The sequence below is a fragment of the Ictidomys tridecemlineatus genome, chromosome 5 (assembly GCF_052094955.1).
Source record: "Ictidomys tridecemlineatus isolate mIctTri1 chromosome 5, mIctTri1.hap1, whole genome shotgun sequence".
NCBI classification, from domain to species: Eukaryota; Metazoa; Chordata; class Mammalia; order Rodentia; family Sciuridae; genus Ictidomys; species Ictidomys tridecemlineatus.
Window position 1 is genome coordinate 189528485 of NC_135481.1, and position 72089 is coordinate 189600573.

The window sequence follows — 72089 nt, forward strand, 5'->3', positions numbered from 1 at the left end:
ATATGTGGGATTGATTAATTGTGCATAACTAAACATATCCCATGTCAGTGGAGCCCCAAACGTGAGAATTCATTATTTAGGGAACATTTGTTCTCAAATAGGAAGAGAAGAAATGATTCACCACTATGATCCTTTAAGTGAGGAATCCTTCATTACACAGCATTTTAAACTTAAATATGATATATGAACAAATTATTTTCACGCATACTTTCTGGAATCTGACCATGGGCTGACATGAGATCTATTTTTTTTTCCTTCTCTTTTTAGTGTTTATTTTATGGAAGTACTGGGGTTGATTCCAGGTTTTTGCACATGGTAGACCAGCACCCTACCACAGAGCTACCTCCTCAGTCCTTTTCTTTCTTTTTAAATAAATGTCCCACTTATAAACTGCTGAGGGCCATTACCAAGTAGGAATGACGCATCGAAATTTCCTTGCCAAGCGTACACCATGCTGCTTAGAGGACATTCGATGGGACATTGCATGCATGCTTTAATAAGGTGACCTTGCTCAAGGACCAAGGCGGATCCGGGTTTAGAGCTGATCAGGTTTGAGGAAGTAACCGGCTCCTTGAGTTTAAGGCGTTGCCAGTTTAAGATAATGGGTTTTAGGGAAGTTGGAAGTTGAAGATTATTGCTGGGATTAGGGTGTTCCTGCTGCTTGTTCCCGTTGAGTTCTCGTGAGATTAAAATGGGATTTGGAGATAGCCTCGTGGAGTAGGTGATTTGTGCGGGAGACGGTAGAACGGGATTGCCCCTGGACCTGTGTGGAGGCGGTGTGAGAGCAGGAATAAAGAATTGCTGTTTGAACCTACAAAGCTGTGGTGCCTCCTGATTCTGTGCCAAGCCGAGACATTGGCTTTGGCAGTAAACACCCACAGTTCTAGCAATGTCAGGTGCTATGGAAACTGTCACGGTTGTCACAGTCATTAGATCCATTTGTCCTATATACCCCTTGCTCCATCTTGGGGCATGTGACAGGACTCTGTCTGCCTCCCTTGGAGTTTGTGGGGCTATTGACTGGTTCTTGCCTATGCATTGCCAGCAGAAGTGACAACTGTCACTTCTGGGGTAAATATTTAATGACTAGGAGAAACCCCGGGGAGCTCTTTTCCCTGGAGGTGTGGCGGTTGCCAGTATTAGCCACGGGTGACTGCGGATGAGCAGAGCTCCCTTCCGACCCACGCCGTCCATGTAGCTGTTACAACCTCTCGGTGATTTGGGGATTATTTTTTACTACAGCAAAATCTAGTGCATCTGTGCTGATCCAATACCATGAGTCAGTTACACACAGAGACTAAAGCCAAATTCTCCATAATCTGACAGAGAAACGGACTTGGAAAAATTTCAGAGACATTTCAGTGGAATGACAGACTGGAAGATTATTTTCTGGAACCCGTGTTTGATGCCCACAGATTGGGGCTCATCCCTGGCTTCCTCCACCGTGTGCAGCTCAGGGGGTGTTGTAAAGGCTCTCTAGTAAGCCTTTCCACAGTAAGGCCTGGGGGAGAAGAAAGAAGAGGGACCCACAGAAGTTCCATGAGGGTTGGGCAAAGGCACACATGATTTTTTTTGGAAGGAATAGCCAAATTAAGAAGAAAAGAAAGGGAAATGTCGAGAATGTAGGGGGGTGAAAATCAGTTTAACACAAAATCAGTTTAAGTGTTCCTTAAGTGATACAGGAAAGATCAAGCTGCATGTGCAAGAGCATTGGTTTCCACAAGGTGCCTTGCTACTTGTACGTAACTTGTTTGAAATCCTGCTCTGTCCAAACTTTCTTCATATTATCAGTGTAATACCCAGAATATGATTGACTTGGGATGAAGGTTTGATTTAAATCTTCAGCAGTACTGATTTATTTGGGGACATTTCTAATTGTGGGGAAAATTGGGAAGGAAATAATTGCTTTCATTTTAATTTAGTCGAATTCAGGGATGTTTATCATATGACGCAGGATTTCTCCTCCAGGTGTTTACTCAAGAGAAGAGAAAACATATGTTTACACAAAGACTTGTCCATAAATGTTCATGGCCACGTTAGTCCTAGTGCCCCCAAAGTGCAAACAATATGGGCATCCATCAGTGGATGAAGAGATAAATAAAACGTGGTACAGCCGTGCAACAGAACACTATTCAGCAGTAAAACAAACAAAAAAAATTACTGATATCTACTACAAATATTTTTTTGAGAATAAACCTGAAAAACATGCCAAGTTAAAGAAATCAGCCACAAAAGACCGTATATTATAACACTCCTGCATGTGAAATGCCCAGAAAAGCAAATCTACAAAGACAGAATTTAGATTAGAGGCTGCTTAGGGCTAACAGAGCAAATGCAGATTTATTTAAATGGGCATAAGGGATCTTTTTGGGTGATGGGAATGTTGTAAAATGAATTCTGCTGGTGGTTGCCATGATTCTATAAATCTAGTAAAATTATATTAAATCATAACTTAAAACAGGCGATTTTTGGAGTGTGAAAGTGACACCTCAGTGCAGCGACGTAAAAATCACCAGAGACCACCGTGGACTCGTTGTTTCTTTCAGCAAAGTGCAGAGTTGATAATTCGGGACTTTGCACAGTGCCTGGCAAGTAACAAGTGCTTGAATAAGATATGCTGGGTGGCATCGGAGCTGCGTGCCCCTGAGGGTAAGGAGCTCTGTGTGTGTGCACGGACCACTCCTGGGGCAGCTGGACTCGGCGGTCTAGCTGAAGACAACCGAGAGCAGGGTGTCTGACTCTTCTCTTCCTGAAGTTTCTGCATCTGCTCAGCCAACTGTGATCATCAATTAAAAAATCCACATGATTAGAATGAACATATGCTGGTCTAGAGCCACACAGCGTCCATTACCTCTTTGTTTGGCAGCAAAATCTGAAATTAGTTTTTTTGGGAGGAGGAACCCCTTCCTATTCTTAGTGCATTTGGTTGAGTGGGGTCAACCCCACACCTCTGGTACCTGGGATGGGCAGGTGAGCCACACCAAGCCAGTCAGTAAATCCCACCCCGGAGTCACTGTGGTTGGTCTGGGATGAACGTGCCCTTTGCTGGGGCCTTGAGACTGGGCTCTGGAATTTTGTTCAAATTTTAGTGAGAAGAGGTGTGCTTTCCTTCTGGATTTGAACCATTGAGGATCTACCTCTTGGGCTTTTGACAACTATTTCTCTATCGTGTAAAGTCAGAGATTGCATCACGTCCACTTAGCACAGCCAGACAGAGAGATGAGGTCCTGCTGGCATCTTGGAGTCCCTGGAGTCGGCCTTTCCTGGGTGTTTCCCAAGCTAATGACCACCCTTTTCCCGGGTGCACTTGGCTTCATCCTCTATGTTTGCTGTCTCCACTTGTTTCCATGGGAGCCTCTAACCTGTAGACCAGGTTTTGTGTCAACTGAAGCTGTAGCCCTGAGCAAGTGTACTTTTTACTTCCTGGGAACAGGAGAAGGCTGGGCTTACGAGGCCCCTCTGGCCATTTTTAGATATGCACACCAAGCCCCAGATGGGGAGGAGCCAGTGAGCTCAAATCTGAAATCCCTGTTACTTTGAAGCCAGAGCTGGAGCAGGTACCATTGGCATTTCTTGGTATGAACAATAGCATTGACAGTGGCCACGCATTAGTGCCGAGCATATGCTGAGTGCTTTCTAGCTTCCTTTCATTCAATTTTTATTGCTGCAAATTTTCGAGTTTATGCTATTACTGTTCCCCTTTTACACTGGAACAAGCTGAGGCTGACTTGCTGAGGGTAAGAATAGGCATCACCCAATGGGTCGGGGTTAGTTCTCATCCTGATTTTAAATGCTTAATGCATTAGCCCGCTGAATCTTCTAGCAGCTTATGAGGCGGATGCTACTATCATGCCCACTTAACAGATGAAGAGCTGGAGGCCCAAGAATAGAGGGACTTGATGAAGCTGCAGAGCCAGTGCCAAGCTAACCAGCCTACAGTGTAGGTCCAGGAGCCCGGCTTAGATGCACTGGACCTTGTCACTCATGCTCAAAGATACTGGGCTGATGGTGTGGCTCAGAGGTAGAGTGCTTGCCTAGTCCATGTGAGGCGCTGGGTTTGATCCTCAGTACCACATAAACAAAATAAATTTCTTAATAAAAAAAGAATGCATCTGTCTGGGTTAATAAAAAGAAATACTAGGCTCTACAGTCACAGTTTTTAAGTAGTTTTTTTTTTCTTTCTTATTTTGGAGTAACTTTAGACTTACAGAAAATGTGCAAAGATAACAGAGAATTCATGCATGCTCCCCAACCTAGTCTCCTCCAGAGCTGACACGTGACCACAGTATACTTGCCAAAACTAAGAAGTCAACATTGGTACATTGCTATTAACTAAGCCCCTCCATGTATTTGGATACCACCAGCTTCACCTCTGTTGTGTTTCCCTATGCCTGGATCTCATCCAGGATACCATACTGCATTTGGTTCTGCTATCTTTTTAAGAATTCATTTCATGTTGGGACCCTTGCCTGGAATTAATAAACACAATGTTTGCTCTTACTCTTTTTCTACTTGGAAGAGAAAAAGAAAATTAGTTGTGTTTTGTTGGTGTACATGTGTGTATGTGTTTGTTGTTGCTATATTTTTTACCTTTGAAGTGTTGATATGTTAAATACAAGAGCATTCATGTTAGGAAACACAGGACCTGGAGTTTGGACTATTATTGGACATTGGTTTGACTCTTATTAGCAAATGTATCCACAGGCACTTGGCTTCACCTCCTAGATTTGCTGTCTCCGGTTGTTTCTGTGGGAGCCTCTAGTTTAATTCAGTCGCTGCTCAACTTCAGCAAGTGATCAATCCATTTGAGTTGTCAGACATGTGAAAGGGGCCTGAATTAGGCCCTGAATATAGTCCAAGATCTCAGTAACTAAATCAGTATTTCCCAGTTGTCATCCATCACCTGAATCAAAACCAGGGTCAAACCTAGGAGGACTGACTCTCTCTCTGGGGTGGAGCCCAGGAATCTGCATTTTCAACATGCCTGCTATTTTTTGAGAACACCTAGTCCAGGGCCTCCTGTGTGCAGGAGACACCCTGAAATAAGAGTGTCAAACCCCAAGACAGAAGGAAGACAGATTAGCTCCACTGCCGTGAAACATGCTTCTTGTCATACACTGAAAGCAGGGCACGTAAGCCACGCTGTGTCCACTTACCTAGGACTTACAGGGGAAGCAGGAGGAGTGTTGGAGAAGGAGAGAGAATTTAAGGACACACTGGCTGACGGAGAATGAGCTGCCAGGCTCAATCTGACCCCCTAGATCTTTCCACGGGCTCGCCACACCTTGTGGCATGAGAGGGGCCGTCACTCAGGACAGGCCACCATTGTCTGTGAACTAGCCTCGGGCCACCACATGTACTTCAGCCAATGGATCAGTGGTCTAGTTTCACACTGGAGGAAAGACCAGTCCATCTAGACCCCTTGAGAGGTTTTCAGCTTCTGTCTTTTATGAGTGACCCAAGGGATTTCCCAAGAGTTATTCTGGTCACTTAAAATTTTAGAACCTGATTGTCAGAGAAGGGATAAATTCATTGTACTTGGAGATCCTGTTCTTATAAAGTATAAAATTCATCTCCTGTGTGTGGTATGTACTTGTGTGCCTATATATACATGGCTGAGCGTCTACGGGCATCATCCATTTACTCCTCCTGACAGTCTTTTGAGATAGGCTCATTTATGATCAGCCCGTTACAGATGCTCAGAGAATGGAATTTTACTCAACATTAAAAAAGAACAAAACCATGACATTTGCAGGTAAACGGATGGCGTTGGAGAAGATAATGCTAAGTGAAGTCAGCCAATCCAAAAAAAACAAATGTTTTCTCTGATACAAGGAGATTGACTCATAGTGGGGTAGGAAGACTCATAGGGAGAGCATGGGAGGAATAGATGAATTCTAGATAGGGAAGAGGGGTGGGAGGGAAAGGGAAGGGCAGGGCATTAGCAAGGATGGTAGAATGTGGTGGACGTCATTATACAAAGTACATGCATGAAGACTCAAATTGGGTGTCAACATACTTTATATACAAACAGAGATACAAAAATTGTGGTATATATGTGTATTAAGAATTCTAATGCAAAAAAATAAAACAAAGTACATGTATAAAGGCAAAACAAACAAACAAACAAAAAGAATAGAGTTACCTTAGATTAGGTAGAGGGAAGTAAAAGAAGAGGAAGGTAGGGGATGTGGGGATAAGAAAGATAGTAGAATGAATCAGACGTTATTACTGTATGTATGTATGTGACTGTAAGACCCATGTGATTCTACAATATGTGTACTTAGAAAAATGAGAAATTATATCCCATCTATGTATGATATATCAAAGTATATAAGTGCATTCTACTGTCATGTATAACTAATTAAAATAAATTAAAAAACCAAAAAAAAAAAAAGAGAATCCTACTAAGAAATATTTAAAAACTTGCTCCCTCCCAGGTCTGGTATGCTACTAAAGTAGAATTCATCTTACTATTTGTACTAAGTAAGTATAAACTAAAATGCATTTGGGTTCATGTGTACAAGTCATGAGGGAGATAATATTTGATACTGTAAAATAGGTTGAAATTTTGAAAATGTAATAAAATATTAATTAAATATTTGGCTAAATCAGATCAGTACCTTACAGGTTTATCAATCCCGCCAGTAATTTTTTTTTACAATTTTTTTATTAAAAATTGTAAAAAAAAATTACTGGTGGGATTTGCATTTGATTGTGTTTGCATTCTGAAGTTTGACTTCTCTGTAAAAGAATGCCCAAATAAGGAACCTGATGTGTATTTATATGTGTGTGTATTCCTGGACAGTTTGTACTTGGGTTAAGCAGCCTACCCAACTGAATGCCCAATGTGTTCTTATTTATAAAGCTAAAGTTGTCATAAGTACAATTAACCTGACAGTCACTTTTGGATTTAAATTAAAATTTATATTTTGATTAATAAAAAGCAAAAACAACAACAACAACAACAACAAAAAGATGCTCAGAGAAGGCAGCACGCTCCGTGGTGGCTTGTGCCGGGGAGATTTGAAGCCAGGTGCTCTGGCCCCAGCCTCTGTGCTCTTAAGCATGGTATGTGAAAGGTCCTATCAGAGAGGGTGTGACAACTGGCACTATGAAGAACAAGAGAGATTAAGCATGAGAACCTGGCCACCCAGCCTTGCTTGTTTGTGGCCGACTACCAACAAGCAGCAACTGAATGGAAATACTAATGATGTGGCCCTTTCTAAGCAATGGCAGATGAACTGAGAAATTGAATTATCCCCAGCCAGTAGCTAATAATGAATATAATAAGGTTAGGGCTGCTTCCAAGTGTCTACAAATGAAAAAGAACAAGACAAGGGCAGAGCATTACAATGAGGTCCCATGGAGGATGCAGGAGCACCTCACCTAGACCCCCGGGTGCACCTCCCTGGCTCCCGAGCCGCCTCTGCTGCTGTGGTCTCTCCGTCCACATCTTCCCTGAAAGATAGGCCTTGCCAAAGGCCTTGGGTTTTGTTTTGTTGGTAAATAAAATTCAAGCAGGACTTGTTTGTGTTTTAGCTAATACCCCCTCCTTTCAAGACTAATAGGATATTGCTGTACACATTGAATAAAAATATCAGTGTCTGCATAAGACCATAACAAGTTCTGGGTGGGTGATGGAGCCACCAGCAAAACAAACAGCGTCTCTTGGCGTGCACTCACCTGGCTGATTTACGTGGCCCGCACGCCACATATATGCTGATGGCTCTCTTTCTCCTAAGGTGCATGTGCTAGAGAGACAGTAATGGATGACGCCTCTGCCTGCCAGCCTTGCCCTTACTGTACCAAGCACCATTACTGTAAGGAAGTGGTATCATTCATTTCCTCTTAGGGAATTTGTCGAAAGGAAACCGGTAATATTTTCTAACATGTTGAGCTCTGCTGTGCATAGCCTCTTCTTGAGGGAATTTTCCTTGATGCATTGGAATGAATTTATGAGCCAGAAAAATATTTTAATATCCTGATGAAAAAATAAAACTGTAAACAATGTTTCATTACCACCAAAAGGATATAAAACATTAAATGAGTGGAAATAATTATCATTAGGTTTGTAGGAGACATTTGAAGCCTTTTTTAATAACCTTTTAAAAAAACATAATTAAAATAAATATTCATTGTAGACAATTTAGAAAATGCAGAAATGTTTAAAGATGAATATATTTCACCAAAGAGATAACCATATAGAAGGATGCTGCTAGCGTTTTAATGTTTTTTCATTCCTGGGGGAAGGTTGTTGTTTTCTTAACTGCTCAGTATCTGAACCCTCTTTGTATCATGGAAGACTTTTATTGCCAAGTTTCAGCTTTTCCACTCATTTTTACAGCTGAGTCATGGAGCCTTGGCCTTGGCTAGCCTCATAGACAAAGTCTCTCTGATTTGGACTGAGTATTGCTCAGGGAAGAACAGAGACAGCAGAGGCAGAGAAGTCTTGACAGTGGAGATGACAGCAGCACCAACATCAGCAGCAGCAGCAGGAGCCATGTGTCACACCAAGAGCCAAAGAGGCATCTTGAATGGTGGTGGACTTGGAGCCCACTGCCCTTGGGACGGTGGCACTGATCCGGCTGCTGCACCCTGTGGACAGTCCAAGCCCCACGCCGGCAGCTCTCCTAAGGATTACCTGAGCTTCTCAGTTGCCTTTTCATTGATTCTTCTTCCACTTAAATCAGTTCGTCAATTTTTATTGCTTGAAACCAGGAACCCTGACGGATACATTTGTACTTTCTTATACTTGTGTATGTCTGAATATTTTCAAAAATAAACTGGAATTTTTCTCCACATTGATTTTCTCTGTTTGCTCATTCCACATGGAGTCACACGTCTTTATCTTCTTTGTACCAGCTGCTGGTAGTTCCACAAAATGGGGAGCCCTATGGGATCTTTGAAAACCATGAATGAACCGTTCTTAAGATCTCATCTCCTTCTCTTATGGCGTCAGAGTCTGAGCCCTGACATTTCTTGGCACAGGCTAGCTGTTCTCGTCTGCTGGCTCCTGGCTCATGGCTGACCCTGGCTTTCTGCCTTCCACTCATGTGACGACTTCTGGTTCGGGGCTACCAGATTTGCCAAATAAAAATACAAGATGCCCCGTTGAACTTTAATTTGAGGTAAATGATGAATCACATTTCTTAGAATAAGTAGGTCCTAAATATCGCGTAGAACATGCTTATGCTCTCGGACGACAGCCCTATGCCACCGTGACCTCCAGCCTCATGACCTGCTCTCATTCATTCCCTGGGCAGAGTGTGCCATTGAGGATTAGACCAAGGATGGCCTCCACCACCTCCACACAAACAACTTCTACTGAAAGTTGGGAACTAAGCCACCGTGTTCTGCATTTTCAGTCTGATTCCACCAGCGAAATCTCAGGTACAGATTGCTCAAAATTTCTGATATGTAGATGACTGTCCTTCCTGCTTCCTAAGGCTAATGCAAACTGTGTTTAGTTTTTTAATTCTGCTGGTCATTTCTGTTGCAGCTGGAGGACACTATGAATTTGTGCTTGCAATACCTTTAGGTAGAAATCCAGACTATTTCATTCTTATGTATTCCATGAAGTACAAGTGACACGTGTGCACACACACACACACGCATTTACATAGGCACATGTGTTGGTTCATCTCATTTCATCTGTGGGAATTCTACAATTGTTTTCCCCTCTATTGGGCACTTGGAAGCTCGGGTCTTGGGTTTTAGGTGTGATGACGGCTTCCATAGCACTTTGCTGGAAATCCAGCTCCATCACCAAGCCTGCCTGATGCCACCTTCTTTCTCTTGTACCAAATGAGCACAAAGCAAGCACAGCTCCAGTAGCACTCCTGTTACCTATATCCTAACAGGTGCACAAAGCAAATTAGAGAAAAAGGAATCCAACTTCAACTCGGAGATGCTCGGCAATTTCTCTTGATTTACAAAATTAGATATAAGCCATATTTTCTGAAAGTTTGCCACTAATGCTTTTGGCATGTTCTTTGCTTCTAACAGGAAAAAAAAATGTAACTGAAAGTAATTCTTACAGACAGATGGAATACCTTCTTTGTTTACTTAACAGAAAAAAAAATCAGTGAAACTTTCTCTCTTCAGAAATTCATTATCGTCATTTGAATAACTCCCAGAACCTGATGAAAATTTCGAAGGACTCTACCTCAACGGGTGACTCTCTGACCTGGGAGAGAGCAACTGGTATTTCTGTTTTTCTTGGAAGTGTTGTCTGAGGGCTTTCAAGGGAGGTACTAGAAAATTTGAAGAGCTATTTGTATTTGATTATTTCTGAGAACTTTGGGTGCAGAGAGAAAGAAAATGGTTACGGGAAGTTAGACCATTATTTTTGTCATTAAAGAGGGGGAGAAATCCTCAAGTTCCCAGTAAAGCAAGTACAGATGACAAATTCTGAAAAATCTTTTGAGTATTCAGATCCAGGAAGGGTAGATGCGAGGCTGCATGTTTAGAATCAGCCATTTTAAGGACGTACTTCAGGGACAGGTGAAAGATAAGAAGGAAGGGAAACAAATGGTGTGGCCACTCTCCTGCTCCCTCTGGGGGCTTCAGCAGGTGCTGCTGGCTACCTCTCCAACACCCTCATCCTCTGAACTTGTTACCAACAGCGTGACTTTGATTAAGGTAATGATATATTTAAAAAAAAAATAGTCATCCACATTATAGATTGCCTTGTAAACATAGAGAGGTCAGCAGGAATTCCAGAGAAGGTCTTTTTTCTCAAAGGAAAAGGTCAAGATTCCCTTTGTCCTCAACTCTGCCATGAGCCAAGGCTGGGGCAATGGGGCAGCCCAGGCAGAAGCACCAAGACAGAAGTCAGTGTTTCATGGGCGCTGGGTCAAAGCTGAGAAGCAACCTGGACCTGGTAGGTCACCGAGCTGCCCCACACCACCTGGCTATATTCCCACAGAAGTAGCAGATCCCTATTTCTCAAAGCCATGTTCAGCCAGGGTCTTATACGATTGGATCTGCAGCGTCCTCCTAAACTTCATGCATTGAAGGCTTGGTCCTCAGGGCAGCAAGTTTCAGAGGTGGGGCTCTGGGAAATGAGTGGATCAGGAGAACTCTGACCTCATCTCTAGATTAATCTACTTGATGGATTAATAGATTGACAGCTGGATGGACTGACTGCTGCGAGGCGGGACCTGATTGGAGGAAGTAACCACTGGGGCCAGCCCCTTCTTCTTCCTCTGCTCTCCAGCTGCCAGGAGCTGACTGTTTTGCTCCACCATGCTCTTCTGCTGTGATGTTTTGTCTCACCTCAGGCCAAAAGAAATGGAGCTGTAACCCATGAATGAAATCTTCTGAAACCGTGAGCACAGATAAACCTTTCTCTCTCTTCACTGTTCTTGTCGGGTATTTTTGTCACAGTGATGAGAAGCTGACCAATACATGCCCTGGTCTCTTCAAATCTCTATTCTGCTATGAGTCTTTCTGACTTTTGTCCACCAGCCAGAGAAAACTAATCTGGAAATCTCCCTCTTGCTATGTAGCATGGGGTCATTACTAGAGTGACATTTCATCCTACACATCCTCCTCCAGCCACTCTAGAGGAGGCGATTATAGAAGGGGAAGTATCATTGGAAGGTCATGTTTGGAATTCTGCCTACTTCAGCCACTAAGGAAAAAGTACTGCCAGAGTATGGAACCAGGCACAGTTGTAAAGAACTTTAAAATCATCGGCTGCATGACATACTCCTGATTCAGGGATATTAAAAAATGAGAAAAGATGCATTTAAGTATGGACAAGATATAATCTTCCCAATTTGTTACTTGTATTATGGATGCATAATGATTTACAATGAGGAAACTAGACTCAGAAAGTAACTTAGCTACAGATAGAGATTTGATCACAATTTAAATTCTGGACTTCTGATACTGAAGCCTGGTGCTTCATCTTTGATACCAGGCATCATGTTTGTGCCAAGCATATGTGGGCAAAGCTGCCCTTCTTCCTTAGGTCTTCACCTACCCTCCCTGGCATCTCTCTACTCATAGGGATTTCCACATGTAAGTATGTTTTCTATAAAAACTCTTACGGGCACAACAGGGAGAAGAGAATGGTAGAATGGAGAGGCACTGATGATGTGGTCCTGAGAGTCACCTCAATTGCTCTCCACAAGCTAGTTGGTGGCCAGAGAAGAACAAGCAGAAAAAGTTATAAGAAAATATACTGGTGCCACATTTCTGGAGAATCACTCAACCTTTTATAGAAAAATCCTTGAAATATTCATGTTCATTGACCAGTAACCCCTCTCCTGAGAATTAATTCTTGAAGGAAGTCACCAGTGTTGGTGAAACAAAAGATACAAAAAAAATGTTCACAGCATTATTTATAAGACTAAAAAGCACGGAAACAATCTCAGTTTATGAAAAGGTTAAATACATTATGCTTCAAACATTAAAATGATGTTATGAAATATTCTTATAGAAATGCGAAGATATTTTAATCCACTACTTGATTTGAAAATCTTATTACAAAAGCCTCTGTAGGACTAGTCCATGTATGTATTAGAAGGTCAGAAGTGCAGATGAGAGCTTAGCTCTGCAGCCAGATTGCTGGTGTCTAAGCTGATTTTGGCCACTTAGGAGCCTTATAAACTTGGGGAAATTGCTTAACTGGGCAGTGACACTTCTCTTGCCATTGAGTGCGATCCGAGTCACCTCCTATCTGTCAATCTCTTGCAGAAGCACAGCTGTAGTGATGTTTGACAAGAGTCGGTAGGGGTCTGCCTCCTCACTGTGCGCACGGCAGTGTTCTAAACTCTCCGTATGTCTTCCTGAATCCCTCTTCACAAGTAACCCTAAGAGCAGGCATGGTTCTCCCCATTCTGCAGATGGGATAAACAAGGCTTCCTTGCACTTGATCTTATCTCCTACCATAGATGATTGCAGTGGCCTTAAAACTGTGTGACCTCAAATTCCATAAATGGTATGAACCTGTAATCCATTCTCCTCGCAGCAGAAATGATTGAAATAAAGTTCAATTGCATCACTCTCACTCACCCCTACTGAAAGCCCATTAATGGTATCTATTCCGTGGGGAAAGAGTCAACCCAACTTATTCGCAAGGCCTTCAAGCACCGTATGACCTGGCCACCTCACTGGGCCCTGCTCTTCAGTCTCTAGCCTCATTTGGGCTTCATTTCAAGGCTTTGGGCAATGCCACGCTGCTTTCGTGCCTATATTTCTTTCCTTTTATCCTCCATCCATCTTCCTCTCAGCTTGCTTCAGGTCTCCTTGGAAACGTCCCTTCTTCTAGAGGTCCCCTGTGAAGTCCTCATCTCAGTCACGTCTCCTCCCTTTATTCTACTCACGAGACTCTCCTGTCTTCCATCTCCCCTCCCTCATTATACATGTATCCATTTAGGGTGTGTACGTATGTTGCTGGGCCAGTGGTGACATGTCGGTAGTGTCAATATCTGTTTTGTTCACCATCTTAGTGAGCTCAGTACCTAGCACATGCTTCGTGAATAACTGGCATTCAATAAATATCTGCTGTAGGGATGGATGGGTGGGTGGATGGACGGAGGAGCGTTACAGCCCCAATGTGGTTTCTCCTATGTAGGAAAGAATTGATATCCCCTTACAAAAGCATGTGCACAGCAAGCTCAGACCTCCGGCGGCATCCTTACGTTTTCACATTGTACATCCATGAAAGTCTGTCAATGCCATCAATTTCTGAGTTCTTGGAAACCAGGGAAACTCTCTGCTTTCCACCCTGCTTTCTCCACGGGTTTAGCAGTTTCTTGCACTGGTAATTGTTCGGCATATACTTGTTGAATTGAAACAGGAATCTGCTAGTTGATAGCTAATTGGAAAATTAATAGCTATTAATGAGTAAAAATGGCTTAATGCACTTTTCTTCCTAGTTAATATTTTTGCATTTTTTTTTGAGTCTCCTGTTAGGAAAAATATCAGGTGATTTGAGGGGTGGGGATCCAGGGTCCTGCAAAGAGATTAGAGAATTTTTCAAGTTAGGTACATTTGATCACCTTTAAATCGTATCATGTTGGCAAATGTCCGTGCAGAAGTTGGCCTGCCTGTGCAAATGTGGATAATGGACGGTGCCGGCTGCTGAGAGTTTTCTGGGTGCTGGGCATGGGGCCGAGCGTGTCATGTGTGCCTTGGCTCCCTCTCCATATTCCCCTCAACACTCCCAGGAAGGTGCTGTCACTGTCCTCCTTTTCCCTGAGGAGGGAGTAAAGGCAGAGAACACCAGCAATCCAACGAGGTCACTCAGCTCCTAAGGAACACAGTTTGTGTTTGAACCTGGCCTGTCTGAGTCCTCATCCTCGTAGGCGGTACCCTGTACTTACTGCCTCCCAGCAGATTGTGGGGTTGTCCCTCTGTGTGCGCTGGTTATCCAGTTGAGTGACAACATCACACACAGTGTGGGGAGAAAAGAGAAGCCCATGATCAAGGCTGACACCGAGTATGCCGCACACAAGCAGAGTGCTAATGCTCAACCTGTGGGGGACCCGGTGGAAACACGCCAACCCCAGGCAGGAATGAAGCCAGCGGAGGGGCACTTGTGGAATGTCACCGAGACACAGCAGAGGCTGCACCAGACGGAGCAAGAACATTTGTGCTGATGGAAGAAATGGATGCCATGTTTTCTTTCTGAGTGGGCTGGAGTACACTCGGGCTGCTGCCCTCCTTGGTAGCCTGGCACGTGTGTGGGAGGCAGGGGTCAAACAGAGGGGTTTTCTTTGTTTCTTTGTTGCTTTCTTTTTTTTTTTAAATTTTACTCTGATTTTCAGGTTTCTAAAATGTTCCTTGAAACCAGAGAGTTGATTATTTCTTTTCCAGTTCCTGAAAGCAAATAATTAAGATCATCAGAGAGTACGTGTCCTTGGCCATGAGGGAAGGCTGTGTGGGTGAATCCAGAAGTAAAGAAGTCGTCTCCAACCCTGGCTATTCAAGTCTTCTATAAATCTCTGAAAGGATGGATTTTTTTTTTTAAGTAGTAAAATATTATACTACAGCTTTCAGTTTAATTTATTGTTATTTCTGCTTTCATCATTTAATTTATTGTTTCAATGGATTCGAGAACCTGCCAGAGTATCAACCGGACCCACTGGGAAAGAACGACAGTTTGGGACACACGATGACACACGTTGATGAATGTTTTCCAGAGGGGAAGCAGGTCTTGAGAGGATGCTGCAGTTTAATTAAAAGCTATGCCTTTCATATCTCAACATTTGATTGTTTATCTTTAATGAAAGTTTAGATAACGGAGCTTGTTAATTATATGTCTCCCAGTGTGGTCCTTCTCCATTTGCTTTTGTTATCATGGCTTTTTCTAATTTCGCTTAACTGATTGGGACACGGCAAACATTCCAAGTTATTAAGGGTCATGGCAGTGGATCCTTAGTAATTAGTAAGCATACTTTCCTAATTAATGCGACTGTCTGACTTCAAAGCGGAAGTGCTTTGATGTCACGTGGTAAGATGGTGTAGGTCAACGTGAAGGGAAATTGAGGCTGTTCAGTTCCATCAGTACCATTCACTTTGAGTCTAGATAAGTAGAATAAATACACTTTTGGTTAAAATGAGGTTCAGCTGTTAGCAGAGTACTAGATGTTTGACAGATAAAACATGATTTAGCATATATCATACATAATAGCCAGGGGCACTCAAGATGTTTCTTTTAAAAATGCATAAGGCTTTAAAAAAATTCCACATGTGATGTATGAGAATATTAAAATTAACATATAGAAAATATAATAATAAATCAACTGCAATGTCATGTTCTAACTATAATTACTTTTAAACATTAAAATATATTACTTCCTATTTATCTTGATACACATATTTCTATGTGATCAAACATATTAATGGGGGTGATAATACTTATTTATGTATTTATTCATATGAACATACATATTCATACATTCAGTCTTAGATTCTGCTAGGGATTTTCTGTTTTCTTATCTGATTTCCTATCTTACTAAGTAAGGTTCTGTTGTTAAGGTCTCCTTGGTGGCAAGCAACAGCAACCTTCTCTGACTCAAATAACCAAGAGGAAGTTATTGGAAAGGTGCTTGGGGGGTTGAGGCTCAGAAGAGAAGCAGGAACTTAGTCCAAGAAGGTTCCTTCAGCTGTCCCTTTCCGTGGCGAGGAAAGTGAGCCTGATCCTTTCTAATATCCCAAAAGCAAATTCCATGGAGAACATGCCTTACTGGCCAGCACTAGTGATGGGTCTTGGAGCTGCAGGGGTGAGAAGGTCAGAGTGCACTGCTCAGTAGGCCATGCAGACTGTGTCCAAAAGAGAGAGGACAGTTTCTTTTCAAGAGATCAGAGCTGATGCTGGAAAAAGATGGGGTAATATGTCCTGATACAACACATGTTTGACACCAACGTCTTCCAGTTATTTTCTGTTTTTTAATGAGATTTTTAATTCTTTTAGAGCCTCAAGCAACATTTGGAGATGTTTTTGGTCTGGGGTCATTGCTACTGGCATCTAGAGGGTAAGGACTGGGGATGCTACTAAGCACAGGACAAGCCTCCACTCTGGGACAAAAATGATCTGGTCTCAAACTTCAACTGTCTTGAGATGAAGAAATGCTGGTATAGGTCAGATTTTTTTTTCTTTTTTAACTTCCTTTTCAATTCCCATATGCTTTAGTAGAGTTTTTTTTTCCCCTGTTGCATTACCCATCTCCATTTTTCTTTCTTTCTTTCTTTCTTTTTTTTTTTGCACTGGGGACTGAATGCCGATGCCAATGTCTTGGCTTGGCACAAGATCACGAGCCACCACACAGCTTTGTAGGTTCAAACAGCAATTCTTTATTCCCGATCTCACACCAGCCTCCACACACACTCAGGGGAAATCTTGTTCTGCCGTCTGCCCGCACAATTCACCTACTCCACGAGGCTATCTCCAAATCCCATTTTAATCTCACGAGAACTCAACAACAAGCAGCAAGGAACACCCTAATCCCAGCAATAATCTTCAATCTCCAACTTCCCTAAAACCCATTATCTTAAACTGGCAACACCTTAAACTCAAGGAGCCTGTTACTTCCTCAAACCTGATCAGCTCTAAACCCGGATCCGCCTTGGTCCTTGAGCAAGGTCACCTTACTAAAGCATGCATGCAATGTCCCATTGAATGTCCTCTAAGCAGCATGGGGTACGCTTGGCAAGGAAATTTCGATGTGTCATTCCTACTTGACAATGGCCCTCAGCAACTGAACTCAGATGTACTCCACTACTGAGCCACATCTCCAGTCCTGTTTTGTATTTTTATTTAGGATCTCACTGAGTTGCTTAGCACCTCACTTTTGCTGAGGCTGGCTTTGAACTCACAATCCTCCTGCCTCAGCCCTCTGAACTGCTGGGATTACAGGCACGGGCCATCAAGCCCGGCTATCAGTCTCCATTTTTAAGGAAGATAAACCTAGAAGTAAAACAGTATACCATTACATATATAATCCCAAATGCTTTCTTGAAAAAGAAATTCCACTGATCAGAAAAGGTAGAGAACAACATTGACCAAAGTATTCCTATTTTTTTCTAAATAGGAGGGCTCCTGAGTGATCAGAAAAATTCAATCACAAACTATCAGGAAGGAGAAAGGTCTGGATCTTTGCCCGTGAGGATGATGGTGGGAAGATATGGGAAGCTGTGGCCAGACTGGCCAAGGAGTTTATTTAGAGAGTTGAGAGGAAGTTCTAAGCAGGGCAGAAGGTGTGACTCTCAATGACCTCCTTGGACAGGCAAGTGACATTGTGAATAAAGACAATGACGGTGACAGGGACAAGGAGAGCACCCGCCCTGCCTGAGGGGCAGTCCTTTTGCATTCGAGGCAGTTCTTCCGGGAAGATTCCAAGAGAAGCCTGAAGTCTGAATTTCATAGGTTCCCTCCCACTTAGTAAATGATAGGAATAAATCATAAACTGTCATTAGCATTTCAAAGGACAAACAAAGCCTACTTTTGAGTATATTTGGTCTTTCTTCACAACTTTGACCTCTGACATGGGGTTCGTCTAGATTACAGAGGCCCTTGACTTTGGAAGGGGGAACTTGATGGCACTGGACGATGACTCTAGGCCCTGTGGAAGTGTCTCGAGACTGTTTTTATTTTTCACTTTTACACCCCTGCCCCCTCCAAGCAGCACTGCTTTCCAGGTGGGAAAGGGGTTTATTATTGCATTCAGAGTCTCATCGTGCAGCCGCTGGCTCCTCCCCCTGTGCCTGGCTCTGAATGTCCCCTTAGTGTTCCGGGGGCACAGGGCACGCCTTCTGTATGGCTGTACCTTAAGCTGAAATGCACCCCCTTCCCACAGTCTTCTCAAAGCAGCTCAGAACTGGCTGAGCATGGAGCACACCTTAGGGAAGTTTCCATGGGCAGGAAAGAAACTCAGCCTGGGTGCCTGAGCCTATGGAGGTGCACACGGGAGGGGACCCCAGTGGCAGCTGGCTGGCTGGGATCTCAGCTCTACCTCTCAATGTAGGACCTGGGCTGACTCTTCAGGGAAAGTGCTTAGTACAATGCCCTTGCCACGGTACACCTCTTCTCCCCTGGAGGCCACTTCTTCATGGCCACGTTCTCCTCACGTATCTAACATGTCTAAACACACCCTCTCACTTACCTCCTTCCTCCCTAAATATTTTCTTTCTCCTGGTCCCTTACCTTCCTCGCCTGGTGAACCATCTGCATTCCCCTTAGTCTTAGCAGAAAACAGGTGCATGGTATTCTTATGGGGAGCACTGGACTCTTCTGGTGTTTTACTCTACCCTGTTTTGGGGGACTAGGGAAAGGAGCCCTCACTGTTCATACTCCGTGTGGGTGGTTAGAGTTAGAATACTTGGTCACAGGTGATACCAGACCTGGTTCAAACCAGCATTAGACCATCAGTGCAGTTCACGCTCTGCTTCAGGGGTGCCGCTATGGTAGGACTGTTACCAAGGCACGGGCAGGGACACGAACCCTTGGTTTCCCTCTTTTTTCCATCTTCCTCGGTGTCTGGTTCATCTTTGCCTTTTTCCTTTCATGGTGCCCAAGGGACTATTTCCCATAAGCCATTTCTCCTCTGGGAGTGTCTATTTCCCACCCCAGTTCTGAAACTCTTCTGGATCTGCTCATCCTGTGCCAGTGACTGTGCTGGAGGGTCAGCAAAGTCCTGTGCTCTGTCTTTAGCAATGGGTGGCATAGCGTTCCTGCAAGGCCAGAGCCAGAGTTGGTGATGAGAGCTGTCAGAGGTCAAGGGAGACCCCACACATGTGTCCACAGTAAGACCCAAAAAAGCACTCTTCTAGGACATTGTTTCTCTAATATGAGTTGCATCAGAATCACTTAGGCTGCTTGTCAAAATATAAGATTCTGGGTCCCAGCCCCAGAGCTTCTGATTCACCTGTCAGGGCACTTTTATTTCCAACAATCCCCAAGGTGATACTGATGCTGCCAGTCTGGTGACAGTACCTCAAGAGTCACCACGTTAGATCAAAACAAGCCAAAGCAAACAAAAAGCAAGCAAAGGTTGTTACTGACGTCACTTTGGGGACTACCTTTGAAGGCAGAAGCAGCTACCTTTAGTTGTAATTTTAAATTTCATTTTAATTTTTTTGTCCTTAAGATACTTAACGTTTATCTGGTCTGTAGAAGAAACTGATCCATGAAGGTGATCTGACCTGTCGGCATCCCACAGTTAGTTTGTGGCCAAACTCAGAGTGGTTCCCTCTGTTCACCGCATCATGCTGTCTGCACCGAATGGGCGATGGGGAGCCATTCCCGGGCATTTTGCAGAGAGCAGCCTAGTAGGAGAGTGGTATTATTGGAACACAGCAGATGTTTAGTGTGTAAATGCGGCAGTTTAGGTGCTTTCTCCTACAGCCAAGTTTCAGATGGGAATGGAATTCATACCCCATCTCTGAGATGCATCTTCCCCCTTATGGGCAAAAATGGTGCCCTTAGGCTGCGGGGGACATGCTCAGCTCCCTCTTCACAAGAATGAAGAAGACAGCAGAGGTTGAATGTCCTATTTTTGAACAGGGGAGGTGGGGCTGAAATAGGGGCCCTAGAGAGAGACTCATTCAAAATGAGGAATTCACCTTTTGCCAAGGTGAGGATTAGAAGAAAAAAAGAAAAAGAATTTGCCTTTGAGAGGCACCCTTTAATAAGGCGACCATCTGTTCCCCTGATTTAAAAGATCTGTGCTCAGAGCTCTTGGGAAGGTATGTCTCTCACTTGCTCAGCTCTGGCTTCCCATGGTTTTCGGAGTTGCCCAGTGGAGAATTCTCCAATACCACTTTCCACACTCCCTCCAATGCCTGACAGCACTTTTCTGCTTTGAATTAATTCTGAGAATGGAATCTGAATTATTACGAGTCCCAACATTAAACTCTTGGTTGCTTGCTTCAGTGTGTTGCTGCAGGAAAAGTCATTGTCCATCTGGTGACAAATTCTTTCCCTCCCTGTCTCCCTCTTTCCCTTCTACCTTCCTCCACCTCTTCTTTTCTTTCTTCCCTCTTTTTCCCCTTTTTCCCCATAGATATTTATCAAATTTTCCCGAGCAATGAGTGCTACAGAGTGAAAGAAAAGCATATGAGACAGAATCCCTAACTGTCACCAGCTGGCTGGATTGGCAACAACAATAAAACCATATAAACACAGAAAGACCTTTTTCAGGATTCAGGGACAGCTCTGAGGTCTCAGGTGTCACTCCTATGCTGAAAGGCAAGGGGAGCAAGGTAGGCAAGAGGCAAGAGAGCGAGCCCACCCTGAACTCCTCTATTTTTTAGGGGAAAGACATTCCATTCGATAGAAAGTTCCACCCAAATAAGGCAAGGGATTGGGTTTCGAAGGGTGGAGTCTTGCTTAATGATGTCTTGTGATCAGCAGGTTGATTGACATCTTGGAAAACCACACCCATCTCAGGTGCTGTGTGGGATCACAGGCAGAGCGAGAGGAAAGGAACACATATGTGGCACAGCCCAATAAGGCAGTAACGCCAGGCCCATCTCCTCATACGCTCAAATGCACATAGCTCATTCCCACAGCCCATGGATGGCTCGTGACACCTAATGTCTTTAGAGAACATTAGACTTCATCCGGAATACTTACAGTGCAAGGCAGAGATACTTAAAAGGTGAAACAGAATCCAACGTTGTTTACACCATATGACTTCTATATTTTATAGACTCTTTTATTTAGTCTTCTGTTATTTCCACATGTGGTTATTGAGTTCTACTGAACATACTGTAGTGAACAGGATTGAAGAACTCTCTTCTTGGAATGGGGGAGAAAGTAGACAAGGCTCGAAGGTGCTGAGCAGAGGCATAAAGAGCCAATCATAAGAGACAGATGGATGGATGCGGAAGGTTTTCTGAGCTGAAAGCTGAAAACCAGGCCTGCAAGGATCTTGCTCCTGTCTTGCTGGGAAAAGCAAATATGCACTTCCCTTGACCGAAATGTTGGCAAACTCGAGGGACTGAGAAGATTCCCTTCCCCTGTGGCTGGAGCATCTTGAACTTCAGGTGTTCATGGGTGATGAAGAGGAGATTGACAAAAAGCAGAAGCCAGGTCAGGGGCCTTGAAAAATGGCATGGGCTTATCCCAGGCGTAAAGAAAGGGGGCCATTGGAGAATTTTAAGCCAAAGAGGTGACTCTAGCAAACCAGATTAACAGAGTACAGCTGTCTGTGTCCCTTCCAAATACCCTTATGGTAGCATAACCTACATATGCGTTCAATTAATACCAGTTGAATTGACTATGTCCTTTTATATAAACACAGTATGACCTACTGGCTCTTTCTGGGAATAAGATCTACTTTAAATTTATTCTTTCCAAAAGAGGTTATAGAATGTTTGTCCCAGAGGAATTTTTAAGAAAATGGATTTGGACCTTTGGCAGTTTTATTTGACTTTGGGGCTTAGACAATGTGACCTCTGCACATAGCAGATGGTCACGACAAATTTCCAGTGGAATAGAAGGATGTCTCATCAGTCTTGTATATCAACAGAGGTGTTTATGGGTCTTTCTGAGGCCCCAGTTCACCTGGCATCTGTAGAGTACCTTATGCTGTCCTGTAATACCATCGGAGCAAATATCTTAAAATTCCTTTTCCAGGCTTGTATTGGTTAATTTCTGAGCATTGGGGATGAGTGAGAATTCTGTTCCTAATCCAAATAATATTTCACTCTTTAGTTTGAATTATGGGTTTTGCAGATAAGGAAAGGATTGGAACATGAAAACATGATCTGGAAAAAAAAAAAAAAAGGTCACATCTAGTCTCACCGTGTTCCCATAGTAAACAGGAAAACAAGCTAGTCAAAAAATGCCTAATAAGTGTTAAAGATATTTTCCCTTTGTGACCAACGGTTCTTTATTGATCTCTTTTATTTTTTGCACTGCTGGCAGAAAATAAAAATGTGTGTGTGTGTTTGAGAAGGAGAGAGAGAGAGAGAGAGAGAGAGAGAGAGAGAGAGAGAGAGCCCTTGCTTGCTGATTTTTACTTTATAGGCCAGTATTTGCAGGTGTATCTTTATGACCTTGAACAATAGGTTAATAGGTTGCAGGACCTTAAAAAATTGTTTCCGTGTGTCTACTCAGCATTGTTGGGAGTCCATTTGTTTCTCAGAGAGGCCTGAGGGCTTCTTGCTACCAAAATGTCTAAATCTTGCCAACCTGTGAGTTCCAACTTAAATCCTCATGCAAAATAATTGCTGAGTAAAAGTGGCATTTGCACCAGCCCCTCCCTGTTTGCAAGCAAAACACAACCCATAGAATTACGAATGAAGCATTGATTAAGAAGTGACAGCAGAGATTTTCAATAATGAAGGGAAGAGCAGTGGTTGTTTGGAGAGCTGCCAGGCTCTGGCAATTAATTTAGCTCCAGAGGCAGCAGGATGCTGTATTGTGGCTTGCACACTGAGTGGACACTTTTCAAATTGGCCAGGACTTGGTTTATTTTTGAATTCAGAGGTGCTTCTCCACTGGTTAAACCCAGACTTTCTAAAACAACTGATATTTTCTATGGAAAGAATCCAGGCCAGATCATACGTGGTTCTTCACATGCATGAAGTGACATGGGAAAGGGGTAATGCAGCAAAATAATTATGGCCTCCGATAGAGGCCATCTGTGTCCTCATGACCAAGACAAAAACTGAATATGGGTTGTTCTTCGAATCCTCACACACTGATATGGAAAGGAAGCAGTTTCAAAATGAGTGGAAGGGCTCACAGTGTACAATAAACAGATCAGGTCAGGGCAGCCATGGGCTGAGTGTGTGTGTGTATATATATGTATATATATATTTCCAAGTTCTAAAACTATTTAGATGGTCTATTTGACCATAATCAAAAATAGAATTTGGAGCAGTGTTAAGATTTACATAATAGGTGCCTCCCTGCTCACCAAAGCTCATGTGTGAGACAATGCAATGATTTTCAGAGGGAAATGATTAGATTTTGAGCTGTAACATCATCAGTGGATTAATCCCCTGATATGGATTAATTGGGTGGTAACTGTAGGCAGTTGGGGAGTGACTGGAGGATATAGGTCACTGGGGCCATGACTTTGGAGTTTATATTTTGTCTCTGGTGAGCAGAGAGAGCTCTGCTTCTTTGCTGCCTTGGCCTGGGCTGCTTTCCTCCTCCACTCACTTCCACCATGATATTCTACCTCATTTTGAGCCCAGAGCTATTAAATAGACCATCTATAGATGAAGACCTCTGAAATCATGAGCAGATAAACTTTTCTTTTTCTAAAATTTCTCTTGCTAGATATTTTGGTCACAGTGGTGAAAAACCTCATAAAACAGAAATTGGTACCAGGGGTGGGGTTGTTGCTGTGACTAACCTGACTATATGGTTCAGAAGCATTTGAAATTCATTTGTAGGGGGAAGAATTTTGAAAAGTGTACATGTGCAAGCTAGAAAAGCTTTAGAACATTGTCAGTGGAGCTTAATGAGTGATTCTGGTGGGAGCTTAACAGACTAGAATGTAAATAACACCATGGACAGTAAAGACTGGGCTCACGAGGTTTTAGAGGAAATGGAGGACTCTTGGAAATTGGACTATAGACCATTCATATTATGCTCTGGCAAAGATGTTGTCTGCATTTTGTCCATGTCTTGAGACTTTCTGTGAGTCTGAATTTAAATGTGATGGACTAATTAATCTGATGGAGGAAATTTCAAGGCAGCACAGCTTGCAGGCAGTGGCATGGATATTGCTGATGGCTTTTAGCCAAGTTTACTTTGATATTCAGAAGCAGAAAGCAAAGTGAAAGTGTGAGTAAAATCGGCTAAAGAAGGTGTGAGTGTTAAAGAGATTACAGCCACTAAAAATGGACTAAATTCTTTACCCAGAAATAATAGGAAAGATGGCATGAGGGCATCTCAGTAATTGGCAAGACCACACCCATGTCTGGCTCAAGGATATAAAAGTAAAAATTCCATTGTGAGGAGTCCATGGGGCTGCTTGTACAGGGCAGCCTCAGAAGTTGTTTCACTGTGCTTAGCTGCTCAGGTACTCAGAGACTGCTGAAGCTATGCCCGCAGTAGGATTGGCTGCTGCTCAAGATGGTGGCAGACCTTAATGTCAGCCACATGATGCTGGTTCTGCAGGAATGCAGGACATTAGAGTTGAGTGTTGGGAGGTGGTGGGCATAGAGGCTTATACCGTGATTTCAAATGATGGCTTGGAAGGCTAGAAAAGTGTGTCAGGGTCAGAGCCCTTGCAGGCTGCCCTTGAAAGGGTGAGACATTAATATGTGAGAAGGAAGCTGAAGCTGCAGTGGCGACCCATAAATCAAAGATGCCAGTAATGTGAAACATTTGCCCGGAAAAGCTGCAGGAATCAAGTAGAAACAAACCAAGAGAGAGGCCATGTGAGCTGCAACCAGCATGGTCACAGGGACAGAGCTCCACAGCTCTTTGAAGAGAATGTCATGATGCCACATGCCCAGATACTGTACGTGGCGCTACAAGACTTGCTTGCCCAGCTGGATTTCAGTCTTGCTTTGGTCCTTTTTCTTCTTTCTATGCCCTTATTTCTTCCTTGTAAAATAAAAATGTTTACTCTGCTCATCACACATTGGATACAGGTAACTTGCTTTTGATTTCTACAGGGTCTCACACTGAAAAGTTGTCTTCAGACTCAGATGAGGTTTTGGACTTGGACTTTTTAGGCAATGCTAAAACTGTTAAGACTATGAGGACTTTCGGAAATGGATTGGATGTATGCTGCATTGTGAGATGGGTAGAGCTTTGGGGGGCCAGGAGTGGAATGTTATGGTTTAGATGTGCAGTGTCACCTAAAATCTTGTGTGTGAGACGATGCAATAATTTTCAGAGGTGAAATGATTAGATTTTTGAGGGTAACCTAATTAAATGGATTAATCCACTGATACGGATTAGCTGAGTGGTAACTGTAGGCAGGTAGGAGTGGATGAAGGAGATATAGGTCACTGAGGGTGTGACTTTGGGCTTTATATTTTGTTCCTGGTGAGCAGAGAGAGCTCGGATTCCTTGTTACCATATCCTGAGCAGCTCTCCTCTGCCACAAACCTCTCTCGTGATGTTCTGTCTCAACTTGCCCTAAGCTATAGAGTCAACCACCAATGGACTGAGACCTCTGAAATCATGAGCCAAATAAACTTTTAATCTTCTAAAATTGTTTTTGCCAGGTATTTTGGTCATAGTGGTGAAAAGGGTGTTTGTGTTAAAACCATTGAGTGAGTTTATTGGAGGACAGAGTATTTATACACTATCAATGTCATCTCCCCACAGATTACTTTTAATAAAGACAAAAATGAAAACTTTAAAGCAGAGAAATCTCCACTAAGAAGTTCACCTCCCCCATTTGATCCAAGTCTGCATTCCCAAGGGCACAAGTTAATGCCCTGTGTTTGCTGGGCATTGAGAAAGACACCTGTCACTTGTATAGCATCCACATGTAATTTGAACCCAATCCTAAGGAAGCATCTAGAGAGATCTAAGTGGAGGAGCAGTCCACCAAACACCTCTCTTGTGCCTTTTAAAAAATGTCAATGTCACCAAATCCTGTCCATATTGAGGGCACCAAAGGGACAAGACAATCAAATGCAGTGCATAACCCTGGATTGGATCTTGGTCAGAAAAAAGAAAAAGGGAAAAATGGTGTAAGTATGTTATTGGGACATTTGGTGAAATTTGAAAGTGGCGTGTGTATTATGATATCACGTTGCTACCAATTTCCTAAACACCCTTGATCTCAGAAGATACATCTGATGCATTTGGGATGAAAGATAAAAACATTCAGCACATGTATGTGCTAAGTGTTACATACATGTGTACATACAGAGGAAGCCAAGGGGTCAGAAGAGGATCCAGGTGATCAGTCTGCTAAATTTACCTTAATAAAGGGGGTATCATTTGTGCAACTTTTCAATGGGTTCAATTGTGTGACAATAAAGTTACAAAGGCAGAAGAGGGGGCAGGGAGCCTAGGAGGAGGGGACATCATGGTGAGGGGCTCATAGGCTTCCTAGGACTATCTGTGACCCATGACTGGGATGCAAGGTCTCCACAGCTGCCCACAGACTCCTTGCCCAGCATGGGCAATCCTTAAACCATTTGTTAGTGCACACCACCTGTACTGACATCCTGAACAGTGGGTGGAAGGAAGGGTGTACCACCCCTGCTCTTGGGACGGAGGGGGACTGTGCGTAGAGGGTCAGAGCAAGCTGTTTCTCTATTTGTCAGTTCCTCACTCATTTCAGACTCCTTTCCCCAAGGCCATGCAGACCCTCCTAAGGAATTTGGATTGCTCAGGAGGTATGCCAGTGGCTGCCCTTCCCTTAAGACATCTCTGTGTTAAATGTTTCCGGAGCCCAACTTAATAACTAATTAACTAGTTAATCAACCAATAAACCAAGCCAGAGTCTTCTCCTTATCTGACAACTGTCGCCCCTCCTTGTTCTCCTAAACTATTCTTTGATTTGTAAGAGAAATGTTCTCCACATATAATACCCCTGAGAAAGAAAGGGGGAAAAAAAAGAAAAAAGAAAAGAAAAAAAAAAGGACTCAGGAGAAAGTAAAGAAGCACAAAATTCCTATCTTTAAAAATCTTCAAAGAACCAGGCGCGGTGGCAACATCTGTAATCCTAGCGGCTTGGGAGACAAGCAGGAAGATAGCAAGTTCAAAGCCAGCTTTAGCAACTTAGTGAGTCTCTGTCTCAAAATAAAAAAAGAAAAACAGCTGAGGATGTGGTTCAGTGGTTAAAAATCCCTGGGTTTAATCCCTGGTACCAAAAAAAAAAAAAAAAAACAATTCTTAAAAGAACATTACCTTTGGAGATGTAGGGTAGCCCTGAAGGAGAGTTGGGATGGTGGTGGAAGAGGATGTAAGAGGTGGAAGAGAGAGTTCTTCCAGCATTTCTCAGCCCTAGTAAATTTTTGAGTCTATGAAGTGCAGAAATGTACTTGATTGAGTTTGTATTAAATGCAGATTCTGTTTAGGCCTTAGAGTTCTCATCTGTGTTCATGTTGCTTTGAAGAATTGTTTCCCTAAGACTGTTTCATGGATATGTTCGTAGGACCACTGAGCCCAGAACACCCACCCAGGGAGCTTTCCCCCAAGCCCTGTAATTATAAGTGTGTGTCTCCTGGTCACTAGACTGTGTGCTGCACTCAAGTCCTAGTAGCTGCAATTTGTTATCGATGAGGAAAAGGTGGAGTTTGGAGCTGGCTTTGGTGGGAGGTGAGTTGATTTTTTAAGAGTGGGCCACAGGACCAAAACTTTGAATTGTGCTTCCTAAAGTGTGATCTTGAGACTGTGGCAGATCCCAAACTCCTGCCTACCCATGAGACAAGGACAGATACTGTTTAGAAACTTCTAGAACAATGTCATAGAATAATTTTATCTATTATATCTAATAATTAAACGGGGGTCTATGTGTTTTTAAAATTTTTCTTTAGCAGTATTTTATTTTTACTGTGTTTGAAAGTATTGGTTGGTGATGACTTGGGGCTGGGCGGAACCTGTCTCTTCACTTTAGGCAGTTCTGGTAGCACTGTCTTTTAAATGCTCTGAAACTCTTATGTCCATCGATCAACTCTGCTTCCTTCTGGAAATACCCATTTTATTCTCCTCTTCCTGCAGACTTCTCATCTTGGCTTTCCAATTTCCAAAGCAGAGGAGGTTTCAGACTGACCCCAAGATGGAATCACAGCCTCTTGCTATCTGTGTGACATTGGAAAAGACAGATTACATCTCTAATGTTTCCCATTTTCTCTATAACTCAGAGATGATGCATGCGGTTACTTCAGAGAGTTGTTTAAAAGCTTAAATAGATTATGTTTATTCAATTCTTAGCACACAATGTGTGCTCAAATACTTATTAGCTGATTTTTTTCCCTTTCAGTTGACTTATTTTTTAAGTGGTTCATTGTTATCAGCAATTATCATTGTTATCATTCTGGTAATACTGTGTACAGTCTCACAGGTTGTACTGGCCATCTGCAAGAGACAATGTCTATATAGATGATGACATAAATAGTCAAGGTGGATGTGACACACGGGACTCAGATCCTCATTTTATGCTAATCTATTTATAATAACAACCTTTAAATTAAAGGAAAGAGGTAATGGGATCAGAAACAAATGCCTTAATGACTTTTGCTCATTTTCTTTATTAGTATTAAAAGATGAAATAGTGAACACAGAAATTAATTTTAAACACATTTATATTATTTCCTGTATTGGGTGCTATCATCATCATTATGTAATTAAGAAGAATGTTTATCCAATTGAGGTGCCTTCGTAGATTCCAGAATCTAGTTTTCAGGCATGTTGCAAGCAGAAGCACTCATTGAATGATTGCAGGGGTCAGGTGCTGGGGAAGGAGGAACTGCTTCCTCCATCCAAGATTTTCTCTCATTGCTCTTTCGGATTTCTAGGTAATCTATTAGAACTACTGAAGAGGAAAACTCAGCCAGACAAAGCTAGATGGGAAAGGGGTAAAATGATAGTGTGTCAAAGAAAGTGAACGTCTGCTTATTTATCAGATGGCAGGGAGGGCCTTTTACTTCCCTTGCACCGGCCTCGGGTAGATCCCAGTGCGTCTGGGTTAAATAACAAAATGACAGTTTTATCAAGTTAAGCTTGAGTCACATCCATTCTGTATCTTCTGAACATGTACTAGATGTTTTGCAACCAAATCACTGTTTTAGTCCCACTTCAGGGGTGATGATTAGCATATTTATTGGGTAATGATGAGCTATCAAATTATCAACCGCTGGTCAGAAGCGTGTTGCTTGCCGGGTCCATGGTGAATAGCCCACAGCCAAACAGATGGCTCTCAGCTCTGCAATGCCAAAAGGCTTGTTGGAAGGCTCTGTCTTTACCCCTGACCCAGAGCAGCTGGAAATGAGGATTTAGGGAGGAAAAACAACCTCAGAATGGAAAAATCAATTTGCATAAACAAGATGGACTTCCTGTTTGGGAGGACTGGTGGAAAGAATTACTTGCTGCAAAGGCAACAGAAATAAACATGCTCTTAATTCTGAGGTGCAGGGTGCTGCAGGATTTGGCAAGACAACATAGAGTAAGGAAATACAAGGCTTCTGGGGTCGGACAGTCTTGGGTTGCAATCTCACAACAAAACAACCAAAGTGGGTAAGCACAAGGCACACTCCCTGCTGAGATTGCCTGGGTGGTGACTGGGGTCTAGGTGGGGCTGGGCAGGGCAGGCTGATCTCCACTAGGGCCCTGGCTTCTGAGCTCAGTGAGCACATTAGGGGACATGTCCTGGCCTGGGCTGACTTCCTGCTGCAGCGTGCTCTGTTCTCCAGGAGGCTGATCTGGAGGCTTGCTGCCGTGGTGATCTCAGGGGTTCTAGACCCCTGAAGCAGGAAAGTCCCCTGGAGGCTGAACTGGGACATTGTCAAGCTGTGTTTAATCAGCCAAGGTAAGCCCAAGAACTGTGGACTAGAGGAGCTGCAAAGTTGCAGAGCGAAGAGCCTGGCTTCAGGGAGAACTGGGGCTGTTTTTGCAATCATCTACCAAATACATTCATTAACAAGGGTGCTGCCTAACTCTTCTCCAGCTCCTGAGCAGGAGAAGTAGTGATAACCCTCATCATCCTCAAAGGGCTCCTGTTGATTAAGTGACACAATGGCTGCAAGCACTTAGCTCATCCTCTGGATACCCTCCGTGAGGGCTGCTATTTCCCTGTTGTGTGGAGCTCCCACGATTTCCAGACTGCTTCTCCTGGGCTGTGCTTTAGGTTGCACAGGCTGAAGCTACACACCACTTCTCTTGGCTCCAGGGTTAGCTAGACTCACTTGAACTCCATTTCTCTCCTGCTCCTTGAGTTTGGCCACATTGATGTTCTTTGTGTTTCTCAGAATGGTGCTGATTAACAGTAGGTGCTCAGTGAATCCTAGTTGGCTGAGTGTCGCTGTTGGAAGGAACATGGCCCTTTCATTTGTAGTGACCCCTGGCATCTATTTTGTGGTGGCTGCTGCTCTCACATCTCACTACTCTGCAGCTATAAGCCACGCTCATTGCTCAATGTTTAGTTGCTGAATTACATGTGTTTGCTCTATGAAATATGGGTCCTCCTGCCCGGCACCCCCTCCACCACTCTCTCCAGGACTTATTTCCAACCTTTACACCCAGTTTTCCCTTTAGGGACAGCGTGGACATTTGGAGTTTCTTCAGATTAGTGAGGATACTTCAGCTTCTGCCAGAACTTTCATGTTTAAACTAAGAGCAGCTTCCAGAACAGAGGCTTCTCTGTCTACACACGTACTCTATAATCATGTGCACAAGTAGTCTCATTCTATTATTTAGATATCATTATAATATATAAATATGACATTGTCTGCTTATCTCTCTCTATCTGATAATTTGTCCAGGTGTTTGTCTTTAAACCCCAAATTAATTTTTGTTTTAAAAAAATCGTGTCATTTCTTTATTTCCAATCAACCCACTATGTGAGTATTGGGTTTTATATTTGGAGCTTCTTTTTAAGAAGACTCTCTGAAATACTGTTTAAAAGACCTCAGCCTTGCAATTTTGAGGGGTGTAAACTAAAAAAGAAGAAAATAACAAGCTAAGGGGAATGGGTATGTTTTTCCTGGGGTTTAGCAAAGACTCTGGGGTGGTCCACTGGCCGTGCTATCCTGTCTGGAGTGTAGCGTGCAGAGAAGGGGGTGCTGGTGCTCTGTTCTCTCCGGGATCACAAAGGAGTGGGGAAGCTGCTTGGAACCCAAGCAGAGAAGCGTCTCCCCCTCCTTCATAGTTACCTGAAAGTTAGGTTGCTTTCTGGAGGCAAGGGGATGCTCACCAATAGAGACATTTGTGCAAAGACTGGAAAACAACACATGGCTCTGAGTTACAGTAGATGGCCCCTCGGATCTGGGGATCCTAGGAGGCATCAGGAACTGCCCGTGCATCTGCTTGTCATAAACAAGAGTTCATATTGATGAACCTTTGATGTTTTCCCAGCTTTATTTCAAATGCTTGATAATATTCACTTCATCCATTTAGACAATTTCCCAACAATGCTTTATAATTTATGTAAAATATTAGAATTAAAAGCTGCACCGTGGGTCATCATGCTTAGTTTGCATATTTTCAAAACAACTCCCCCAACTCTCCTGTTATCATGAAGTACAGACTGTTAGCTTCCAGTGCCAGACAAGAGCAACACTTAGGGCTTGTTAACCTGATGCATATTTATTTATTGCTGCAATGCAATTTTTTTTTTTTGGTCCACAGAGACCTTTAGGCAGAGAACTTTTATTATATGAACAATTTACCAAGAAGTGAGTTTGATCATGAACTCAATACTGTTGGCCCAGCAGGTAAAATATGAGGTGAAGTTAACTAGATCACGTGGGACTTTTCCAAATTCACGCACTGTGCACCCACCTTCAAATATATCTAATGATACAATGGCAGGTCACAGTTCTATAAATACTTGCAGATCAATGGGCAGAAATATCGCATTTCAAGGCAAAAGCTTATCTTTTTTAAAAAGTCCTCTATCTGTGTCTCTAATTTTAGTAGCTGGATTTTGCATTTGCTCGTACAATTTTTTAGAGCTGGAGTCTTTGAGGACATCTTGGCTATTTTGGTATTTTTAATGAAAAGTATTGTTCTCATGGCCACTGGTTATGACTTCCAAAAGAAAGCAGGTCACCCTGTAATTTAAAGAAAACAAACAAAAAAGTTAATACAATAAAGTGCTGGAGGAAAATGTCTCCGGCCTATAATTGCTATCCCTTGACTGGCTTGGTGGCTGTTTTCTGAAGTGGTACTGAGGGGCAGAGCTGGGCCTGCTGGTATCACTCAGATCTGCAGCCTAAGAGCAGAGAAGGAGGGTGAGTGATGGGCAGGCAGTGACGGGCCCGGGGCGCGCAGTGCTGGGTACATTTTCCTTTTAATTAGAAGATGCTAAGGCACATGCTTCTCTCTTGCAATCCTGGTAGAGGGAAGAAATAAAGCTAAAAGAGAATCTTCAATTTACTATATCTTCTAAAATGCCCTAATCCCTAATATTCATAAATTGTACATTAACTAGAAGCCATAATGACTTGATCAGATCTGGATTTGCTCAGGAAGGAGCAGGATATATTTTGAGCTCAGACATTTAGGAGTTTATTTGCTTACTTATTTTTTTTTTTTACTTTTTCCTTATTATTATTATAATTATTATTAATTTTACTTGGGGAGGTAATTTTAAAACTACACAAAAGTTAAGAAAGAAATAGAACGTCTTATCATTCAGAATTGACTGTTGCTATGAATTTATTACATATTCTCTCACCTTTTTCTAGAAATATAGTATTTCAGGTAAACTTGAAGTTTCTTTTGACACCAAACTCAATCATCTCTTTTCTTCATTCTTTAAAATTGTTTTCTCATATACATGTGTTTTATTTGTATGTATATGTATAGGTAAAGTTATGCACATAAGTGGCTCAATACTATAAAATTTTATTTTCTTTATTTATTAATATTGAGGATATAGATTTAAAATATTCATTTATCTTCCTTCCTTCCCTTCCTTTCTTTCTTTCTTTCTTTCTTTCTTTCTTTCTTTCTTTCTTTCTTTCTTTCTTTCTTTCTTTCTTTCTTTCTTTCTTTCTTTCTTTTCTTCACTAATGTAGATTGAACCCAGAAGCACTCTACCACTGATCTACAACCCAGCCCCTTTTATTTTGAGACAGGGTCTTGCTTAATTACCCAGGCTGGCCTTGAACTTTTTTGAGTCTTCCTGCCTCAACTTCCTGAGGAGCTGAGATTGCAGGTGCCCGCCACTGTGTCTGGCTTCCTAATCTATTTATTTAATTGTTTCACAATATCCTATTATGTGAATCTAAAATATTTTACTTAGCTATTTCTTTATGAAGGACTTGTTGTTTTCAATTTTTCACTATTATTAAAAAAGTTCTAATAATTTCTCTTGTGTAAGGTAGGTATAAGTATTTTTTCCCCACCCATAAAAGATATTTTGAGATAGATTTGTGGTCTTTGAACATATGTGCATTTAAATGTCTTCCATAGGTCTTCAACAATTGATAATCACAGAATTAGTTTATTAGAGTCTCTCTCTCCACATAGTTAACGAACATGATGTCTGGTGTTCCATTCTCTCACCGTTAACAGGAAGTAGATGAGTTTAGAAAATTTCGTGTTGTCCAGAGGTTGTACTTTAGGAAGCAGGCCTTCCCCATGGAGAATGGACAGCCTGCCCTCCCCCTCCCCCTCCCTATTCCCTTTCTTCCTTCCCACCCACACTCTGGGCCTCGGTTACACACAACATCCTGGAAACCACCAGAACCTGAGGAGAGAGTATTTCAGAGAGAGGTGCTTATTGCTGGACTGTGAGCAAGAGGCCTGCCATCTCCCCAGCTGACCAGTGCTGTGACTGTCACATAGAGGCTGGTCATTAAGATAGTGAATCCTAGGTGGCTGAGTGTGGCTAGAACTAGAAGACAAGTTGTAAGGTTCTACATCTTTCTCAGCTTTTAGGAAACAACCATTAAAATGGTTATTAGGTCAAAACATATAAGTTACAAAGGGTTGCTTGGAACTTACCTCTTTCATTCTGGTCCTCTATTTTCCAGATATTGTTTTTTCTTCTCCTCTTTTTTCTCCTTCTCCTTCCTCCCTTTCTTCTTCCCCTCTACTTTCTCCCCTGCCCCCACTCCTTCTTCTTCTTCTTCTCCTCTTCCCTTTTCATTTTCACCGTGAACTCAGAGCCCTGTGTATGTAGGCAAGTGCTTTACCTAAGCAGTTAGCTCTTCCCCAGTCTTTTAGTTATGTTTCCCCCCATACTTATCTTTAACCAAACTTTCGAAAATGTCCCAAGTTTTTGTTCTCTGGGTAAAATTTATTACGTTGAGTCATTTTGGTTATTCATTTAAATGATGAAAATCTAACTTTTCCATCTTTGAGACATCTTGGGAATGCCCAGAATGTAAATTAAAGCACATCTGAACCGTGGTGACGTCCACAGTCCAACCCCTTCTGCACTGCAGCTCTGGCCTGGCTGAGTTTGGATCAGCATCTTTCTACAGAACATTTGAAACTCTGAGTGTGCATCTGACCAGAGCCTGGATGGTGGTTCATTCCTTCTTTCAGTTGAGTAAAACACTCAAGGGACAATGACAGAGTGTAGTGGAATTGACATAGGAGAACACTGTTTTTAAACTCTACAAATGAGAATTTTTAAAAAAGTCATTGTTTTCAATTATTTCCCTGTTGAGCCACTTTTCCTATTAAACTGGAAAGGGAAAGGTGTGGTTGGAGACAATGTGGAAGTTGACAGGGGCTGAACGATATGTTACCAGGGCTGTATGGATGCTTTCTGTGGGGGCTAAAGGAAAGCATTTTCCATGGAAAATGATGGAAGGGAGGATGAAGCTCCCCTCCTGGTTTAGGTTGTAGCAGAGAGTTATATTTGTGTGTGTGTTCATTTTCATTTTCTAATTGGAATTAGTTGGTTTATTTATTTTTTATTTCATTTGTTGCCTAATCTCCATCCACTCTTCTAGCTATTGATCAAACTGTTTCTCTTTTGGGGGGAGGAACAGTGTTTTAAATTCATCCAGTTTGATTGGAACTGGTCCCACTGCCAGGTCTAGGGATGATGGTGTGACCTGGGCTCAGCCATTCTTTATGTGATCCAATATGAGAGATGGGTTCGGGTTTGGGCATCTAAAATACGGCATGTCTTCAAAAAGGTTAGGAGAGGAACTTTATTTGCTGTGGGACTTAAAGTTAGGAGTCCATCCATCTGGGTCTGCCACCAGATGGAGCCTGACATTGAAGCTATTGGAGAAGAGGTGACAGAGTCTAGGTCCCAGTGTCATTATTTGAGCCCTCTCAAGTATGGGTTGGGCAGTTCTAATCCAGAACTTTTCAGTTATGTGAATTAGGATACCCCCTTTTAGCCTAAACTAATTTGCGTTTGTTCTTTGCTGCTTATAGAGCTTAACCCAATCTGTGTCTTTACTAGGGAATCACTAAATCAGCCGTATGTTCTAACTACGTTCTCTTGAGCCTAAATAAACTATAGAGTCCAGAAAAATCTAGAACCTAGAGTCTATATAAAGATCGCAGATGAGTAGAGAGTTAGAAATTTGTCTACAAATCCAATTGGAGCCCACAACGATATTGTAGTTGAAAATTGAGGGCCAGTTTTATGCTTCAGTGCTTACCAGAGCACTGAGGTGAAAGTTTCCCCTGTCGTGGTCCACTGTATACATGGCTGCCTTCCACCTGGCTGCTGGAGCGTCCTGTCCTGTTGGGCTGGGTACACCCATTATAAGGGACAGACTCTGAACAGGCCTCAACACCTGCCCCTGTTACAAAAAGTTCCTGAGAATTTAAACACATGGTAAACAAGAGCCCTATTAATCAATAAGACCCCTGGTGATGGGATGGTTGTAAACATGGAAGCTATTTAGGGAAAGATATACTGTTAGTAGAATGAGATTTGAAAAGCATTAAACACTGGATCATTTTCTTTACAAAAACATCCTGTCTCTGTCTCTTGTCTCCTTGGAACATTAGGCACAAACGAGACCAAGCGAAATATTAAGTCTTTCGATGATTTATAGTTAATAGTAAATTCAGAGAAAAACACACCAATCTGAGGCATTATTGTCATTAAGGGACAGTCAGTGCTTTTATCCTTGCAGGCAGCATGTTAACTCATATTCTCTCTTTTGCATATTCATAGTCATGGTCATTTTAGAGGCAATATGCATAACTGGATTATTTTTTTATTCTTCACTGTGGCGTCTTTTGGTTTGGAAAAATTCCATAATTTAATATTTTCCCCAGCAGACAAGTTTTAAGACTTTATTTTACTTTCAGAGAAAAGAGATGAAATGATGCTCATGCAAATGAGAAACAAGCCCAGGATGGTGTGTTATCGCGATCTAGCCCAGAGGACTTCTCTTTTACAATTTCCCCCTGTGCCATTTAACACATGCATTTGTATTCTGCAGCTATTTTGTCATGGGTTTCTTTGTTCATTCCTTCTCTCATCTGATTGGAAACCGTTTCTTATCTTTTCCTGCCCTGTTCCAGCAAAAACGCACTATTTTGTACCAAGTCAACAAAACCTTATTTATATACTATGATAGGACTGAAAATACCTAAAACTGAAATAACAGTTGGTGGTATTCTTTGACAAATTGAACCATTTGAAGAAGACAGAAAACTTATCAGATGCCAGCTCCAGACACAGGAGCTGAAATCATCCTGTGATTTGTTGAAACTTCCACTGTGCTCTGGACAATGGCTAAGGAAGGGACTAAGCAGCCCAAATCATCTCGCCTTTCTTTGCCAACATCCAAAGAAAAGCATGGAGTTTTAAAATTATCTGGTGGACGGTTTCAAAGCCACTACAAAAACACAAGGAAGAGATGGCATTGACCTAGATTAGTTATAGTTCCTGCAAAAGCATGACCCGTCTAGGTTCCATAATTCTTATTAGAAGAGAAAAAAAGGTTTATGTGGCAGGAATACACTCTGTGTTTTAGAATAGGTAATCAACAATCATGAATTCTTAACATTAAGATATAAGTGGAAGGACTCAGAGGGACAGAAAACTATCTTTTTTTTTTTTCCTCCTCAGAGAAGTTATTCCCATTTTGTTCCCCAAAGAATGTCTTATTTCATGTTCTATTGCCACAGACTATCTTTTATTAAAAGCATGTTCAAGGTTGGCAAATGAGTTGCATTTGTATAAAGCCTCAAGGGCAGGGGCTGCACAATTACCTGCTCACCATTGAATTCCCAGAAACTAATGCTGTGCTAGATGCAAAATAGATATATAAATATTTGAGGATGAATTAAACACTTAAAATCTACTGAATTACTGCTTACTGTAATGATTGGGAGAGGAAACTAATTGCTAAATCTTAGGGGAATTTCTCTTGGGCGTGTGTTGGGGATCAAATCCAGGGCTTTGCACATAGTAAGCATAAATTGTACCACTGAGCTATACCTCCAGCCCCTACAGGATCTCTTTTTAAAAAATTACCTTTTAGTATAGCCATGGTGATAAAATGGCATGTAAGACACCAAGTTAATGTTTACAGAGAACTTCTAAGAGCACTGGAAAACGAGCATAGTACTTTTGAAGAAAGGCAAGACCAATGCTTGGAAAAGCTTGACTAATCATTCCAAGATATTTGAACACTTATTTTCTAAATCCTCTTTCCTGTTTTTGCTCTAATTCATTGCTTTGGATTAATTTCTTCACTGTTCACTTTTCTCACACAAGAGTCGAATTCCATGAGTATGTAAAAGTGGGGCTTAAAATCTTTGTGAAACCTTTTCCTTCATCTGTCAGGAAGATCCTTCCCTGAGCAGGCTTTGATTCCCAAAGTGTCATATACGTCACACAGACAAGCATTTCCAGTACAATCCTCCCGGTTAATTTCCATGTAAAATTTCTCAGAATGCCAACTGGTGAAAGGGAGTTCTGCTCTACAGGGATAAAATAAAATAAATGATATATATGTTTTACTGATTCAACACACCTGTAGAGTATATAACTTGGACTAAATATAGGGATAACTCATATAATTATCTATTGGGATGGTGTTTCCAAGAAAAAACAAATTCAAAGAAATCTCTATCTTGTGGTAGGAAGAGTCTTCTGCTCAACCAAACTTGGAAAATTCCGTATACTAACTCTCTTTCCTTAAATCCCACAAATTATATTTGCATATTAAAGGTTCAGAGAAACCTCCCAGCTAATGAAAAATGATTACTCTCACTCATAATTAAACAAGCAAATGTACTTATATCAGATAATATTGTTTTAGGTATATCTAGAAAATTAATTATATGTAGAGCTGCTCACAAGCATTTTCTCTCAGTAACAAGTTGATAATGATATCACAGCACCTTTGTATTCCTGAAAGACAAAGTTTTAAAAGCTTCCTGAAGATTCTGGATCAGTCACTAGATAAGCTTCTCAAATATCACTACAACCTATTATTTTACTCATCAGATCAAGTGTGATATAATTTTGCAAGCACAATGACACACATGCAGTAGAGAATAGCAAGGCATTTGAGCTAGATCTGTATTGTCATTTTTATGGGGCTGTATGGCAAGCACTTCAAGTTCCTGTTGAAAGGGTGGTTTAATTCTTCAGCTCGATAGTATCTATACACAGATCGTTTTAGGTATTAGATTGCTTAAGTTTTCTAAATTGCATTTATCACCTAAAACCATCTTGGGTGTGGGTATCACACTTATGTTAACAGTGCATATTTTAATAGGTATTAGAAAGAAGACAACCAGCACATCATACTTGTGATTTTTTTTCCAGATGCTATTGCTTCAAACCAGGCTAACGTCTTAGATTTTAGAAAATGAATCGATTGAATGAATCATATTTTAATCATTTATAACGTAAGTGAAACACAGCAAAAATGTCAAGACATTATATGTTTGGGAAACTCCAGGTTTATTGTTTTGTGAGACCATTAGTGGCCAGTTTTTCATGCCAGATGAAGTGGGTGGACTGGTAAATCCCAAACCTGACTGTGAAATATGAATGCAGTCTCCATCCTCAGCCACATAGATCTGAATGTCCAGGCATGAAACCAGGGAATTAGGAATGGTTTAAAGTTCCCGATACTCCATTGTGAAGGTAGGATTTGAGACCCACTGAGCTAAGGTATTGTCCTAGTGCAGCTGTTGCTTCTGATTTCTTTCTTTTTAACCAGCTGCTTCTGGATGTTTCCTAATCTGACTTTGTATTCACAATTCATGCCAATCCATTCCCTTGAGCCAGAATAGAAATACAGTCATGCGGGGAGCTCTGGATCCTTCTATTGATATGGTTGAGTTCTGGCATTTATGCTAATTTCCTGCCTCCATTACACAGATTTTATAATTGTACTTTTATTGTTCTATTTTTTTGTGTTCTGTAGGATTCTGTGCAAATCATGCAAAATTTGGAAATGAAACCTTACTACAAATGGATTCAGCAACAAAATTCTAGAGAATATTTGAGAATTCTTTCTATGTGTTTTCTCTACACGTTCTCTTCATCTGCAGCATTGAATTCATTTAGATATTCTTGATTTTAATATACAAAGAAAAGTCTTCCTGGTGGAGAGTGTACTTCTCTCATTATTTAAGAATTCAAATTATGCTCCCTTCTGTCTAATCCTCATCTCACCCTGGACCCTGTCATACTGCACTGCAAACTTCTTTCAGCTAGAGAAGATGAGGTTTACGATGATCTACTTGTCTGAAAATTAATTGTTGTCTTTATTTTTTACTTTGTGAATAATTATCAAATGCCTATTTGATGTACACAACATGTGGTTACACTGGTAAAAAGATTTTGACATATCCAGACTCACTGTCCAAGTAGTTTAGTTCAAGATCTGGGGACTGAAGTATAGACTAACAACCTACAAAATGCAGAAAGACAAAGAGGTAAAAAGTTATTTCTGCCTCATCATTGACCTATTTATTTTCTTACACCTGCAACTAATTTGTTCCTTTTTAAATGCATGAAAATGTAAAAAGTGATTTGGATCTTGTCTTTCAGTGCATACAAATATTTAAACAGCAATTTAACAGGTTCTGCATGCATCTTTCTCATCTCCCTTCTAGTTTCATCTTTATGAAGCCCTTCTTTTTGTGAACCTCCAAGGTAATGATAGATTCTTGATATTCATAAGGGATCCAATATGAAATTATATGAACTTCTGAATTTTAGAGGGGCAACACTTGCTCTCTGGGGCAAGTGTTGGCAAATCTTTTCTGCAAAAGACCAGATAGTAACTAGTCTCGGTTTTGTGGGCCAATGTCTGTTGCATTCCTGAGCTTTGCAGTTGCAGCATGAAAGAAGCCGTAGACACCCAGTAAGGGAATGGGCATGGCTGTGTTCCAATAAAACTTTATTCCGAGGTAGGAACCAAGTTTAGTTAGCTAGCCCTTGCTCTGCAACACACAGTTTCCCCCACAGAGCTGAGTGCAGTAAAACTAAGAAATCTTAATAACTTCTTCACGACCTTACTACTCTGTAAATATAAAAGTCACTTTAAAGCTATTAAAGTTAATTCAGCCCTACAGTGAACTGTGTGCCATTGCACATTATGAAAGAGCTTTCCTGGATCTGGAACGTCTTGTCCCATCCTCACAGTTACTGTGTGCAGAAACACAAACAGAATGGAAGAGCTGTGCTGGGTTGCAGACCTCAAATTGCACCAGGCAGTAGCCCCTGTAATTCACTCCCATATGCCAGTTCTTTAAAAGGACCTTGCCATTGACCTTCAGCTCCCTTATGAAGGAAAAGAACTAAAGCAGTTAGGGCTGCTCATGCTATGCCTCCTGTGCATCAGGCAATTCAGCACCAAATCATTTTAACATGTGTGACCTTAAATCCCTGATCACTCTGCTCTGGGTGTGCCAGCTCTGTCTACCCAACCAGATGTGTCCACGTCTTTGTCCACATGGGCCACAGCATTCAGTGCAGAGTCACATCACAGTTAATAAGAGAATACATTTTGATTAAACAACCACTGGGATAAGATACTATCCTTGTTCAGACATTCCTCCTGATGGGAAACATATTCTAAGTCATTATATTTTGAGTGCATATAAGCAATTCTATGTGATTTAGGCTGTGAGAAGACCACTGTAGAGCTTGGGCTACAGCGTGGATCTTAAATATCCTCCAAAGGCCTGTGTGTTAAAGGATTGGTTGATCCCAGAATGGTGCTAGGAAGAGGTGGTGGGTAGAAGTGAGAGGTCTTTTGGTCAATGGGGGCATATCCTGGAAGGGGATTGTGGGACCCCAGTCTCTTCCTCTTTCTCTCTTGCTTCCTGAACATGAGGTAGGCAATTTTGCTTCATCCTGTACTCTCTCCTTGGTGTAAAGCCATTCCACAGGCTCAAAGCCAGGGGACCAAGGTCTCATGAACTGAAAACTCCAAAACTGAGGCCCAAAACAAACCTCTTCTCTTCATAAACTGATTATTTCAAGTACCTTTATAGTGATGGAAACTGACTGACTAAGGATGTTTCTTCCATTTGTGTGGCGTGTATAGTCACTGATAATCTTGTCCTGATTTTATTTTCATCATTATTATTATTTGCAAATTTCTCACTCTCTGGAGCAAAAGAAGAGAAGGATGGATTTTTAAAATTTATTTAAATATAAATCATATGTATTTATCATATGTGTACTGTTTTTGAAATATGCATACATTATAAAATTGAAATTTTATACCTTTTGACCAATACCGCCAACCTCCCTTCCATTGCAGTGGCTGAGAACTGCCATTCTACATATACGTGACAACAGGGGTATTTATTTTTCGGTGCCTGGTTTATTTCTCTTAACATAATGTCCTCTAGCTTCATCTATGTTGTAAAAAAAATAACAGGATTTCTTTCCTTTTTTAAGGCGGAATCGTTTTCCATTGTGTGGACATATCACACTCATCTACTGATCTCATTCTTAACTGGTGTCACTAGTATTTGGACAACTGTGAGGTCCTAGTTGTTCCTGTATTTAACTGTACTGAGTCAGTGGCATCTGCTGTGTACTGCACTCTGTTCCCAGTCTTGACACAGTGGGGAAACAAGTGCAGCCTCTGTCCTAGAGAGCTCTAGGTAGCAGGAAGGACAACATGCCAACAGGTCAACGTTGACTCGGTGCTTCTGTAAGGAGAACACGGGGTATGGAGAGAGGAGCAGCTAACCATGATGAAGGGGTCAAGGTCAGGTTCTGCAGGGAGTGCCGTCTAAGCTGAGACCCAGGACTGGCAAGTGGGGTTAGCTGGCTGAAGGCCAAGGCTGAAGGTGAAAGGCAAGGTGTACCATGAAGAGGAAATTGCCCATGAAGGCCTGGGGCATATGACCTTGGTAGCCACAGAAGAATGCGGCTGACCACCAGTCAGCCCAGGATCAGTGACTTTTGTGGGCAAGGTCCTGAACATGGGCAGCCTGAGAAAGAGAGCGATGTAGGTTACTGTGTTGATTTTTTAACACACACAAGCAGACCCTTGGTGCTGCAGTCTGGCTGGGCACAAATCACGAGCCAATGAAGCAGGAACAAACTTTATTTCTGAACTCCACCAGCACACTCCACACACGCTCCCCGGAAATCCCCCCTCCAGCACTTCCCCAACCAATGGGAACTCTCCGGGAATCCCCGAGAACTTCAAAGTAGCAGGTGGAGGCGGACAGCAGGGGTCTAATATACACAGCTTAACATAACATTATCATCTCAATGGCTTGCTGGCTCACCTCTCAACCACTCAGTTCTGGCAAAAATGCCATGCGTCATTCGGACTGGGCTATGGCTCTCACCACCTTGGGACATTTGAGTGAGTACATTGAGAGTAACATTCCCAGTGGAGCAGAACTGGGAGTCAGTCCGTTGGGTGGGGGATTTATGGCATCTCTTCTTTTGATGGCTGTTAGGACAGTAATCGATTACAATGGACCTTGGAGTATTTCTAATTACATAACCCTTGCTTCATCAATGATGAGCAATCTCACTGAATCACAGAAATCAGGCTACGGTCAAAAGGCACGCTGCCCACATCTCACATTTCTCCTCTAGACTGACCTCCCCATTACTTGATGTGCCCAGCATCTCATCTTCCCAACCCACACATCACCTCCTTTGACCTTTACCTTCTCTGCATGTCTAGTAGAGCAAAACCCAACTGCATTGGTTCTCAGGATTTGTGCATTGAAATGCTTGCCCTTTTTGTTTTGATAGCATGTGTCTAAGTACACACACACACACACACACATACACACACACATCACATACATTCACACTTACATGTTTGAATTAAAAAGTGTGTTACTCAGATAAGTCTAAAGGAAGTGGTAATTTAGGTGCCACAGAGATATTCTAATGAATTAATGACTGTCATTTGGGGAATTTTATTTAGTAAATAGAATATATATCTTTTTTGGAGTATGATCAAGGTTTGTATCTCAGGTTTAAGACCTCAAGCAAGTTATTTGATCTCATTGAGCATCAGTTATTATATCTGTGAAATAGGTTAGTGAAATCCTCAATACTGGTTTTTGCTTTGGATAACACTAATTTCAACACTCGGTAGAAAACGCTGAGCAGAGAGTCTGCTAGTGGCCCACTGTGTCATAGGAGATTGGGCTCTGGCTACCTCTGCCTCTCTCACTGTTTCCATGACTTTCTCCCTCATCAGGTTGGGATTTAATCTTTCCATGTACCCCTCATTACCTGGTCCACTTCTTCCCATCTGGGCTTACATAAGGATTTTTTTTTTAATTAAAGTTCAGGTTTCCATTTCTCCTTTTCATTTTCAATAATTGGCAAGTGACTTTATCTTTCTGGACTGTTTCTGGCAGGCAGTCAGATCCCGACAAAGGAGATCATCAGCCCCCGTTTTCTGCCTTACAATTGCAATGTTTATTGCGATGGTGTTAAGATATTTTTATTGCAGGTTTTGGTGTAAAAATAAAGTGTGCAGAGTTTAAACTTGTTGGCAGTGTGAATCATGCCTCCCAGCTCCTGGAGGTTCTGAAGGTTTAGTCAATAGAAAAGGCACAATTTACCATTTTTAAATCCATTTTTTTTAAAACCCAAGTTTTAAACTCAGTCTTGATTTAGATTTTTCCCCTTTAAAAAATTATTACTATTAATGTCATCTGTCTGTTCCAGGATCCAATACAGGGCACCAGCCTGCTCTCCTCTGTCCCTTCTATTGTGTGGCAGTTTCCCAGTCTCTGTGTTTCATGACAGTGAGAGTCTTGAGGGGGATTGGCTCCGTATCCTGCAGAGCTCTCTATCTAGAGAATGTTGCAGTTGGGGTCTGTCTGATATTCTGCTCATGGTTAGTGGAGTGATCAATGTTGGAGAAGAAGGCTGTGCAGGTGGTGTGACGTTCTCACCACAGCACGCCATACCAGGTGTTATGTCACATCCACATGACGTGCTATGCATGGGCCCTCAGCCCTTGAAGAAGGTAGCATCTGCTAGGCTCCTTCACAGTAGGTTATTTCCTTCTCTTTCCATATCCCATTCTCTGAAGCAAGTCACTAAGTGTGGCCCACCTCAAGTAAAGGCAGGGTGGAGAATGAATCTCTATTTCCCGGAGGTGGACGAGTCAACAGATACTAAATAGAATATCATTAAGGAAGATTTATCTCTGCAAGCCCATTAGAAAACATCAACTTTGGAGAGGGGTATTTTCCCCCTACATCAATCAGTTCCCATCTGCATAATAAACCTACATCTAGAGCAGTCTGGATATCCCCTCAGGTCCTTGTGATTTGAAGTATTTATATGACAAAGTGTCCCTGAGATGTCTTCCTGATTTTTATCTGTTAAGTAGAAAGGCTGGTCTCATATACCAGTCTTTCTGTTTTCTTTTGAAAAAAGAAAAAAGGAGAAATCCCTTTATTAGAATGTTGGAGGATGCACAATCCCATAAGGGTTTTGCAAAAAAGAACAAAAGACAAATTGCTGGCACATCTAGAAAGCCTCTGTGCCAGACTCTGGAGCATTTTCATAATGCAGATCTCCCTCATGCAGGCTGGAGTGGTTTCTACAGTGCTGTGTGCAGGCAAACTACAGCAGGCGGCACCTCCTGCGTCTGGAGCTCAAGAGGACGGGAGGGGTGGGCAGACGCGAGCTCTGCATTGTTTAATACTTCTGTTTTTTAACTGGTTTAAATGACTTTTTAAAATGTGGGTCATGGGAAAACACACACACACACACACACACACACACACACACACACAAGATCTTCACTGAAAGCTTCCAGGCTTGGGAATACACCCACTGTGTGCCTTCCACCACAGCTAGATGCTGGGAGTTCATGGCTCCAAAAAGACTTGTTCAGCAAATTAAACACGCGCACACACTTACTGGCTTTTCTCTGTCGTGTTCGGGAAATCACAGTGGCAGGAGCTCTGAGGCTAAATTTAATTTTGTGATTCATTAGAACAAGCTGGAGGAGCCAGCACTGCCGGGGGCTTCCCAGGGAACCTGCAGGAACTGCAGCCTGAAGACAGTGAGCTCTGAAGCCCAGGGCCAGAGCATTGGGCACGTCTGTGGCCTCGGGCTGAGGTGGTGCCTGCAACATGGAAGGAGAGCACTGAGGAGAGTAGTTGTCACAACAGAAAGGGGACAGAACTTGTTAAGGTTTGGATTTAGAATGACCCCAAAGGCTAGTCTCTAGTGCAGTAAAGTCCAGAGCTGGAGCTTTGGGAACTGATTGGCTCATGAGGGCTCTGACCCCATCAGTGGATTAATCCAGTGGTAACTGAGTAGACTACTGGGAGGTGGTAGAAACTAATGGGCATGTGATTCATGCTTAGAGGAAGAAGTAGTTCCCTGGGGGTTTGCCTAGGAAGGCTATTTCTTGTTCCTGGTCCCTTCCTTTCCCTCCCAGCTGCCATAAGTTGAGCAGCTTTCCTCTGCCACACCCTTCCACCATAATGCTCTGCCTCACTCAAAACCATAGGCTGAAAACTCTGAAACTCTCAATCAAAATAAACCTTCCCTTCTCTAAGTTGTTTTTCTTAAATATTTGTCACAGTGATGGAAAGCTGACCAACACCCTGGGGTAGGATCCCACAGGCTCTTTTAACGAGCGCCATTGCCCTCCAATCCTGATGCTCAAGACCACCCAGGTCAGATCACTCCTGCTGTGTATCATGGGCAGAAGGACAAGAGCTATATTAGGAACACTGGCCCCAAGCCCTTTCCATACAGATGCCCCTCAGGTTATGAGGCTATCATGTTCCAACAAGCCCCTCATAAAGCTGAAAATCTTGCTAAGTTGAAAAATGTATTTAACCTACTTAACCTACCCAGAGTGGGTCCTCCTGGCAGAGCAATGCCCCTAGGCCTCTCCTCCCAACACCTGCATTGGAAGTTAAGTTTCCAACACAAAAATTCTGGGGGATATATTCAACCATAGCAGATGTCGTATCCTCTTTCAATAGATTAAAAACAGAGTTAGAGGTTCAGAGGCACCACCTTCCACCACTCACCAACGGAGTGTCACACTTGCACCAATGGTGTGGCTTCTTGAGCCTAATCCTGAGAAATTCTCAAATGGGTCCACGTGGGACATGTGTCATAATTTTCACTTCAGGAAGTTGAGAATCACTCTGTGTGTTCATCACTGGGAGAGAGGAAAGGTGAAATGTGAGGGTAAGAAAAGAACATGATGGATCTTAAGTCCTTGGTGTTGAAGAAACACAGGCTGATTTCAACAGAAATAATATTTACTCACCTTTCTTATGATTGCATGCAAATGTCACAGTCTATTTACATCAAGTAAAATACTAAAAAAAATGCTAGTTTGTAAACAAAAAGATTAAATGTTTAAATGACTTTCTACAGTCCATGTGGGTGAGTTGGAAGAGAAATATAGAGACAAATGATGTGGAATGACAGATAACAATCAAAAGAGGAGGCTTAGGAGGAAATGTGATAATACTAGGCTATCAGGTGAGGAATATGACAAATTCGACTTTTAAGTATGAAGGGGCAGAGGAGAGGAAGGAAGGGAGAGGGAGGAAGAGAGAGAAGAGAGAAAGGAATGGGAGAACAGGATATGAGAAGGAAAGAGAAGGAGAAGAAAGAGAAAAAGATACTATGTTTTTCCTAGGCCACACAGCTGGTGGGTGAGACCATGGAAATTTAAGCCTAATTTTTTTGTTGATATTCAAACTGGTTAAGCCATTTTCTTAACCAGGAGCCAAGATACCTCCTTTTAAATGTTGCCTTCAATGAAAGGTGAAGATTATATAAGTTTTTCAAACTATGCATTTCACCATTTACTGCACCAATAATTCTTGAGCATTTACTACGTCCCAGGCTACCCAGGTACGTTCAGCCTGGTGCTCATGGACTAATAGAGGTGCCTCCATTAGGTGCTAGAATGTTATTCAGCCTTCTCCAGTTTGTGCACATGCAAAAGGGCAGAAAAACATCCAGATATGATGTTCCTCCAAACCCATGTGTTTATTCGATTCTTCTCAGACAACTAGAATCGTGACTAGGATCTTGGGAGACAATATCTAGAGCTAAGAATATCCCAAGCAAGAAGAGTTGGGGACATGAAACAAGAGCTGACTGATGGAGAATAAGTCATGCCATTGGCTATTTTCTGTACTGCAGGAATACACAGACTCATGATGCACAACATTTCATTAAAATGCAGTCAAACTTGTTCTGGCAGCTGGGGGAGAAATTGATAACCATATGATAATAATCCCTTAGTGCTAAATGGTTCTTTACAGATGAAAAAATGCTTTTTTCCTACACTGTTTTATTTGAACTTCACCATAGGCAAAGTAGGGCTCATCATGCCCATTTTGTATAATCTGAATATGTTTAAATGCAATCATTATTTGAATTCTATCCTTTGCATATTCAAAATGAGTGTGCAATCATTTTTTTTTCCCCAGGCTTAAGCCAAGTCTTCGACTGGAGGCTGTATTTAAAACCCAAACAAACAAACAAACAAAATAAAACAAAAATTCTTCTTTGTCTCATTTCTCTCTTTTTCTGTCTACATACAACTCTGCCATGATTTTTATCTCGACGACTAGTTGCTTTCATTTTTCCTTCCACCTCAATTGTGTAAAGCTTCCAGTGTTTTAAAACACTGCGAAATTACAGAAACCAATCGTCTTTATCTACTCCTTTTTGAAGGGTTCTCATTAATTGAGATAGAGGCTTTGTGGGAAGCACTGATTATAAAGAGATTAATAGTCCTGATTCAAGGATCACAGAGACCTTCAATTTGGCAGATCAAAAACAGAGCCCTGGAAGCTTCAGCCTGAACCGAGGTTTGCCAAGGGACAGGAAGGAGATGGCTGCTTTACAATTTTTGTCTTTCCTTTCAGGTTCATCTCCTAGGGAAACTGCTTGCCATGGAAGGGATTTTCTCACTGGGTGGCAACGGGGCTGTAAAATTCTGCACGGAGACCGGGGTGGGGGGGTGGGGGGGGTGGATTCTGCATGGACTGTCCTCTCTCCTGCTAACTTCCTGCAGGACCTGGTAAAGGGAACTTAATTTATGGAGGATCTTCCCTCCCTGACTCAGCTGCCAGCTGCACCAATCCTTGGCTTGCTCATTCACTAAGCAGGGATAGAAATAGGACTTAGTCATCCAGGATTTTCACTGAGAAGCGCCAAGAAAGCACTTCGCACACAGTCAGCCTCTTTAAATGGGTGGTGATTTTCCTTTTTAAACTAGTTTTCTTCAGTATTTAAGTTTCAGAACATTCCCCAAATTAAATTAACACGTGAGAGTTGGATGTGGTAGTGTCTTTTTTTTTTTTCCTGTGAAATAGCTCTTTAATTTAAAGGTATATTTTGAGATTCATGATTCATTAGAATAAAAAAATTGTTATTTGCTTTAGGATAAAGAGCTGGGAGTTAAGGAATCTCTACAACCCTTTCTCCAGCAATAGTGTTCTCTGTAAACTGTGTTGGGTCATCTTAATGTCTTTGGGGATGACAAAACTTCAAGAGTGACTTCTATACTCATTATTGTAATCACATTGGTGAATGGCTTTATTGTTTATTATGTTCATCCCAAATAATTTGAGTTTCCCTTAAGATAATCTAAATCTACTTAATAAAGTTACCCTGTAAAACCAATCACAATGAAAAATCAAGAACAACGGTATACTTTGCGTGTTCCAAATCATGAAGTGCAGAGCAAAATGGCATGGTATTGGCACCAAAATAGACTTGTAGACTAATGGTACAGAATAGAGGACACACAGGCAAACCCACATAAATACAGTTATCTCATATTAGATAAAAGTGCCAAAAACATATGTTGGAGAAAGGATAGACTCTTCAACAGAAAGTGCTGGGAAAACTGGAAATCCATATGCAACAAAATGATATTAAGCCCCTATCTCTCACCATGCACAAAACTCAACTCAAAGTAGATCAAGGACCTAAGAATTAAACCAGAGACCCTATGCCCAATAGAAGAAAAAGTAGGCCCTAATCTTCATCATGAAGATTAAGTCCAAACTTCCTTAATAAGACTCCTATAGAGCAAGAAATAAAATCAAGAATTAATAAATGGGATGGATTCAAACTAAAAAAGCTTCTTCTCAGCAAAAGAAACAAATTGGTGAGGTGAATAGAGAGCCTACTGAATGGGAGCAAATTTTTACCACCCACACATCATATCACTAATCTCTAGGATATATAAATAACTCAAAAATATTAACACCAAAAAACCAAATAACCCAATCAATAAATGAGTCAAGGAACTGAATAGACATTTTTCAGAAGATAGTATACAATCAATCAACAAATATATGAAAAAATGGTCAACATTTCTAGCAATTAGAGAAATGCAAATCTGAACTACTCAAGATTTCATCTCACTCCATCAGAGTGGTAGCTATTAGAATACAAACAATAGTAAGTGTTGGTGAGGATGTGGGGAAAAGGGCACACACTTACATTGCTTGTGGGACAGCAAATTGGTGCAACCAATATGGAAATCAGTATGGAAATTCCTTGGAAAACTTGGAATGGAACCATCATTTGATGCAGCTATCCCACTTCTTGATTTATACCCAAAGGACTTAAAAAGAGCATACTACAGGGACACAACCACATCAATGTTTACAGCAGCACAATGCACAATAGATAAATTATGGATCCAACCTAGATGCCCTTCAGTAGAAAAATGGATAAAGAAATTTTTGTATATTACACAATGGAATATTACTCAGCATTAAAAGAGAATAAAATCATAGCATTTGCAGGTAAATGGATGGAGTTGGAAAATATAATGCTAAGTGAAGTAAGCCAATCCCAGAAAACCAAATGCCAAATATCTTCTCTGATATAAGGATGATGAATCATAATGGGGTTGGGGTGGGGAGCATGGGAGGAATAGAGGAGCTTTAGATAGGTCAAAGGGGAGAGAGGGAAAGGGGGCTCCTGGGGTAGGAAAGATGGTGGAATGCGATGGACATCATTACCCTAAGTACATGTATGAAAACACGAATTGTGTGACTTTGTGTTCAACCAGAGACATGAAAAATCGTGCTCTATATGTATGCTATGAATTGAAATGCATTCTGCTGTCATATATAACAAATTAGAATTTTTTTTTTTAAAAAAAGCTGAATTAGAAATGTCCCTGGGTGGGGAAGAATGGTAAATGGGAATGGATCTAGTGGCCAGAGAGGGAGGGCATGTGCATGGCTGGCCTGTCAAATTGTATCATTCTTAAATATAAAATAATATTTGGACTGCATCTATAATTTCTAACTTATGTCTGTACTGGTTAGGACGGTGTTCCACTATAAGAGAAACCCTTAAATGAGAGTTACTTGGACAAGGTAGCAGCTTATTTCTTTTTCAAAGGTTTCTAACTTTGAGTTGGAGTCCAGGATTCTTCTGCTGTGTTTCTTGCCTCATGGGTGGGCTCTGTTCCCATACCATCTCCAAGCTCTACCAATTCCAGCAGTAGATGTGGAGAGGACAAAGTGGGATGCAGTTTCCTGTAGGGACACATCTCAGTGGTTGTGCCCATGCTTCTCCGTGTGTCTCCGTGGCTGGAGCTTCGACACATGGGCACAGGGGTGGAGGAAGCTCGGCATTCTTGGAGAGCAATATGGGTAGAGAGCATAGGAGTCTGCATTCCAGGAAGTTAGAGCCTAACTAAAAGTACTCTCTGTCCCTATGGGAGATGGGAGAGCGGTTTTTGGAGGGCACCTATCCAATTCTGCTGTGCCCCAATTTCTGTTAAACCCTAGGTCAAACAAATGAAATGCTCATTGGCATTAGTGATGATGGATGCCGTAACACATTTTCACAAACATGGCGGTTTGGAACAACACAGATCATCTTTCTTACAGTTTTGGACCTCGAAAGCCCAATATATGTATTACAGGACTAACAGAGGTATCACTGGGGCTGTGCTCCTTCTGAGTTCTAGGACAAATCTGCCTTCCTGCCTTTCCCAGCTTCTGGAGGCCACCTGCATTCCTTGACTCGTGGCCCCATCTTCTGTGTTCAGAGTCATCTTTGCTATATCATTAAAGTTCTCTCTGCCTCAGACCCTCCTGCCTCCTTCTTACAGGGTCCCTGAGATGACACTGGTCTCACCTGGGTAACCCAAGATCGTCTTCCCCTCTCAAGATCCTTAATTGAGTCATATCAGCAAAGCTCCTTTTGCCATATAAGGTAATATTGTCACAAGATTCGGGGACAGACTGTTGGCCTTCTGAGAAATCATTACTCTGCTTACTGGTTATGGTTTTGGTCTGGAATTTCCCCCCAAATTTCACATATACTGAGGTAGAACTTTCAGGCAATGGTTGGATCATGGGGCCTCTGAACTCATCAGTGAATTAATCCATCAAATGGCTGAATGGACTACTGGGAAGTGGACCTAGTTGGAGAAAGTAGGTCACTGGGGGCTTGCACTAGAAGGGCTTATCTTTCCCCCAGGCTTTCCCTCACCCCCGGCTTCCTTGCTGCCATGAGCACAGCAGCTTTCCTCCACTACCTCCTTCCGCCAAGATAATCTTCTGCCTACTTCATGCCCAGAGTGATGGAGCCGTCTGACCATGGGCTGAGACCTCTGATATGCTGAGCCAAAGCCAATTTTTCCTCCTCTAAGTTGTTTGTGTCAGGTGTTTGGGTCAGAGCAAGAAAGAGCTGACTAACAAACTACCCCATTCTCCTTGTACCAAAGACCCAAACTTAAGACCCATAAAATTTCATAAAATTTTATTATTGAGCCTTCACATGTCAATCATTGAATTATGCTAATAAGTCAACTCCAAGGTATGAGCTTCCTTCAAAATTAGTTCAGATATTTAGCCCTCTGTTTCATTAACTAGAAAGTCTTGTGAGCAGTGGACTTACTCTCTTACCGTTGCTGAAATATCATGCTACTTTAGCGTGTGCCGGGGCTCTCAGTGGGTCTGTACACTGTGGGTCACTTCTTCCTTTGCAGCCAAGGAACAAACCTTGCTTTCCTCTGCTTTGAATTTCCTCCTTCAGCCTTTCTCATCGCCCTGCTCTTGCTCTTGTGATAGAATGCACTGCTCTCACAGCAGTCGTTGCTTGGCCCAGACGCGTGTCAAGCTGGAGTCTGATTGTGACTGTGTGTAGTCAGGTTTTTCTCCAATTGTGTGTGATTCAGCCCATCTTCTCTCTTTCTCTCTCTCCATCCCCCTCTCTATGTACACATATGGATAGATGAATCACTTGTTCTAGTGACTACTGTCTGGACTGGGCTGGAGGTTTAACATCGATCACAGCTAGTAGTCAAAAAAGTGACTTCTGGCCATTTCTATGGGGATTTCTTCTGATGACATTTTAATAATAGAGAGTTTATATTTTGATCTGTTTTAAAGAAAGGGCTTTCTGTATGTATGGCAATAGTATTTCTTCATTATTCTTCTTTATTCAGCTTTTGATAAAAGCTAGGGGTTTTCTTTTTCTTTTGGAATTTAACAGCTCTGTCTAAATTACCCACTGCCAATCTTCCCCTTTGCTTAGTGCATTTAGTAGCTCACAGAACAACTGCGTGCCTGTGACAGAGGTGTCGTTCCCTCATCCTCTGGGTACCTTGCAGTATGTTGGGTAGTGCTGGCCCAATGGCCCTTGGGATCTGAGGACTTCGGGTCTTCCTGGAGGTGCACTGTTCCTGACTCCGTGCTTTTTGAGCAAACGCAGGGGTAGATGAAGGCAGGGTGTGACTGCTGTTTTTGAATAGTTGATAAGCTTTTAATGAGGGCATTATTCTTTCTGTAATTTGTTAATTGAAATGGCCACCTATTGTCTTCTAGCTTAGGGATCTGGGAGCCAGAGGGACCACTGTAGACAAACAATGTGCCTCAGAGTTCCTTTCATTTAGGGTTTAGCCAAAATGAAGTGATGGTGGCTGAAAGCCGAGCCCAATTCTAGTAAATTCCCAATTAAACGCCTAAAGTCTCTTTGGTAAGGAAGTGGCACATGAACAAATTCATATAAAAAGAATTCCAATTATCTACAATGGTTAAAAATGAGATATTCTGTTTTAAGTTAGTTTTCTTATTACAGTGTTATTATTAAGTTAGCTTTCTCATTAACAGAGAGTTATGAATTCTATGTAGTATTTTCCAGTTTTCATTTGATAATTTTTATTTTTGGCTCTAATTATAAAAGGCAATCAAAGCCCATTATAGAAAATGTTGGGGGAAAAAATAAAAGAATAATATAAGAGAAAAAATATCTGCACTGCTCAGAAAATATCACTGTTAATTTCTTGGTAAATTTATATATGTGTATATATAAATTTTAAATATGTATAGATGTACACACACATACCTTTTAAATTCTTTGTGTACATATTATTGAGATTATATTATATTTTGGGCTCTCATTTCGTTTTATTCAGCATTATATCAGAATGATTCTCATACCACTAAATAGTTTTTGAAAACACTCTTTCCCGTGGTTGGTTGATGCGTCACCTGGACACAGAAGCAGTGTTTGAGCAGCCCTCTCCTGACCTCCCGGCTGGATGTCCTTGCATCACAGGTCACTCTGTTTTCCCTTCTCCTAGTTTAACAGAAAGAGATTCCTAAGCAAGTAGTTAAGGCTTGAGACAATCTTACGGCATTTGAAAAACAATAACATTTCTTTTTCCAGAAAAACACTGCCCATTTTCATTAGCATTATCAGTTCATGGGCGTCAGTATGGCATTAAGCTGTTGCCATTGCTAATCAGCCATTTTATTTTAAAAAGGTGGCCAACTTGATTCCTAATGCTGTAAGCTCCTATGATTTAAAATAGGTGTCCTCTAAGGTGGTGTGAGTCAGGAGGCATGTTCTGTTTCCAGAAATCTGAAAGCCACGCATCACATTGGTCAGAATAGTGGGGTTACGTGTTAGGAGAGCCCAGAAGGAGCAGCTACTTATTGCATTATAACATATGGCTTTTTTAAAAAAAAAACAACAAGAACAATGATCCTTGTTTCTATGTTTTTAATTTCTCCAAAGAAACATAAAACAAGACAGAGAATATCTTTCTGTTTATGTGGCCCTCCCATGGCCTCCATTCTGCCTGTAAGCACCTGCTTCTGCAGAAGCATGCTCAGAAAGGTTGAATATTTGTTTCTTCTTCTTAACATTGCACACAAAGTCTACATCCGCTCAAAACATAGAACCCAGGTCATCTGGATTTTATTAGGGCTTTGTGGCATCTAATAAAATTGAACATCAGAATTTTTACAGTTATCTTTTTTCCTTGTTCATGAGAGAGTAAGAGACTAGTTTTCCAAATTAATTTATGTGACTCCCTTAAGGCAAGGGCCCAGAGTGATTTTGCTCACCGTGATATGGGCTTGCCCATAGATTCTGCTCAAAATATGCCTGATCTATAGAGACAAGCCCATATTCTTTTGTCATCGATGACAGAATGCCATACGAGGCTTAGGTTCACATGAACATTATCTGAATTTAGTGGATATATTACACAGGAGAGGTAATGAATAGGGCAGATGAGAGAGGTTTGAGTCTCAATTTGGCTTAAAGAAAGTGCTTCCCAGCAAGATCAGTTACTGTCCTTTCTTTTCAAACTCCTCATCTGCTTCAGATTCCTTCCAAGCCTAGAGTAACAAGAAAAATAGGTGAAATCCAACTGCTCATGATGACCCTCAAACCCTGTGTGGCTTGTGTCCCACTCTGAGTCCAGTGGCGTCATCACCTTCAGGCACAGGCTCCTGGGAATCTTGTCGACTGTCACAGAGCTGCACTGTGTCAGCCCAGAGCCCTAGACTTAATTTCTTGCTTGTTCTGAAGCAAGGGAGGAGCCTGGTGTGTTGGCCCCAAGGGGGTATTCCTGGTTGTAGTAGAACCGGCTTTCTCTGGCTTCTCTCCAAGACCCACGGGAAAGGTGCATGATGAGCATAATGATTTTCTTTTCACGTCCCTCCTTTTCTTATTTGTGTAAGTTCTTCGATGTGTACACAACGTTTCTCAGCAGCTATGGCTTGGATGTTCTTGAGTAATTTTATTTATTCCATTTTCTTGACACTTAAGTATTTTGAGCACCACTTGCAAACAAGGTACCAGAATAAAATCATATCAGGTCCCTGTTGGGACCACATATAAATGAAATCCTCAAACAATCTATGTTCAATTGCTACCAAGGTAAATGCCTTACTGGCAATGAACATGGTGTTATTGGAACTACTTCATAGAGCTCTTTGACTCACGGGTAAAGAGGAGGATTTTGGACAAAAGGAAGAGCATACAGAAGCGCATACAGAGGCCCTTTGACGTTGGTGTAGACGAAACTCAGAGAGAAGGCAGGTAGAGCTTTGAAACTGACTAGAAAGGAAGAACGAGATTATTCAAATCTTTTAGAATTCTAATCTATTATCCTCAGAGCAATAAAACTGGATAATCTTAAGCAGAGGGCAGCATGATTGTTTTTGATTTAAAAAAAAAATTTCCTGCAATAGAAAATTTTAAACATTTAAAAAATAGAAAAATCACATATATGTGTAACATGAAATGTAATACATTTTGCTTCATATATAACAAATTAGAATAGATAAATAAATAAAAACAGAAAACTCTAATGAAGTCCCTGTACCAGTCAACATTTCACAACCTGTGGCTAGTTATGTGTGAACCAGCCCACATCTTCCCACGCCCAGACACCCTTCCATTATATCACTAAGTATATTTCTAATAGCCAAAGACTCTCTCTCTCTCTCTGAATATAAGCAGAAATGCAGAAAAGCAATTTCCAAATAATTTGTATATCAAATATCAAATGTATAATCAGTGTCTAAATTTTCTCAAATGTATCGTGTGTGTGTGTGTATGTGTGTGAGTGTGTGTTGTGTGTATGTATATGTGTGCTCATGAGTGCTTTACTCAAATTGAGATCCAAATAAGATTTATATGTTGCAGTTATTGATACGTCTCCTGGGTCTTTTTAATCTGTCAATTCTTCTACCACATCTGTTATCATACCCCTCAATTTACAGTTAATTTGTCTTTTTTAAAAATTTATTTTCATTTTTAATTGACATGTAATAATGACATTTTTATGGGATAGACTATGATAATATGTATATTATATAAGTATATGTATATACATATATAAAATACATATTATATATATGTATGATATAATATACATATTATATATGTATACATATTATAATATGTATGATAATATAATGACCACATCAGAATAATTTGCATTTCTTGGTGAACTGTAGTCACCCCACTGTGTTGTGGACCTCTAGAACTTACTCCTTCCAGCTAAATGTGTTTTGGCACTCATTATCCAACCTCTAGTGACCACTCTCCTACTCTCTAATTCCATGAGGTCAACTTCCAGAGCTCTCCCATGAGGGAAGCAGGCAGTCTTGGTCTCTCTGTGCCTGGCTTATTTCACTGGGCATAATGTTCTCCAGGCTAATGCATGCTGTTTCAAATGACAGAAATCCATTCTTTTTCATGTCTAAATAACATTGCATCACATTACAACTCTTTCTTCATCTGATCGTCCACATGAAGCCTCAGCGATTATTTGTCTTGGCTATGGTGAATTATTGAGGGTCACAGACAAGTCAGGATGGCGCCTGGCACTTTGCCAGAGGGAGTGGTTTGTGAAGTAAAGCCATCGAGCCATTAGGACGATGAGGATTCCTTAATGACTGACTGCTGTGTCTAGATGGTGTTGATTGAGTTAAGCTGTGTGTAATTATTAAGATAATGAGGATTCCTTGATGACTGATTGATGTATCTAGATTGAAACAAGCTGTGTATTCAGTTAGGTATAAAAACCTCTACTGTCTCGCAATAAAGCGGCTCCCGCTGTATCAACCTTCATGAGTTGCTTGTCACCCCCTACCCTGCCCCCATTATTTTGCCCAGCCAGACTGTGGCAGTGAGTAGTGCTGCTGTGGAGACGTGAGCAGGTCTCTCTTGTAATACTGACTGCATTTCCTTTGGCTGTACACCCAGCAGTGGAAGCTCAGAACGCATGCTAGTCTGCTTTACTTTCTTGTGAGACCTACATACTGCTTTCCTCGACTAATTTACATCTCTGACAACAGTGTTTAAGAGTTCTCCTTTTCCACCTGCTATCCAGCCTTTAAAATTTTTTTTCTTTGATAATAGTCATTCTAGATGTGGCAAGACTTCATATCATGCGTTTCTGATTTACATTTTCTGATGATTGGTGATATTGAGCATATTTTTCATATATTTTTTTGGCCATTCACATATCTTCTTTCCAGAAATATCTATTTAGATAACTTACTATTTTAGTGAGTGTTAGGGTCTGTGAACAAGTCACGGACTGCGGCAAGTGAGACCATTCATTTTATTTTGATATTGAATTGTTTATGTTCTTTATATATTCTGAATTTTAATCCCTTGTTGAATAAGTAATTTGTAAATATTTTCTTCCATTTTGTGGGTCATCTGTTCATAGGTTGATTGTTTTCTTTGCTGTGCAGAAGCTTTTTAATTTGATATGATCCCATTTGTTTATTTTTGCTTTTGTTGCCTGTGTTTTTGAGGTCTTATCTGAAAATTTTTATCCTGTATTAATGTCTTGAAATGTTTCCCCCATGTTTTCTTCTAGGAGTTTTATACTTTTTGGTCTTACCTTTAGGTATGTGATTCATCTTGAATTGATATTTGTGTATAAAGAAAGATAGTGGTATAGTTTCATTCTTTTGCATATGGGTATCCAGTGTGCCCAGAACCACTTATTTAAGAGACTCTCCTGTCTCCAAAGTGTGTTCTTAGCATCTTTGTTGAAAATTAATTGGTTCCATGTAGGTATAACTTTTTAAGATTTCTGTTCTAGTCCATTTTTCTGTGTATCTTTTATGCTAGTATCAGGCTGTTTGGGTTACTATAGTTTAGTAGTATCTTTTGAAATCAGGTATTGTGTTGTCTTCAGCTTTGTTTCTTTTGCTGGGGATGTCTTTGGCTATTTGGGTTACTTTCATGGTTCTATATAAATTTTATGATTTTTTTTTACTTCTGTGAAGAATTTCACTTATATTTTGATGAGGGTTGCACTGAATCTATTGATCATTTTGGTGAATATTTTAACAATATTAACTCTTAAAATCCAAGGACATGGGTTCTTGTTCCACTTTTGTGTCATTTTCCATTTTTAAATTACATTTTATCATTTTTATTATAGACAGATTTCACTTCCTTGGTTAAATGTATTCCTGGGTATTTTATTTTTTTGTTGCCTCTGTGACTGAGATTATTTTTCTGGTTTCTTTTGCGGAAAGTTTGTTATTAGTGTATAGAAATACTACTGATTTTGTGTGTTGATTTTCTGTCCCACAACTGTACTGAATTCATCTATTCTAACAATTTTTTGGTGAAGTCTGTAGGTTTTCCTACATATAAGATTATGTTGTCTGCAAACAAGGATTAGTTAAATTTCTATATGTCTATTTGGTTGTCCTTTATTTTTTTAATTGATTTTATTTTTTTAAATACACAACAGCAGAATGCATTACAATTCTTATTACACTTATAGAGCACAATTTTTCATATCTTCGTATATAAAGTATGTTCACGCAAATTCATGTCTTTATACATGTACTTTTTTTATGCATTACAATTCTTATTACACATATATACCACAATTTTTCCTATCTCTGTATATAAAGTATGATCACACCCAATTTGTATCTTCTTACTTCTATTTTGGATAATGATGCCCATCACATTCCACCATTCTTGCTAATCCCCTAACCACTCCCTTCCCCTCTCACCCCTCTTCCCTATCTAGAATTCATCTATTCCTCCCATGCTCTCACTCCCTACTCTGCTATGAGACAGCCTCCTAATATCAGAGAAAACATTTAGCATTTGTTTTTTTGGAATTGGCTAATTTCACTTAGCATTATGTTCTCCAAGACCACCCATTTACCTGCAAATGCCATGATTTTATTTTCTTTTATTGCTGAATAAAATTGTATTGTGTATATATGCCACATTTTTTAATCCATTCATCCACTGAAGGGCATCTAGTTTGGCTCCACAGTTTAGCTATTGTGAATTGTGCTGCTATAAACATTGATGTGACTGTGTCCCTGTGGTATGATATTTTTAAGTCCTTTGGGTATAGTTCCAGGAGAGAGGGATAGATGGGTCAAATGGTGGTTCCATTCCCAGATTTCCAAAGAATCTCCATACTGCTTTCCATATTGTCTGTACCAATTTACAGTCCCACCAGCAATGTATGAGTGAACTTTTTCCCCCACATCCTCTCCAACACTTATTGTTGTTGTTTGTCTTCATAATAACTGCCATTCTGACTGGAGTGAGATGGTATCTTAGAGTAGTTTTGATTTGCATTTCTCTAATTGCTAGAGATGATGAGCATTTTTTCACATGTTTATTGATTGATTGTATATCCTCTTCTGAGAAGTGTCTGTTCAGGTCCTTGGCCCATTTGTAGATTGGGTTATTTGGTTTTTTTTGGTGCTTAGCTTTTTGAGTTCATTATATACCCTAGAGATTAGTGCTCTCTCTATATGATGTGTGAGGGGTAAAAATTTGCTCCCAGGATGTAGGCTTTCTGTTCACCTCACAGATTGTTTCTTTTGCTGAGAAGAAACTTTTTAGTTTGATTCCATCCCATTTATTGTTTCTTGGTTTTAATTCTTGCGCTGTAGGTGTCTTATTAAGGAAGTTGGGGCCTAATCCCACATGATGAAGATTAGGGTCTACTTTTTCTTCTATTACACACAGAGTCTCTGGTTTAATTCCTAGGTCCTTGGTCCATTTTGTATTAAGTTTTGTGCATGGTAAGAGACGTGAGTTTAATTTTATTTCATTGTATATGAATTTCCAGTTTTCCCAGCACCATTTGTTGAAGGTGCTACCTTTTATCCAGTGCATGTTTTTGGCACCTTTGTCTAATATAAGATAATTGTAATTTTGTGGGTTAGTCTCTGTGTCCTCTATTCTGTACCATTGGTCTACCAGTCTGTTTTGGTGCCAATACCATGCTGTTTTGTTACTATTGCTCTGTAGTATAGTTTAAGTTCTGGTATAGCGATGCCACCTGCTTCGCTCTTCCTGCTAAGAATTGCTTTAGTTATTCTGGATTTCTTATTTTTCCAGATAAGTTTCATTAGTGCTTTTTCTATTTCTATGAGGAATGCCAGTGGTATTTTGATCAGAATTGCATTAAATCTGTATAGTGCTATTGTTAGTTTGGTCATTTTGATAATATTCTGCCTAACCAAGAGCAAGGTAGATTTTTCCATCTTCTAAAGTCTTCTTTCATTTCTCTCTTTAGGGTTCTGTAGTTTTCATTGTATAGATCTTTCACCTCTTTTGTTAAGTTGATTCTCAAGTATCTTATTTTTTTGAGGTTATTGTGAATGGGGTAATTTTCCTCACTTTCTTCTCAGAGGCTTTGTCACTGATATACAGAAACGCCTTTGAGTTATGGGTATTAATTTTATATCCTGCTACTTTGCTGAATTCACTTACTAGTTCCAGAAGTTTTCTGATGGAGTTCTTTGGGTCTTCTAAGTATAGAATCATATCATCAGCAAATAGTGTTAATTTAAGTTCTTTTTCTGTACATATCCCTTTAATTTCTTTTGTCTGTCTAATTGCTCTGGCTAGAATTTCGAGAGCTATGTTAAATAGAAGTGGTGAAAGAGAGCATCCCTGTCCTGTCCCAGTTTTTCAAGGGAATACCTTCAATTTTTCTCCATTTAGAATGATGTTGGCCTGGGGCTTAGAATAGATAGCCTTTATGATGTTGAGATATGTTCCTGTTATCCCTAGTTTCTCTAGTGTCTTGAACATAAAGGGGTGCTGCATTTTGTCAAATGATTTTTCTGCATCTATTGAGATCATCATATGATTCTTATCTTCAAGTCTATTGATGTGACAAATTACATTTATTGATTTCCATACATTGAAGCAATGCAATGGGATGCATCCCTGGGATGAATCCCACTTGATCATGGTGCACAATCTTTTTGATATGTTTTTGTATTCAATTTGCCAGGATTTTATTGAGAGTTTTTGCATCTATGTTCATTAGAGATATTGGCCTGAATATTTCTTTGTTTGATGTGTCTTTGCCTGGTTTTGATTTCAAAATCAGGGTGATATTGGCCTCATAGAATGAGTTTGGAATTATTGCCTCTTTTTCTATTTCCTGAAATAAATTGAAGAGTATTGGTATTAGTTCTTCTTTAAAGGTCTTGTAGAACTCTACTATGTATCCATTTGGTCCTAGGCTTTTCTTGGTTGGTAAGCTTTTGATGGATTCTTCTATTTCCTCACTTGATATTGGTCTGTTTATATTGTGCATATCTTCCTGACTCAATTGGGACAAATCATATGACTTCAGAAATTTGTTGATGCCTTCAATGTCTTCTATTTTATTGGAGTATATGATTTTAAAATAATTTCTAATTATCCTCTGTATTTCTGTAGTGTCTGATGTGATATTACCTTTTTCATCACATATGCTAGTAATTTGAGTTCTCTCTCTCCTCTTCATTAGCATGGCTAAGAGTTTGTCAATCTTATTTATTTTTTTCAAAGAACCAGCTTTTTTTCAATTGTTTCTTTTGTTTTGATTTCATTGATTTCAGCTCTAATTTTAATTATTTCTTGTCTTCTACTGCTTTTGCTGCTTATTTGTTCTTCTGTTTTTAGGGCTTTGAGATGTAGTGTGACGTCATTTATTTATTGACTATTTTTTCTTTTAAGGAATGAACTCCATGCAATAAATTTTCCTCTTAATACTGCTTTCATAGTGTCCAAGAGGTTTTGATATGTTGTGTCCATGTTCTCATTTACCTCTAAGAATTTTTTAATCTCCTCCTTGATGTCTTCTGTGACCTATTTTTCTTTCAGTAGCATATTGTTTAGTCTCCAGGTGATGAATAAATTTTTATTTTTTATTTTGTTATTGATTTCCAATTTTATTCCATTATAATCTGATAAAATGCATGGTAGTATCTCTACTTTTTAAAATTTGGTAAGAGTTGCTTTGTGGCATAGTATATGGTCTATTTTAGAGAAGGATCTATGTGCTTCTGAGAAGAAAATGTATTCGCTTGATGCAAGTTAAAATATTCTGTATATGTCAATTAAGTCTAAGTTATTGATTGTGTTATTGAGTTATATAGTTTCTTTATTCAACTTTTGTTTGGAAGACCTATCAAATGGTGAGAGAGGTGTGTTAAAGTTACCCAGGATTACTGTGTTGTGGTCAATTTGACTCTTGAAATTGAGAGAGGTTGTTTGATGAACATAGCTAAACCATTGTTTGGGGCAAATATATTTATGTTTGTTATGTCTTGTTGGTGTATGGTTCCCTTGAGCAGTATGTAATGTTCATGTTTATCCCTTTTGATTAACCTTCACTTGAAGTCTACTTTATTTGAGTATGGAAACCCCTGCTTGCTTCCGCAGTCCAAGTGAAGTGATATGATTTTTCCCAACCTTTCACCTTCAGTTTGTGTATGTCTTTTCCTATCATATGAGTCTCCTGGAGGCAGCATATTGTTGGGTCTTTTTTTTAAAATCCAGTTGGCTAGCCTATGTCTTTTGATTGGTGAGTTTAAGCCACTAACATTTAGGGTTACTATTGAGATATGGTTTGTATTTCCAGCCACATTTGTTTATTTTTGTTATTTTACTTGAGTTGGTTTTCCTTTTTCATTAGTTTTTCCTTTAGTGTACTACCTCCTTCTGCTGATTTTCATTGCTGTTTTTCATTTCCTCTTCGTGAAATATTTTGCCAAGTATGTTTTTTAGTGCTAGTTTTCTAGCTATAAATTCTTTTAATTTTTTGTTTATCATGGAAGGTTTTTATTTCTTCTTCAAATATAAAGCTTAATTTTGCTGGACACAAGATTCTTGGTTGGCATCCATTGTCTTTCAGAGCTTGATATATGTTGTTCCAGGATCTTCTAGCTTTCAGGGTCTGAGTTGAAAAATCTGCTGTTATTCTAATTGGTTTTCCCTTATATGTAAACTGATTCCTTTCTCTTGTGGCTTTTAAAATTCTCTCCTTATTCTGTATGTTGGGCATTTTCATTATAATGTGCTTTGGTGTGGTTCTGTTGTGATTTTTTACATTTGGCATCCTGTAGTCTTCTTGAATTAGGATTTCCAATTCATTCTTCATGTTTGGAAAGTTTTCTGACATTATTTCATTGAATAGATTGTTCATTCCTCTATGCCTTCCTCTATCCTAATAACTCTTAAATTTGGTCTTTTTATGCTATCCCATATTTCTTAAATGTTCTGCTCAGGGTTTCTTATCATTTTTGCTGTGTAGTCTATGTTCTTTTCAAGATGATTTATTTTATCTTGAAATGTCCTATCTTCTAAGTGGTCTACTCAATTGGTGATGCTTTCATTTGAGTTTTTAATTTGGTGTATTATTTCTTTCATTTCAAGGATTTCTGTTTTGTTTTTTTTTTTTAGAATCTCTATCTCCCTGTTGAGGTGATTTTTTACTTCTTGGATTTGTTTTTGTAGCTCATTTTCGAAGTGATATTAGATTTTATCCATATATATCCTGAAATCTTTCTCTGTAATTTTTTATGCTGTAGCTCCCAATACTTCTAATGATGTGTTGTCTTGATTTGTTTGTGGTACTTTCTTCCCTTGTCTTTTCATGTTACTCATGTGTCTTCCTTTCCAACTCTGTGGATCTGGTGTGTTATTTTTTTTTTTTACCTATAGATTTGTAGTGCTCTTGAAAGAGGGGAAGGACAATGATAACAGATCCCAATATCAACAATGCATTACTTATGAACAAATTGTTGTTATTAAGACATTCACACTTTAGTCTGAATGTCCAGAAATGTTGTATTCAATTATTATTTAAAATATAATCAGTAGTTTCATAAAAAGGTTTACAGTTTCTGGCAGTGGACAATGAACTGGGGGTCTCAAATAGGACAATATGTTTAGGGGAGAAGATGTGAGGCTATAGAGTTAATATATGTGAAGGAGAAATCTAGTGAAAAGAGAGTTAGTAGCAGGAGAATAGATAGGAGGTAATTTGGGGTATACAATTACATGGGAAGATAGTAGAGTACATAAAACAAACACATATATGTTTTAGGATGTTAAAATAGTATGATTTGGAGGGTGAAGGAATAAGAAAGAGAAAAAAGGGAAAGAAAAGAAAAGAAAAAGAAAGAAGGAAAAGGGCTTATGCAATTTCTTTATATTATATTATTCAGGTGACTTAGTCCTCAAAGTCCTATTTCATGCAAAGTTCTTAGTCTTACATATGTTGGGGATGTGTGGGCCAGAGATCCGTTTTTATCTCTTCTCATCCAGTAGGTGGGGTTGTCTCATCCAGTAGGTGTTTCTGCCCTCAGGATGGTGTAGGTAACCAGGATGTGAAGACTGGACCTGGTGTGGAGTGTCTGGAAGCAGGGAGTGCTGCCCACCAGTCTCAGCAGGGAAATTGATGTTAATTTTAAATAAAATTAAAAGCACCTCACGGGTCTTTTTTTTTTTTGTGACAACTCATCTGACTTGAGTCCCTGGTACTGTCTCTCTTGCCTGGAGATTTCCCAGATCCTAATCTCTCCAGAGTTTAGTCCCCTCCTCTCTCTTATTTATCAGGTCCCAACTGTGGGACCTCTCACCCTCAGGCTCACACCAGGTGGGTGGTGTGGGTAGTCGCAGCACTGGTGATTTCTGAGAAAATCCACTGGCCCCTGGAGATCCCATCTGGAAACTACCCCCACCTAATATGGCAAGAATGTTGAGCCAAGATGGCCGTAGTCTGCTTTCAGCACCTGGTTGTCTGGTGAGGTTGGGGGAGCTGGGCGATGGCGTTGTGCTGTGGGTAGGTAACAGCTGAATGACTTGCATGGGATTGGAGCAAAGTCTTGGCGATCTGCTGATGTGTTGATAGGTGATTCTGCTAAAGCACTCGTGAGTCTTGAGTGGACTGGAACTTCGGGATTTTGGTCCTGCTCAAGCACTGAGGCCTGGAGCCCTGTGCAGGGTCACAGCGCTGGCAATTTCTGCAGAAAGCATCTGTATAGGGGTCCTAATACTCTCAGAGATGCAGTATTCTGACCAGGTGAGATCTGGATCACAGAACAGTACAGAATGCTGCCTCCCTCTGGTCCGCCATCTTACTTCCCAGTATGAATTTTAATCCCTTGTTGGCTATCGGTTTGACACTTGTAGCTTTCATTGGATTGAAGTACATTTTTTTCTGTAACTAATTTGTTGAGACTATTTTCAATTATAAATGAATTTTGAATTTTTCAAATATTTTTTTCTATATCTGTTGAGTTAATCATACAGTTTTGTCCTTCACTCTGTTCATGTCATGTGTTATGTTAATTGATTTGCATATATGTTGAAATTTCCTTGAATGACTGGAACTAGTACATGATTATGATTTACAATTCTTTTTGATAGCTTGTTGTATTCAGTTTGTTAGTTTTTTTTTTTCCTTCTGATTCCAGGGATTTAACTCAGGGGCACTCAGCCACTGAGCCACATCCTCAGCCCTATTTTGTATTTTATTTAGAGACAGGGTCTCACTGAGTTGCTTAGTGCCTCATCATTCCTGAGGTTGGCTTTGAACTCTCGATCCTCCTGCATACAGCCTCCCCAGCTGCTGGGATTACAGATGTGAAACACCAAACCCAGCTTGTTAGTATTTTTTAAAATTTGCATTTATCTTTATTGGGATTGTAAGTCTTTAGATTTTTCTCCTTTTGTTGAGTTATTACCTGGTGCTACTATCAGAATAATGCTGTCTTCAAAGAATGAGTTAGAAGAATTCCCTTTCAATTTTTTAGAGTGGATTGAGTAGAATTGATGTTAATTTTGGTAAAATTCAGCTGTGAAGCTATCAGATTGTGTTTTCTTTCCTGAGAGACTTTTAAAAATTACTAACTCATTATTTATTATTGGTCTGTGCAAATTTTCTTTCTTCATGGTTTAATTTTGGCTGATTTTATGTGCCAAGAAATCTAACCATTTTTTCCTAGGTTTTCTATTTGTGTGTGTGTGTATGTATATATATATATGACTGTTCATAATAGTTTCTAATGATCCCTATATTTCTGATATATCAGCTATAATTTTTCCTTTTTAGTCTCTGATTTCATTTATTTGTTTTTTTCCTGTTTCATTAATTTAAAGATTTGTTAACTTTCTATTTTTTCAAAAAACACTGTGGATGTTGCATATGTTTTTAGTTTTCAGCTTGTTTAGGCTTTGATCTTTGTTATTTCTTTCTTCTATTAATTTGGGGTTTGGTTTGTTCTTGCTTTTCTCATTCTCTGGGTTGCATTATTAGGTTGTTCACTTGAAATAATTCTATTTTTTTTGTGTGGAACTTATTGCTATAATGTTCCCTCTTAGTACTCCTTTGGCCATAGTCCATACATTTTGACATGTTGTTTTCATTTCCATTGTTTTCACGAATCTTTTAAATATTCTTTTTTGGGTTTCTTCATTGACCCATTGATTATTTGGGAACATATTGCTTAATTTCTAGGTATTTGTACAATTTCTCAAATTCTTCTTGTTAATTTTTAGTTGTATTCCATTGTGATCAGAGAAGATGCAGGATAATGTTTTTTTATTATTATTTTCTTGAACTTGTTGAGAATTATTTTTTTGGTCCAACATAGGTCAATCCTGGAGCACGTTCCACATATTAATAGGAAGAATATGTATTCTGCAGCTGTGGATGAAAGGTTCTGTAAATATCTGTTAGGTCCGTTTGGTCTGCAATAGAGCCTAACTTCTGGGCTGCCTTGTTGATGTTTTTGTCTGGATGATCCATCCATCTAATGAAAGTAAGGCACCAAAGTTTCCAATTATGGTATTAGAGTCTATCTCTCCTTTTAGATCTAATACTATGTTCTTTAGGTAGTTGGGTGTTCTAATATTGGGTGCATTGACATTTACAATTACAATATCCATTTCTTGAACTGATTCCTTTATCATTATATAATGTCTTTACTTATCTTTTTTTGTAGTTTTTGACTTAAAGTCTGTTTTATTTGATGTAAACACAGCTACTCATGCTTGCTTTGGGTTTCTGTTTGCCTAGAGTATCTTTTTCTGGTCTTTTACTTTCAGTGTACATGAGTCTTCACCAGTGAAGTGAGTTTCCTGTATGAAGCAAGTATTTGGGTGTTTATTTGCAATTTCATCCCATCTGTATCTTTTATTGGGGGAATTTAATCCATTTGCATTCAAACTTATTAAGTGAGAGCTTATTTCCATCATTTTTAAAATTTTGTTTGAGACCTAGAAGAGGATGTCTCCTCTTCTTAGAGTCTCTGACCTCTGTACTCTCTTGGAAAGGGTTTGACCGGTAATTTCCTTTTTTTTGATTAACTTAAAGTCAAATGATTGAGGTCTTTAATCATACCTATAAAACTGACTAACTTTTCCACATAATGTAACCAAATCCAGGGAGTATTATGTGGAGGAAGACCGGCCCTCCCACCTCTTACCTACAGTTTTCAGAATGGCTACAGAATAGACCAATAATGCAATACCTTGAAAACAAGGGAGTTCCAGAGCACTACAGGCTACATCCTTAGTACTTCTAGGACAGAGTGCTCTCCAATGTTGGGTTCAGTGGTCCAACTGTCACCTAAGTATAGAAATCCAGAGAGGTTCCTTGGCTGTGGTGAGACCTGGGACATGCAGAGATGAGATTGCCTGCTGGGGCAGCTTTTCTGATCCTCGTGGAACCAGCTTGTCACTGATTCTAGACTTCTGATGTCTTACTGCTTATCCTAGTAATGAATCTGCTTTGCCTGATGTGGTGGTATTCACTGGAATAGAGTAGAGGACCCTTGATTTTTCCCACCCTACTCATGGGGGAGGCGGTTAACCAAGGGCATGACTCACACAGGGTGTCCTAGAATGAGCCAACTCAGATATTGGTAAATTTGCCACCAGCTCACCATAATCCTGGGTTTACATCATGACCTATTTAGGGGCCTCAATTTCCTTGTCTGTTTAATGGAAATATGAAACTAAACCATTCCTAAGGCCTCTCTTATACTAATATTCTATGGGTCTGTTAATCTGCTATAGTCACAGAATTTTAAAAATCTCTATACTTTGGATCAGTTTTAAATTTACAGCAAAACTGAGGGAAAAGCCTAAAGTTCCCATATGCCCCTGCCCATGTACCACCCCCACCCCCCTGCCCTGTCAATGTCCACACCACAAGGTGTGTGGGTTGAGTTGATGAATCTGTATTGACACCTCACAATTACCACAAGTTCATGGTTTACATTATTGTTCACTCTCATATTCATTTAATTTATTTATTTTTCTTTTCCAGCTTTATTGAGGTATAATTGACAAATAAATATTATATCTATTTAATATTGTACCTACTCAGAATTAATGAGCATCGTCTCTATTGTTTAACATTGGGATTTTTCTTTTCCCTTTTTTTTTTTTTTACAAGATAAAGATGGAAAAACAAGTCCCCAAATAAGCTGCCATGAATGAACAGGCTGGTAAGTAACCAAGTGAGCTTTATGGCTTGGGTGGAAGGCGTCTATGCAGATCATCAGATGGCCACTGAGTTTAAGACTTGGTTTACTTAGATCCAGACTCACAGAAGCCATAAATTTACCCTTCCAAGATAAATACTTTTTTTTTTAACAGAACATATTCATGCATTTTCTCTGTTGCACAGTTCATTCTAAAAATAAAAACATGTGAATAAATCCTTTTGTTCTTTTGCGGAAATTGGAACAGATGCTACTGTGAATAATTTTTAATAAGAGCAACAGGATAATTAGTAGGAACCCTAGTTGATAAAATATGCATTTAATTTAAGCAATTGGTATGCTGCTTTTAAAATAATCAGATTAAAGTTAAGTACAGTACTTGGAATTACTTTTATGTGCAATTTAAGGCTCTTTATAATACAATAATATAATATTCAAACGTTTGGTGTAGGATCCTGGGGAGATTGCTCAAATCTGTCGCCACCTAACAGGATGTCACTTTAACTCCTGACCCGCCCCCACCCCTAGCTTCTGCTTCTAGCCATTTGAAGCAATGATAGCGTAAAACAAGCTTGGCACAGTCCAGGAGGGTAGAGGATGATTTGTAATAGGTTATGCAAATTGACTTCAGAAAATTAGGTCAACATTTTACAAAGATTTATCGATAGTCTTTGATGGTTAACAGTCGAAAAAAAGCTAAAAGTTCTTCCCAAATCTTTGCTCCAGGGGGGCATATTAAAGCAGACACAATTTCAGTCTGAATTATGGGTATACACACACACACACACACACACACACACACACATACATTGACAAAAGAGCCACTCTACCACCTGTCCTGTAAATGTGGTAAAGTCCCAGTTCCTTCTTTCTAGACTGGAGCCTCCTATCCTTGCCAGTGCTGACTTAGAAGTAGGCTGGGCAGGTGTTGGCTGCAGGGCTGCCCTGTGCTGTGTAGGTTATCTAGCACCTCCCCTGTTGTCCACCCAGCAGAAGCCACCCCCACCCCCACTTCCAAATTGCAACAGTTGGAAATGTCTCTGGAAATTGCCAAATGTCCCCTGGGGAAAATGCTACACCGAGAACTATTGCCATAGGCACATGGTTCCCAGGCAATCCTCCGCTATTTAGCACTTGAGTGTTCTGAGTGTTGTCAGGGTCCCTCCTGCAGCAGGTAGATTGCAGCATGTGTCTTATTGAGGCGAGAATTGCTCTATCAACAGTTGATTGACTGCTTTAGCTCATGGCACAGACCAGAATTATGCCTACCTCTGATGTTTATAGCTTTACCACAAATTCTTTCTATTGCTGGATTCAAGGCGTATTTCATCTTTGAACTTGTATTTGTAATTTGTACTTTGGATATAATCCTTAATTCACTTTAATTCAAATTAGTGATGCTTTTGTTCTTCTTCCTAAACCATGAGTCCTCTGTGTGGGGAGTTCCTGCCCTGGTCTCTGGTCATCCTCACTCTCAGTCCCCATCCTCCCCAACAAGGATAACACCACCACTGATAGTTTATATAATAGTGTTCATGGAGTGCTTGCCTCAGTCCTGACTGCTTACGATGCAGGCTCATTCCATCCTCACAGTACTCCCCAAATGCAGGATTATTATCAGGCTTATTTTGTAGAAGAGGCATCAGCGGCATGAGGAAGTGAAGGATGTCCGTGGTCCTGGTGCTGGCAGTGACAGAGGACAGATAGGCTGACCTCTGATCTGCCCTTTGAACTTCTAAGCTACACTGTAGATCCCTGTAGAATGAATGAATAATGTGAAGAGTTTGGAGATGCGTGTGGGGCTGAGCTTGGAGAGGAACAGTTTGTCTCTAATGTGCAGGGTCTAGGAGCATGACCTGGGGACTCTGCTGTGAAGCAGATGGTGCTGAACAATGACCAGCCCAGATAAGAGTGAGTTTTCTGTGTTCTGGAAGTGACATACAGCAATTGGGGCCTTGAAGCAGATGTCCATTCAGAGCTTCTGTATTGGGATTCAGGGAGCATATATGTTAGGCTAAACAAAGACTGTTTATTTTTCACATCTTTTTATCTTGGTAGTTTCCACCAACATAAAATAAGAATTTCCAAAAGGCTCCAGGTCTTAATCTCACTCCTTCAGAAACATACTGCCTAAAATAATCCCTTATTATACCTTCAGGAGTTTTGTGTGTATTTTTAGAAGTTATTTTGCAGATTAGTGAAGGGAATTTGTAATTTGTGTGTACACTCTTCGCAACACCTAAAGACAACTTAAATCAGGGCAAATTCTGAGACCACAGAGAACTCACCAACCCTCTGTATCCTGTTTTCCCAGAAGTCTTCAGTTTTGAAAATTAGCATTTGTATAACAGTGGTTGTAGATTACATTTGTCAATGATCAAAAATTTTAAAAAAAGTGGCTGTGTGAAAGAAGCCAGGCAATAATATATTTGCTCTTGACACTTTTTAAGATTCATTTAAAATACAAAGAAAGTGCTTAGCATTGTTACTATTTTCATTCACAGGTATCAGGACTACTTGTTTTGCTTGACATTCAAGGAACTAACAGATTAAATAGATCAATATAATCAAGCCAGTAAACTAAGAGGAATTAGCAGATATTTATTCCAATGAGAATCCTAAATGATCTAGAATGCATTTCAACTAAATTAAGCCATATTTATGTCATGCTACTTCTTAAACATCTGCACTGGAATTACCTTGAAATCAGTGGGGGAATAAACTAGAACCCAGTAGAAGGCAGCTCTGTGGCAACAGGAGCTGTCAGTGGAAAGCCTGGAGGCACTAGGAATCCTCTTGTTTCTATTGCAGAAAAATACCATGCTTAGTAGTAATTAGGAAGTTTACTATCCTCTGCCAGATACTGTTACACTGATATGTGGGAGATCAGCTCACACATTGGTATGTCACTTGAAAACCTGTATCCAATGTTCATACCCTGCTACATATAGCACAGGCCACAGAGGTGTGAGCAGAGACCAACAAAGGTTCAGAGGAAGGATGGACTTTCCTTTCAGGATGCTTGAGCCTGTTA